General features: G+C 41.7%; 5 protein-coding genes across 5 annotated transcripts; 1 reads left to right on the top strand and 4 right to left on the bottom strand.

Annotated features, from left to right (window-relative positions):
- Window positions 1-6124: 6124 nt before the first annotated feature.
- On the bottom strand, window positions 6125-8253 carry LOC102722997 (amino acid transporter AVT1H). Its single transcript, XM_040529161.1, has 2 exons — window positions 7888-8253; window positions 6125-7507 (listed from the first exon to the last, which is right to left on the bottom strand). Exons 1-2 carry the CDS (start codon window positions 8198-8200, stop codon window positions 6360-6362), a joined length of 1461 nt encoding a protein of 486 aa, XP_040385095.1. The 5' UTR covers window positions 8201-8253; the 3' UTR covers window positions 6125-6359.
- A 10178-nt stretch (window positions 8254-18431) lies between these two features.
- LOC102699721 (thioredoxin-like protein 4B) lies at window positions 18432-21654 on the top strand. The gene is made up of 5 exons (XM_006662828.3): window positions 18432-18639; window positions 19043-19200; window positions 19934-20000; window positions 21070-21221; window positions 21320-21654. The coding sequence occupies exons 1-4, from the start codon at window positions 18505-18507 to the stop codon at window positions 21166-21168; spliced, it is 459 nt and encodes a 152-aa protein (XP_006662891.1). The 5' UTR covers window positions 18432-18504; the 3' UTR covers window positions 21169-21221; window positions 21320-21654.
- On the bottom strand, window positions 21581-26799 carry LOC102722720 (probable beta-D-xylosidase 7). The gene is made up of 5 exons (XM_040528648.1): window positions 26360-26799; window positions 23977-24261; window positions 23667-23836; window positions 23443-23540; window positions 21581-23229 (listed from the first exon to the last, which is right to left on the bottom strand). Exons 1-5 carry the CDS (start codon window positions 26783-26785, stop codon window positions 21869-21871), a joined length of 2340 nt encoding a protein of 779 aa, XP_040384582.1. The 5' UTR covers window positions 26786-26799; the 3' UTR covers window positions 21581-21868.
- Window positions 26800-41965: 15166 nt separating this feature from the next.
- On the bottom strand, window positions 41966-47577 carry LOC121055714. The gene is made up of 3 exons (XM_040528649.1): window positions 47128-47577; window positions 46124-46360; window positions 41966-42000 (listed from the first exon to the last, which is right to left on the bottom strand). Exons 1-3 carry the CDS (start codon window positions 47205-47207, stop codon window positions 41997-41999), a joined length of 321 nt encoding a protein of 106 aa, XP_040384583.1. The 5' UTR covers window positions 47208-47577; the 3' UTR covers window positions 41966-41996.
- Window positions 47578-55841: 8264 nt separating this feature from the next.
- Window positions 55842-59401, bottom strand: LOC102722924 (probable beta-D-xylosidase 7). Its single transcript, XM_040528647.1, has 4 exons — window positions 58946-59401; window positions 57798-58258; window positions 57598-57695; window positions 55842-57446 (listed from the first exon to the last, which is right to left on the bottom strand). The coding sequence occupies exons 1-4, from the start codon at window positions 59360-59362 to the stop codon at window positions 56083-56085; spliced, it is 2340 nt and encodes a 779-aa protein (XP_040384581.1). The 5' UTR covers window positions 59363-59401; the 3' UTR covers window positions 55842-56082.
- Between the last annotated feature and the right edge of the window lie 12688 nt (window positions 59402-72089).

The raw sequence follows: 72089 nt of genomic DNA, 5'->3' as shown, positions 1-72089 counted from the left end.
TTACCCCTGGTCGAGCAATGAATAAAGTTGGATAAACAACGGCATACTAATAGGGTTTGCCCGAAAATAACATAAAGTAAATACTTTAATTAAAACAACGCATAATTGAAATAATAAAGCGGAGAATTTGCAATAATGGGTTCAATATGTTCAAGGATGAGTGTCACTTGCCTTGCTCTGGCCCTAGGGGAACTTCGCCGACGATCTCGAAGTAAACCGGCTCTTCGGCGGGGTCCGAATCTAAGCGATAAAGCACAAAAATAAATAAAACAGGCACAAACTCTACTGAAACAGCAAAAGAAACTATTTTTAATGGATTCTTGATAATTTTATGAATTTAATGAAATTTAAATGGACCTCAACGGAGACTAGATGAATTACTTATGAATTTTATAAGTTTTCTGGGTTTTTTAGCTAAACAGAAAAGTCCTAAATCAATTATTGTGCAATTAATGGGGCTGCTGACGTCAGCGAGGAGAGAGGAAGCTGACGGCTGACAGGTGGGGACCACCTGTCGGTGAGAGAAGGGGAGAGGGAGAGACTGACACGCGGGCCCGGGGAGGTGAGAGAGGAGGCGGGCGCGGGGACGACTGACGGGTGGGACCCACTCGTCAGCGAGAGGGGAACAGAGAGGAGGGGAGCGCACGGGCTCGGGCGAACGGCGGCGACCGGCGGGAGCGGCGGGCGACGCGGCGGCGGCGCCTCACGGCGACGGCGGCGCGACGGCGACGGCGCGACGGCGACGACCGGCGAGCGGCGACGGTGCGACGGCGACGACGGCGGAGGCGGCGAGACACGGGCGCACCCGGCAGAACAGCGGTGACGGCTGGCACGGCGACGGCCGGCGAGCGGCGAGCGTAGACACGCGTGGGCGCAAGCGACGGCGGCTGGACGTCGGCGACACGAAGGCGACGACGACCACAAGGATTTGGAATCAATAGATGCAAAATTTTATTTCAAGATAAATAAATCATAAAAGAAAGAAAGTAAATAAGGTTTTACCCGTAAATCGATTTACTCACGCTTTTCAACCAAAGGGGTTTTGTCTTTTTAAATCACTCACGCTTTTGAAAAACACTAACCCATTTTCAAAACACTCCAACTTTCGCAAACGATGCACAAACATGAAAAGCAGCGGCGGTTGCGGCGCGGCGGCGGACTCGGACTCGGCCGGCGCGGGCGCGGCGCGGACTGGCGGAGCGGTCACTGACAGGTGGGCCCCACCTGTCAGTGGCGCGAGAGAGAGGAGGGAGGCGGCGCGGACTCGCGGCGCGGGCGAGCGGGCGACGCGGGAGATGGGCCGAGCGGCGGCCCAGGCGGGGCGCGCGCCGGCGGGCGGAGGGAGGCCGGCTCGGCTGGGCCGGCCGAGGAGGAGGCTACGGGCTGGCTCGGCTGGGCCGGCCCGGGAAGGAAAAGAAAAAGAAAAAGAAAAGGAAAAAGAAAGAGGGAGGAAAATTGGACTTCGGCCCAATTGAGAAGGAAGGGAAAAAGAAAGGAAAAAGGAGGGAAAAAGGAAAACCCCACTTTTGCCGAGTTTTAAATTAATTTGTTTGGTCGAATTTTATACTTCTGCAATTTAAATTTAAATCCTGTTAGTCGATTTGCGAGCCTCGATTTAATTGAATTAATTCCTTTTAGAGGGATTTTTCCTGAGTTAATTAAGCCAATTGTTGCTTACGAATTTCTTTTTACGATTTAGGCTTAGAACGAAACTCCGAGTGTGACAAACCTACCCCCTTAAACGGAATCTCGACCCCGAGATTCGGAGGCACTGGCGAAGAGGTGCGGATGGGCGGCCTTGAGCTCATCTTCTCTTTCCCATGTCGCGTCTTCTTCTGAGTGGTGACTCCACTGAACTCTGCAGAATCTGATCACACGGTTCCGAGTCTTCCTTTCACTGGTTTCCAGAATCCGTGCTGGCTTCTCCACATAAGTCAGATCTTCCTGCAGATCGATGTGCTCGGAGTTGGTCTGTTCTTCAGGCACACGTAGGCACTTCTTCTTGATGGTAACATCGTTCTTGATGGTAACAGATCATCAATCCTTGGCAGAGGATACTTATTCTTGATGATAACATCGTTCAAAGCACGATAGTCCACACACATTCTCTTGGTTTTGTCCTTCTTCTCAACAAAAATAACCGGGGCACCCCAAGGCGAGGTACTCGGGCGGATGTAACCTTTCTGAAGCTGTTCATCCACTTGCTTCTTCACTTCTGCCATCTCATTGGCTGCCATCCTGTAGGGTCTCTTATAGATCGGTGCGGTTCCTGGTACCAAATCGATACGGAACTCGATCTCTCTTTCTGGCGGCATCGTTTTTAGATCATCTAGAAACACCTCCGGATACTCACAAACCACTGGTATGTCTTCCAACTTCTTTGGGTCTTCGACTTTTTTCGAGGGTTGCTCTGCGGCTTCCATCTGATTCAAACAAGTCCTGGTTGACACTAACTCCGGCGACTGATAAGTCACCACTTTACCACCTTCACCGGTCAAGGTGACTGTACGCTTGGCACAATCAATCACTCCTTGATGCTTTGTAAGCCAGTCTATTCCCAAAATGACATCTAGGTCTTCAGATTCGAGAAGGATGAGATTAGCTAGAAAGGGTGTCCCTTGGATTTCTATGGGCACATCAGGTCTATAAAGGTCCGAAAACATACTATGCCCTGGAGTACTAACCCGCATCGGGTTTCTTAACTTTTCCCTTGCTAACCCAAGCAATCCCACAAACTTTCTTGAAATAAAAGAGTGTGTAGCACCAGAATCAAAAAGTACTGTAGCAGGTACGGAGTTGACAGGAAACGTTCCCAGTATTACTTCCGGCGCAGCCTGTGCTTCTTCGGCGGTGACGTGATTCACGCGAGCTTGCACGAATCTCTGCCCGCTGCGCTTCGGCTTCGGGCACTTGTCAGCAAAGTGACCTGGGTCGCCACAGTTGTAGCACACTCCAGGCTTTGCACCTGCATCCCTCCTGGCTGGAGGAGGTTGAGCTGTCGGCGGAGGAGCATTCTGTTGCCGGGGAGCTGGTGCAGGGGGAGCGCGTTGAGGTGGAGCACGCTGGGATGAACCACCGGAGAAGTTGCTGGGATTGTAAGGACGATGTTGGCGGACAATGAAGGTTGATTGCCCGTGCTGTTGATTCGAAGGATAGGGCCCGGTGTGGAATCGGGGCTTCTGAGGAGGCGGCTGGTTAGACCTGAACTGCGAAGCCTTCCTCTTCTTGTCCATCTGGAGGTGCTGGTCCTCCTGATGGATGGCCTTATCCACTAGCTTCTCAAAATCGGCATAGTCGCCCGAAAGCAACTGCTTCTTCAGTTCATCATCCAAGCCTCCGAGGAACTTTTCTTGTCTTTCGGCATCAGTGCGGACATCCTCAGGAGCGTATCGCGCTAGGCGATTGAACTCATGAAGGTACTCAGTCACCGTCTTGGTACCTTGCTGCAGAGCGCGGAACTCACGCTTCTTCTGTGTGACTATCCCGTCGGGGATATGGGCCTTGCAGAAGTTAAGACAGAATTCCGCCCAATTCACTTCCGTGGTAGCGGTGCGGGTAACCAGGAAATTATCCCACCAATTAGAGTGGGACCCATCAGTTGATGTGCGGCAAAGGAGACCTTCTCTTGGTCAGTGCACTGCAGTAGGTTGAGCTTCTTCTCGATGGCATGGAGCCAATCACTTGCCTCCATGGGGTTGGTGGTGCTTGAGAAAGTCGAGGGACGGACATGGAGAAACTCTGGTAACTTGGTCTGCACTGGGGGTGGTCCATGCTGTTGCTGGTTATTCTGACTTTGATTTAGAAGCTGGTGTAGCACTTGTTGATGTTGCTGCTGTTGCTGTTGCATCTGCTGCATCATCCTAGAGAGCATCTGCGTCTGGTTAGCGAGAATCTGGGCAAGCGACGGGTTCTCTGGTGGGGGCGGCGGGGGCGGTTCTCCGGTGCTGGACTGGTCGGTGTCGCGATTGTTGTGACGGGTGTTCACCATCTGCAGGGGCGGGAGGAACAGAAAGAGAAAGAAGAAAAAGAAACGACTAAGCAAACAAGGGCTTTATTTAATTAGTGAACTGTAATTGTCTTGCTTAAGAAACACACTTAAAAGCCACACAACTCCTGGCGGCACAACCATAACCCCACTACTGCTATGGTTCACCACTAGCCCCAAGCGAAGCAAACCTAACACACCAAAACTAGCACACAACGACTAAAACGAAGCTAAAGGCGACGTCTAAGGCATAGAAAGAGAGCGACGATCGACGACCGGAGACGGATCTTCTTCCTCGTCTTCAGAGCGGCTTCTTGAGTTGCTGGGGAGGCCATCTTCATCTTCACCAGAAGCGGACTCACTGCTGCTTGAGACCGAGACGACCCTGTTGCGGTTCCTTGCTGCGTTGAACGGGGAGACACCTTCCTCGGGCACTGGGGTCGGAGAGGTTGGCACCATCTGCATCAAGGGTCTTGGTTCATCCGGGGCACCAGGGTAAGACTGAACTCTTGGCGGCCCACGGGTTCGCTTCCTTGCCGTCGTGCGACACCTTGCACCTCCGGGCTCTGGGAGTCCTTTAAGCCTGGCATTCTCCTTCTTCAACCGATCAACCTCATCTTGCAGACGAACGATCTAGGTGAGCTTGGCGTCGTTCAAAGCCTTGGACGCTTCGTGGAGATCGTGATGGATCTGGTCGAGACCCTGCAGCACCGTGCACATCCTACCAAAGGTAGGGTCTTGCTCACTTCGGACAGACCGAAACCTACTGACCATGGAATTGGGTCCACGACCAAGGTGATACCGGTAAGCCGAATGCCGAAACGTCAGGTCATGCCTGGCCCTGAGCGCAGTCATCAGACTGTAGGCAGCTTCCTGGCAGGCATGCTCATGCGAACCTCCAGCTCCTTCTGCTTCCAAGTTAGGGAGGAAACCGGGGATTCCATGCAGCTCCAATCTTACCCGGTGGGGAAACTCGCCTTCCAGAGGATGGATCGTGGTGTACTCCGGCTCATAAGGGTATCCTGCTGTGAATGAGACTCTTGCCAACTCTGCCACGAATCCAGCCATCCCGTTTTCACGATGGTACAAGGGGTGGTCAGCCATCTAAAGAACACAAGGATTTGGAATCAATAGATGCAAAATTTTATTTCAAGATAAATAAATCATAAAAGAAAGAAAGTAAATAAGGTTTTACCCGTAAATCGATTTACTCACGCTTTCCAACCAAAGGGGTTTTGTCTTTTTAAATCACTCACGCTTTTGAAAAACACTAACTCATTTTCAAAACACTCCAACTTTCGCAAACGATGCACAAACATGAAAAGCAGCGGCGGTTGCGGCGCGGCGGCGGACTCGGACTTGGCCGGCGCGGGCGCGGCGCGGACTGGCGGAGCGGTCACTGACAGGTGGGCCCCACCTGTCAGTGGCGCGAGAGAGAGGAGGGAGGCGGCGCGGACTCGCGGCGCGGGCGAGCGGGCGACGCGGGAGATGGGCCGAGCGGCGGCCCAGGCGGGGCGCGCGCCGGCGGGCGGAGGGAGGCCGGCTCGGCTGGGCCGGCCGAGGAGGAGGCTGCGGGCTGGCTCGGCTGGGCCGGCCCAGGAAGGAAAAGAAAAAGAAAAAGAAAAGGAAAAAGAAAGAGGGAGGAAAATTGGACTTCGGCCCAAGTGAGAAGGAAGGGAAAAAGAAAGGAAAAAGGAGGGAAAAAGGAAAACCCCACTTTTGGTCGAATTTTATACTTCTGCAATTTAAATTTAAATTCTGTTAGTCGATTTGCGAGCCTCGATTTAATTGAATTAATTCCTTTTAGAGGGATTTTTCCTGAGTTAATTAAGCCAATTGTTGCTTATGAATTTCTTTTTACGATTTAGGCTTAGGACGAAACTTCGGGTGTGACAGAAGGTGGTGCGTGATTGTTGAGAGATTTGAGCTGAATTTTGAGGAAATAAGTGATCGAGTAATATATAATTTAGGTGGTTTTATGTTAGCATGTATGAATTATATATGTTTATCTCCATGTGTCTTGGAGAAACCAGTTGATTTTGATTTTTTGAATTTGACTTTAGGATGGACAAGGAAAGGAATAAACTTCTAAAAAAATCAAATTCTTAAAATCTAGAGTTAACTTTGGTACAGACAAAAAAGGAATATTTTTCATATAGAATCTGAATATTCTTTCCATAATGCATCAGTCTGGACTTCTGGATGCATTTCATACATGTGTTCTTTCAAACATATACAATGCAAAAGTATAAACTCTAGGAGACATTATATGTTTAATCTATACATAATTACACACAGGCCAAGTAACTTAATTCATTATTCTTGAACCTAAATATTAGGGCCAATCTCATTAAATATTCAAACATATCTATACTTACGCTGCATGGCCTCTCTGTATGCTCTGCACCAACGACTTGGCCGACGAGGCCGTCCCGACCACGGCGAGGACGACGCCGCCGGCGATCATCGCGGCGTTGAGCGCGACGGCGGAGCGCGACACGCGGCCCCACCGGATCTTGAGGTAGAAGGCGCAGGGGAAGATGACCGAGATGGCGACGCTGACGAGCGACCCGGTGAGGCTGAGCACGTACTGGAAGTAGGGCACGGAGAGGGCGAGCGCCAGGATGAGGAGCAGCGCCGCCGAGCCGACGCCGCCGCGGACGAGCGTGCGGGCGCGCGGGGACATGGTCGGCGGCAGGTGGTGCTCGAGCTGGATGGCGAAGGGCGCGAACTCGAGCGCGTACTTGGTGACCGGGGTGAGCACGGTCGCCCAGAGCGCGATCCTGGTGACGGCGAGCCGCGGCGGCATGCTGAGCGTGATCTGGGAGCTCACCGCCGGGCCGAACAGGCTCGCGCCGACGAACGCCAGCGCCGTGTAGAGCGCGGTGACGACGGCGAAGCTCGCGACGGAGACCTTGGTGAACGCCGAGGGGTCCTTCATGGCGGCGTAGATGTTCGGGAACACGATGTGGCCGGCGTAGCTGAACATGTAGAGGCCCGACACCGCCGGGATCCTCTCCAGCCGCAGCGCCGGGATGTGGCCGCCGAGGCCCACGCCGCCGAACGCCGCCACGCAGACGACGGTGACGAAGATGAGCAGCGACATGACGATGCCGGCGAAGGACAGGAACGAGATCGTCGACAGGTCCCGCAGCCACAGGCTGGGGAGCGCCACCAGCACGGCGGCGACGGTGAGCAGCTGCGTGGTGGTGAGGTGCGCCCACGGCAGGTGGAGGCGCGCGCCGGCGAAGACGAGCGGCAGGTTGTCGCTGAGGGAGATGGTGTAGGAGACGAGCGCGAAGAAGATCTCGAGGTAGATGAAGGCCGAGGCGAGCACCCTCCCCTTGCCGCCGAACGCGCGCTCGCCGATGTCCTGGTACGTCTTGGAGCTCGGGTCGTCGTCCAGGCACTTGCCGATGATGTGCGCCGTGTACGCGCACATCACGCCGAGGCCGACGAGGAGGAAGACGGACGCCCACCCGCCGTTCTCCAGAGCGTACGGTGTCGACAGCTGCCCGAGTCCTACAAATTAAAGAATTAACAATAGCATATCATTAGAACACATAACTAATTTTATATTCCTTCGGTTATATAATTCTCATCGTTTTAGTTTTCTAAATCTATTTTTGATTGTGATTTTCTATTAAAAATTTATACAAAAGGTAAGCAAATGTGTACTTTGTAGCTGTGTTAAATCGTTTTGTATGACTCGTTCTAGTGCTTTTAAACCAAATATTTTAAAAGTTATCACTACCCGTGTTTTATATTGTAAAGACGTTCTAGTCTTACATAATTTCGTCGATTGATTAATGTATATTATATATATATCAATTTATCAGTATCCATATAAATCTAGATAAGACTAAAAAGTCATACACTATGATCATGCACTTGCTTTGTACCTATGAGCATGCCGACCATGTTGATGACGGAATGGGCGAAGGAGCTGGTCGGCTTGCCGTGGTGGTGGTGCTGCCCACCGGCGACGTCCACGGCCGCGACGACCCTCCCGGCGTCAGCCGCCAGCTGCTGCTTCCCCTCGCCGCACGTGCACGGCTTGCCGGCCTCGACGTCGACGCAAGCAGCGGCGGCGCTGCCGCCGCAGCGCCTGGCCGCCGTCAGCCGCTGCAGCGCGAGCTGCGCGCCGTGCACGCTCTCGCTCGCCACCTGCTTCGGCTTGGCGCACAGAGACCAGCACCACCACCCGCTCGCCATTTTCGTTGTGCGCGAGCGAGCGAGCGAGCTTAGCTTTGGCGCTTGAGCTGGCGTGTGTGCTCGATCTGTGCTGCTGCATTGGGGATTGCCAAGTTCATGCCTATTTATAGTGTTGTTCATGGGGGCAAGTTGGACGATGCATGGAGGCTGGATCCATGAGAGTGATACTGATGGCGCCAGGATTTCAGGATTTGGGAGGATACACGTACGCATGTCTTGGATCTGGATTCGTTGTTGTGATTAGTTGATTTGGGGGCATCACTGTATCCACACAACATCCCCTCTTCAATTGAGCACGGAACTTACATTCCTTGGTCCTAGATCAGTCATACCGAGTACTCTTGCCTATGGCAAGTTTAGAGTATTGCAGTGCCTTCTATTAAGGATATGTTCAAAGATATAGCTCATTATTGATTTTTATCTGATTCACGTCACTAACAAGAACATACTACCTCTGTTGGCTGGCTTTTGCTAAATTCATTGATAGATGAATGTATATACTTTATATATGTGTCTAGATTTATCGGTATCTATATAAATCTAGTTAATGCTAGAAAGACTTACATTGTGAAACAGAGGGAGTATTTTATAATGATACGTACAAAGGTAAAGTTAGTTATGGTTTCTTTATTAATACAATAAAATATTTTTTGTTACGCTAATTTTCTTTTTATCCATACTCATGCAAAAATGTTTTCTTTGATAAATACTAAGACTTGACTCTAATTGCCATGCATGACAACGGCCTTTCTCTCTCCTTCTCTCTATTTCATTCACGTCACCATGGTGATTGAGAGAGTCAGCTAATAAGCATATTTGTACATACCCTAACAGAGGTAGTAGTACAGTAAAATTTAGATAGATATAACTGTATATTTTTATAAGTATATTAAATATTTTATTCAAAACTTTATTAAGATATATTGATTAATTTATCTATTTAATATGATATATGACACACAAAATTATCACAAAGTTATATATTTTAGTTCTAATTTTACCTTTATAGAATTTCCACAACACATACTACTGGTATAGTATAATAAAATTAGATTCCTTAGATCCAAAACAATGGACGGTTCAGAACTATTCTAAGTTGCCTTTAGAAAGTCTTATAATTTATCGACGGAGCTAAAGCCCAGCTAAATGGTATAGAACTGCTAGAAAATAGAGTGGAAAGAACACTCCAAGTGCGAGGGGGCAGCGCCCTGTAAGGCTCTAAGGCTAGGTAGTTGTTGACGTTGAAAATGACAATCAATAGTCACACACATAAGCCTGGGAATCAATCTTAGATTACTCCAGTGCATAACCTAATTCTTAGAAATGTTGGACATGCCAGTCAGTTTGATCATGTAATTGACAAGATATAACATGAAAAACATTTAACCCTAAAATCGCTATCGGTCGGATAGCCGATACCATCTCAGGACCCTAGCCGATGAACTAGACAATCGGCTTTACAAGAATTTCATGATAACAGATATAAATATACTCAATCGGCTGAGTCAGAAACAGGATAAATACTAAACAGGCTAACCAACTAATTAATCTTAAAAGATCGGACCCAACCGAGACAGTCTTAAGATTAATCAGCCGATTGGACCGATTTAGTGCTTATCTCACGTAAAATCGACAGCGCTTTTAATATAAACCGAAATGCTATACTAATTACCAGCATAAAACAATAATAATCAACAATGTGCATGCTCACATCAGATCTAGAAGATCGAACCTAATCGAGACAGTACAGATCTAAACATAACCATGCATGAGATCAGCTAATCATTGTATCATGTGAATAACAAAACAGCAAGCCGACGTAATCCACCAACTAACCCATTAAACCCAGCTGATCGGACAAATCTCTATAAGAAGACCGTACAAATAATATATATCAGACTTAACCGAGACAGTATGCAATCTAGCACGATATAATTATAGAAAACATGAAGATCGATGAGCTCAATAAACCAATCAACAAATTACTCAAGATAATGCTAGCTAGAACTCCAACGATAAGCCCTCACGAGCGCTCGATCTAATCTGACAATATAAATCCAACCAACTAGATTGATCGGACCAAACCGAGACAGAACCAAGTTGACCAAAGTCATCCCGGTAGACCAAACAGAAGAACCCGCGAGGACTTGATCGAGAACTACTATTACTTCAAGCCAAAACAGATTAAAGCAATACTAGAACTCAGCCCGCCGATCAACCAGACAGGAGATCAGACTTAACCGAGACAGTCCTGTTCCAGTTGATCGACAGGTTTTGATGAACAAGAACTTACATTGCGAAGCTGACAAACCCCACGCCGAAAGCTCAAGCAAGTCGAAGGTTCAGAGTCGATGCGCCAAATTTGATTGATCTGGAGATAATTTACAAGGACCCCGGACACACATATTTATAGCTCCGAGTATTAACTAACCTAACCGGATAAGAATCTGTTACTAACTAACTTATAGTGTTCGGATTTTAATTAAATATAGAAATCCTAACCAAACTCTAATATAAAGCCTAATTAATCTACATGGACTCACAACTAACACCAAGTCTATCTCTAAGCCTTGGGCCCAATCAGACTCCAATTCCTTTTCGATTTGGACTCTATCGGCTACAGCCACGCCGCGTCCAGTCTCCTGCCTCCAGCCGATTCGCCCCTTCTTGTCCGATTTGGTCTTTAGTCGTGTTTCAATCTATAACGGCTATTTGCCAAAATCTGGCGTTAACAGTAGCTTAGCTCAATAGCACATGCTCCACTGAACCAAGATGTGAGATCCGCAGCTATAATAAACAGGCATGTCTTAGTTGTGTCCCAAGTAAAAGTTTATTACTTTAACTAAGTTCATGGGAAAATAAATAAATATACTATTTAAAACCATTCCATTTTGGAGACCCATTTGGTAGGGATTCTTGAGGGTGATTCTCGGTAGAATCTAGTGGAGCTAAGCCAAACGAGCAAAATTGGTTTATCTTCGTGGAGTAATCATCCACATCGGCAACAATTTTGTTCACAAGAAAAAGAGAATGGAAAAAAACTTCCTATGTGAATAGAACCAACTAAATATGAAAGTCTCACTACCTTTTCCAAAATATTGCCACTTGGGTATACCATTATTTCAGCCTCTCCTCACTCAGTTGCCTGAGCACTCATCCCCGCTCACTAAGATTTTAGAGCAGAGGCGACTGCGCTCCACCACCTTCACCTTGCATCTCCCATGAGCACATGTCATGTCACCATCTTTTAATAAACTCTTAGCCATCGTCATCATCTAGCGCTGCCACTTGGGCACCCCCTTGCCATCTCATGGATCCAGCCAGGGGCAGAGCTATAGTGATAATGGGGGGTTCCCAGACACCCAGACTAGAAATTTTTTTGTTAGAGTTAATGTATTTTTACCATATACGCAACTCCCATCAATCCAATCTTAGACACCCATGGCAGTCTAAACTCAGATCAAAACACTAAAACGTAAGTAAGAGGCACCTCTCTATATTTTATTCTAGCTCTGCCCCTGGATCCAGCTGCATTATGGCTGCTAGGGTCAGTGAGCGTCCTCTCAACCGTCACCCAGATCCAATGCCCTCTTGGCCGACACCGTAGTTGAGCATCATATAGGCCACCACCATTGTCGAGCACGCTCTTCACCAGGCCAAATTCAGCGTCGCCCCAACCTCCGTCGTGGTCTAGTGCTCGTTATCTATCAACACCCGGAGTCGTTCCTCATTAGCAACAACCATCGTTATTGTCACTGTCATCTTTCTCCTCCAACAATTGCTCCCACCACTGTTGTATCGCATGCCAAAGTAGTCCACTGCATTATCGTGCTCCTTCGGTAACAGTCGGCACAACCATTCATGTAGAGCAAATGTTTCTATCCAAACAGCAAACCAAACTGATTTTGATTCTCTCCGGTATCTAATATGGAAAATCCAAATCAGAATCATATAATCAAGCTCTATTGAACGAACCGGATGTTGCAGACACGGGTATATAGATTTTATAAATCAAAATTACTTAAGTTGGACTTAAAACAAAAGTAAGAGAGAAATTACAAGAAATGTCCTTGACAAGTGTCTGAATCTATGTTTTGCCATTGATGAGTGCAAGTTCATACAAATGATTCTATATAAGAAATGCCATTGTTAACACTTTTTTATTAGTAATATGTTGATTGTTAAAAACACAATATTATCCCTAGTTCAACACTATTAAAATCCCCAACACACAAGGAATTGATGGCACATGCTGATGTAGGGCTAGGGCATCAATGCACTGTTTAGCACCACCAACGACAAGTCCCTAGCACGAGGCGACATAGTGATGGACATGAAAGAGATGCCCTCATATATAGGGACCTCAACCTCGACCTCCCCCTATGACTAGACCGTACGTGGAGATCAACTGCTACACACTTTGTAGCATTGGCACCACCGGCAGCGGTGACAACTCATTGGACTTTAGTAGCTAAGGGACGTGGTAGAGTACCTCTCGTCAAGCTCTACAATGTGTTGCTGGTTCTCTCGCTCTTTACACGAGGAATGATTGATGTGTCCTAGAGTTGGTATTAATTCCTATGTTGCCAAAGCCAGGTGTGGGTATTTTGGGTATTCATAAAAAGTTGGGCTGGACTAACGGAATTGAATTGACGGAACCCCAACAAAAATGGTATTTCTGATATAGCTTATGATGATATTTTGTTCGACATGCGCCCGTTAATAGTAAAATGTACTATCAAACACTTGATAGGTGGCGTCAAAGTGAAGAAAACACATTTGTTTTTTATGCCATTAACCTTTTCGATTTACGTCTCACCTTTCATCTCATTTAAAAATTTTATATAAAAATTCAAAAATACATCTCATGTTTGAAGCACCTTTAATAATAAAACAAATAAACAATAAATAATAATCATGTAACTTTTTTCCGAATAAAAACAATCCTACATATTCAGTATATATATTCAACGATTACCTCATGACCAATTTGTACCGTTAGATGCAAGCGGCGACATGGATGGCACTACGCGTGAGCTTTGGACTGGATCCCCATCAGATTCCCAAGGAACATATATGCATATAGCAGAGCAATGTGTAGTGTGACGAGCTTATGAATCATGTGGGCATATATATGTAGTGGAATCGGGGGCAGCATGGCTACAGCATGCAACTGGAACTGGAATAGCTATTAGGCCATTCCCAACCCAATGACTAGGATGGTGTCCATAACATTAAATAAGTTACCACTTATGATAAAAATGACGTGGCAAGTGAATAAATGAGGAAAGAGAATAAAACCATGTCTTACATGAGACATGATTTCTATACAACATCCAAGATATCATGTGAGATAAGTAACATTAAATTGAAGTATGTAATAGTGGTGTCTGCATTAGAAGAGTAGTGTCTAGTACTTAGTTTCTTGATGATAGAGACTTTATGGAAACTATATCTAGTGTTATGGGTTGGGAATGCCCTTAGTTGTAGAGGTATATATGCATAGGTACGCAAGCAATTCGGGGAATCGTATTCCGTTGGTTGGGGACGACGAAGCAACGATCGAGAGCTAGCAATGGCTGATCCGTTGCGTTGCTCCAGCAATGTGGCCAAAAAAAAAAGAAGGGCGACAGTGCATGCAGTGGATCGAGTAATGGGTGACGGGAGGTCCACTAACCGGCGCAAAATACGTAAACAGGTTATCACTATAATTAATTATTAACTAAAAATTAGATAACAACTATTAAAACAATTTTCTTATAGGAATTTTTTAAATAAAAATATCATTTAGCAGTTTAAAAAGGTGTATATAAAAAATAAATCAAATGAATCTAGGTTAGTAAGCGGATGAAACCAACGCGGGCGACGGCATCGTTCGGCGGCGGCCGCCCTAACAATCCCGAGAATTTGTGCTCGTCAGCGACGGCTTAGCTAGACAGGTAGCTTCGTCATGGGTGGACACCACGGCGATCGACGAGAACGACTAAACGGATTCGATTCATTCCTCTCCTCTCCTGGATTGATCGCGGCTTTGGAGGCATGCATGTACAGGCCAGCCGGCTGCTTCACGCACAGTGGTGAACGTGATAAGCATGCGCGTGGCAGACCCAAAAACATTCCTTACCTCCTCTCCTCCGTCCATTTCACGTTACATCATGTTTTCATTTTTCATATATATATATATATATCTATAATTTTATTAGTTTATAGATGAATCTGGAAAAATTAAAATATCTTATAACTTGAAATAGATGGTGTAAAATATGGAGGGAGTAGTTTTTAGAATTGTTTTCTAATTAAACAGCAAGTTTTATGACTCATCTCTATGTTCGAGTTAAATGGTGCAATTTTATGTCTAGCAGAACACCTCCCATTCAAAATATTTTGGAGGGAGTATTTCGGACCAACTATATAATTATGGCACCACTTTGATTTTTTATGATCGAGAAACAATAAAACACTTTTACACTGTGAATACATATGTTTGCACTGCAAATTCAAAAACTCACGCTACATTAATTCTAATACACTATGTGTAGGAGAATTATGATAAAAACAATTGATTGCATTGCCTAATTAAAAGACATGAAAAGAGAGATAGATATGTCCTTCCGTATAAGAGAGAGGTAGCATCTGGAGAATGCTAATATTTTGTTATCTAAAAATTTGTATTGGATTCATCTAAAAAATCGGGCATAAAAATTACACACTCCTCCAACAGTCTAAAAATGAATAATTTATATTAGGAACCCATATTTTTGTCCAAATTTAGGATACAATTGAGGTAATTTTAGACTTGAGTAAATATTAGGAATGCATTTGGTAACCTGTTGGAGATATATTTTCTATTCTAATTTTCAAAATTTGGTTTTAGAGATCAATTTTAGACATCTTTGGAGATGCTCTTATACATAGGTGAAAAGAGATTGAAGTTAATTAAGCAAAGGGTTCACTGGGATAACGTTGCTTAATTTCTTCTCAAAAGAGATGCTCTGTTTTTCCATCCATTTAGCTATGGCTGTAGAGTATAATGGTACTGACAATGAGCATAAGGGTTGACTAATAACATTACGAATGTTTGGTAGAATTTTGGATTCTTGATCTGTGGCAAATTCTGCCATAATCTTCTTTTACTTTCGAGATACCTGCATATATGCTTATGTAGAATCTTCCTCCACTATATGTGAGAAAAAGTTGCACCTCTGCCTGTTAAGTGAAATGATATACATATTTAGTTCCCATCCGTTCTCACCCCATATTATCTCAGATTCTCTCGTTTTTTGTACGCACAGATCCTAAAATTCCTAACGGTATATTCTTTGTGAAAATTTTCTACACGAAAATTGCTCTAATATTAATCTATTTTGTATTTTATAACTAATAATTATTTAATGATATACTAAATTACTACTACGTTTTCCTCACCGGATTTGTCCTGCCGAGCGCAGCCTTAGTTGCCATTGCTATCTGCTCATGTCTGAATTCCCATTCCTGATGGTTGGAAGCAGGACAGCATCTCATCTCATCTCAAGAACTTGAGGGGTTTTTGTGGTTGTCCTGTCTCAGAGGAGCCTAGCTTTGATTCCATTGTAACCTGGCTTTGTAATAGCCATGGAGAAATAATTCTCTTCCATCATGTTGGTTGGATTCGATTATGCTGTGATCCATTCATAACCCATGCGTCACAACTATCCCAGGTGAATCACACCTTGACATGGTATCCTAGTAGATGCACAAATTAGTTCCCATTTTATATTGCTAGCAAATTATTTCATCCATATCTTTGCTAAGTGGAATTGATTCTTCTGTGTAGGCTGCCATGGTACTAATGTAGGATCTGTCCAAGTTTCTTTAGTAGCAGCCACCACAAGACGATTCATAGACTCATGAGTATTTTTAAGGGTGGCAAAAACAAAATTCTCCCATTTTAAGGGTGGTTATGAAAGCATTTTGAATTTATTCTATTCTATTCTATTTATGCATTGTGTTTTACATTTTTTTTGTTGTAAACTAGTGACACAATAAACCAGGCGCAATACGTATGAATGAGGCTTATCTATGAGAAAATTTTCAAACAACAAAGAATTTAATTTAACTACACAACTAATTGTGCATTTGTTTCATAAAATTTTCACTGCCAAGGCAATTCTTTTCTCGATAAAAAATTCCTTTATAAAAAAAATACAGTTTATGCAATCCTGTTCTATATGACTCATGGATTATTACCGACATGCTTCCCAAGCTTCTAAGTTGTTTAATTTTACAAAAAGTTTCTTTTATTGGCATTTCTTGAAAAAACTTTATAAAATAAGCTTATCGAGTTTCTAATATTTAATCTAGTTTGTGCTCTTGAATAATTATGATAAATTCTGCTTCAACTGATCCATCAACACCAATCCATTCTTCCAATATAGTTATCACCCACTGCCTATAAAGCTCAACATATACAATGCCATGTCATATTCACTAGTAACTATTATATTTAATACCCATGCAAACATGCTACGTGAGTTTCACAGTTCACGTACAAACATAATATGTCACAGCACCTTAGCAACTGTCATATTTAATGTTCATGTAATCATATTACATCATATATAATTTTTTAGGTTCTAAAGATTAACATGCAACAATATCAAATCATCATCATCTTTATTATTTTCATAATATTTCAACGTATATTATTTATTATTTTAACATATTTAACATATATTCATCCATATATCTCCAGCAAAATGAAAGCGCCACCCAGCCTGAGCTTAGCCTGAGAATTTGTTGAAGCTTTTAAAAAAAATGGACACCCAAGACCAACGAAAAATATCAGGTCAGGTTCATGCCAACACTGCAATCCCCGAGTTAAAACAATAAATGTTAGCATTAACTCAAAGTCTACTGTAGAAATTAATCTCTTGAGGCTAAAAATGAGTACATTGATTAAGCCTAGCACAAAAATGGCATTTATCATGTGATAGAATCGGGCCAAGGCTGCCAACAATCAAAGTTTTAAGCAGCAACTATTTGCAATTCACTCATGTAAACATTGATGATTTGTCATCTATCAAAAATTTAATACCAAAGCAATAATTTGAAATAGTATGGAATTTTCTAGTAGGTTCATAATTTGGTCTAACCTGATTATAAGTGTACTCATCATTTTTATTATGGAGATAATGATTAGAAAACGCCATCAGAGCTCCACTTGCCAATCAATCAATCATTATCCCGGAGGTATGCGGAAAACAATAATTATCAGCCCAATGCCTCGACCTAGACTGAGAATTACTTCCGAAACGATAGCCAGATGAATTTAAACATCAGAGCAGTACAATAGCAGACTATAAACCAGCTATAAACATATTTTAAGAAGATAAGAAAGAAAAACAATAAGCTACAGATTTATAGCCAGCTGCAGCTATATATATATATATAAATAATAGATGAGACATGATAATATATGTTTTGTGGGTAGTATTGTAGAGGCTATTAGATTGACTATAGATGAATTCAAACTAGTAACTAGCTATACTATTGAACTTGCTCTCATATAACCATATTTTCTAAAACTACTAGTGGCACTGGTTCGAATCTTTGAACTTTCACAACAAACAATTCAAAACCCAACACAAATTAAAAACAGAAACTCTACTAAATAGGGTTCTGTCTAACCAGAACGGTTTTGTTCTTCTCCGAGGGCTTCCTCTCCGGCGCTAGCGCCACATGCTCCTTCGCCACCGGCGCAGCGACCGTTCTTCTCCGAGGGTTTCCTCTTCGGCGCTAGCGCCACATGCTCCTTCGCCACCGGCGCAGCCTCCGCTGCCCCACGCCTCCATGCTGCCAGCGCTTCCCCTCTGCGCCGTTGTTTCCCCCTTCGCAGACTTCGCCGCTTGTCCCAGGCTCACCTGGGCTAGGGGGGCTTCGTTGCCGCTGATCTCCATTGGCTCTATCCCCTTTGCTTGCTTTGTCACACTCCATCGCGCTCTTCGTGCTATCTCACAGCGTGGCGCCAATGATATCAATTGATACCACATGATATCAGATAGTACCAATTGGTATCATCTAGTTCATAATTTATGATGTAGTTGGCCTGAATTAAAAATAATTATTCTTGTCGACTGTAAACCAGTAGTAGAAATGAAAGGCCCAGGCCCAGCACAGGTGGGCTTTTCCGGAGCCCACGTAACCGGCCCATATCCTCATTTCTTGGGAGCCCGACCCCCGCCGGCCGCTTGCAGTTGCGGGGTTCGCCGCCGCGCCGACGCCACTTGCCATTCTATTCCGGCGAGGAGGAGGCCGAGGAGGGGAGGATGGGGTCGGTGCTGCTGCCTACGCTGCGGCGGAAGCGGGAGGTGGACGCCGCCATCCGCGACACGCTCGACAAGGTCCTCGTCCTCCGCTTCGGCCGCGCCGCCGACGCCGCCTGCCTCCACCTCGACGACATCGTGAGCTCCTCCTGTTCCTGGTTCCTGTCGATGCGATTCGCTTGCTGCTTTTGGTATTGGGGGATCGGTTCCTCACTGCCTCTGCTTAGAACCTGGAGGATTTGCTCGAACAGTATTTACTTGTGGGAGGAGGCCGCTAAACCTAGCTACATATATGCATGCTTTTTTCCCCTTAATTGCGGGGACCTATTCTGTTAGTTACAACTATTGATGGAACAACGAATTGAAAGCATATGAATGGAGAGGAAAATGATAGTATACTATGGGATAGGGTGTGTGGATTTGTTATCGAGCTTTTCATTCAATTTTTGTGTGTGCCAATTTGTTATCCTGTTAATTCGTTTTGTAGGCTCTGCGTGCCGATTTTTTATCTCGCACTGTTCTTCCTTTTTGTTTTTAACAGCTCGCTAAATCTTCCTGGGACATATCCAAGTTCGCCACAGTAGCATTGGTCGATATGGACTCCGAGGAGATGCAAGTTTACATTGACTATTTTGATATCACGTTGGTTCCAGCTACCCTTTTTTTCTTCAATGCCCAACACATGAAGATGGATTCAGGGTATGCGATTGTTCTTTTGCATTTACTTTAGTGGTATAGTGTTATTTGAATATGGCCTTTATTTTACACTTGCTCGAGTTCCTTACCATCGTTCAAGTCTTATCTCTTAAATTCTAGTAGCCCACCATGGACATAGTTCTTATGAGTCATTTATATACTACATTATAGTATCGCTGCAGTTACATGGTTTTCACATGTCATCGATAAATCATATGAAGAAAGGTTGAAAAGCTAGTTTATGCTCAAGTCTATAAACATAAGTTGAAAGTTTTAGCATCTGGAGTAACTATGGACAAACTTATTAAATAATATGAATATGTGAATTATGTGAACCTAAAGGTCACCCTGAACATGCATTTCTTTATAAAGTTAGAATAATGCTTGCTGAACAATTGAGAGCTACTGAGTGATGAGTTTTGATGATTTCTTCTGCTTCCTTATTGAGTGCCAACTTCAGGAAGTACACTATTTTTCTAACTTTTATATTAACGAACCATATGAAATGAAATGTTATGAAATCAAGTAAAAATAATGTATTAATGGCTGCAACCCAGAACAAATTCAGTTCCTGAGTTATTTCTTTTGGTTTTTGTAAAGAGTGTTGATTTCTTTGGTATGAAGTGATATGCACCAACAAAGATATTTTTCTCATTGCAGTTTCTTATTAGTTGTTTTAGGGCGTACTATAGCTGCATCAAAAATATGCCAAACTTATTTTAATGTGTATGCACAGGACACCTGATCACACAAAATGGATTGGCTCTTTCAGCAGCAAACAAGATTTCATTGATGTAGTTGAGGTGAGTGGGCCAGTAGTCTTGTACTTTCTACATTTCCTTGATTTACACAATCTTTTCATGGGATTAAGATTTAAGAACAACATTTTTCTTCATCAATAGGCCAATGTTGTAAACATCTGGCCTTTGATCTTGTGCCCTTGTCATGTTTTCTCACCTCAACCCAGGTTAGGCTAGAAATAAGATGATGGCATATCAATGAGGCCAATAAACTAATAGCTGTTTCTCATGGAAAATCAAACAGTTGTGGCTGTGATACTATTATCTTTATCTTCACAATGATTCATAGAATACCAAAATCAGAACACAATATGAACATCTAGAAGGTGAAAGAAAACTCATATGGTTCACTCTAGGGGAATCAATTTGTGGTTATTCTGGGAGGCCAAATTATCCTTGACTGCCTTTTGGATTACCTCAGCACCTACTATTCCAGGATGTCCCCTTTATCACCTTTTTGAGTAGCAGCCCAAGATAATATTGACAAACATGTTCCTTTGGTTGCTTGTAGAATATTTTTATTTATAGCAGCCCACAAGGCCTGAGGTACAAGCAAAAGCAGTTAGACATATGCTCTTGTTTGTACCTGTCGTCACCATGAAGGTCATGATGTGCCGTAGTAAACAATTTGGCAATGGTATGGATTGGTTTCTGTCAGAAAAGCAATTTTGACAAGTGGTCCAGCGTTCCCTTCTGTTTTATGAAAACTACAATGTTTAGATCCTTCAGATCTGATGTATCATGTGAGATCCTATTCTGCACTGTTCTGTTTTGATGCCTGAGGAATATTTGTCTCACTGTACTGCATCTTTTGGTACGATTTTCTTGTTCTTATAATCCTTATACGATTTTCTTGTTCTTATAATCAACTTTAACACTGCTGTCATGTGGAATTTATCGTCATCTGTGGCATTCCTTTCCACCTAATCCAGCTTAGTCAATTCATTGCCACTGGGCTATTATGATGATTGGCATTAATGATGGTCAACTCTGGTTAAAACAGTTTATTGATTCATGAAGAACATGTTAAAATAGTAGTTGTCTTCTGGCCCTCTGATATCTCTGATGGCAGGCAATATTTAGGGGTGCGATGAAAGGCAAACTGATAGTTTCTTGCCCGCTTCCACCAGAGAGAATACCCAGATTCCAGCTACTTTTCAAGGATGTCTGAGCGAGGGAAGTGCATATCACATGCATGTATGCATAAATAATGTCTTGGTCATGGTAAGAAAAGCAAAAACATGCTGCACGTATCTATAAGCATAAACAACCACCTTCGTGAACTACTTTTGGGCTTATTTGTTTGCACTTATATGCGACAGATGACAGAGCTATATGAAGATATGTTCAGAAAGATGAGTTTGTGAAGGTCTCGTCTCTCCAATTGGTTTGTCTGAAAAACCTTTATTTACACAGTAGGATATCACATGCTGTGTTGATATGTACGAGGCACGGTAGCTTTTGTTATCTACTGCGCTGCATAGGAGGCAAACTGAATTGATCAAGAGAAGTGCCTGCCTGACATGGTGGTGCATAATAAATTTTTAGTAATTAACACAAGTTAGAAAAAGCATTTTGCATGTAGTTTGCATTGCACGCTTGCTTAGTACAGAGAAGGGTATAAAATATAGTTGTTGGTTAATTGTGAAGTGGTAAATCAATAATCCAATATCCATTTCAAAGATACTGGAAGAACTTTTCTTCTCCGGAATAGTGTGAGCTATACCTGAAAAGGTGCCAAACACATTTCCTGGAGCCTAGAAACCTCAGTTTCCAAGGCAACTGAATCATAACCACTGGAACAAATAAATTATACAGTGAAAGAATTGCACCGTATGCACCACCTGTAATTCTTCCCCTCCATCTAAAACTCAGGACTCAAATCTAATCTCCAACTCATCCTTGTCTACCATGAGGTAATGAGACCCTCTGTCAATTACCTTCTTGCCGTCCTGCCTTACCCTGCTGAAGTGCTCACATGGACTGATGTCAAACCTGATGTTGGTCTTCTCCCCTACCTTGAGAAGCTGGCTCCTGAACCCAATCAGCTGGGTCGTGGGCCGGCCGCCCTTCGCTGTTGGCCACCGGAGGTACATGAGCACCGAGTGCTTGCCGTCCATGGGGCCATGGTTCTGCACCTCCACAACCGCCGGGAACTTGAGCTGCTCACAGCCATCGGTGCCGATCTCTTCGATATGGTAACTCTCATCACCTTCTGATGATGTAGTTGTCCTCAGGTTAGCAAGTAGGCTGGTGTAGGACTCTGCTGGCTTACCGGCGGAGACAAGCCGGCGAGAGTAGCTGGAGTAGCTGAGGCCATAGCCGAACTTGTAGACGGTCTTGCCCTGGTAGAAGCGATAGCTCCGGCCAGGGTAGCCGGTGGCCGGGTCAGCACGCATCCGCATGTCCGTCATGGGAACCTTGGTGAACTCCTCCGGGTACCATGTCACCGGCAGCCTCCCGCTGGGGTTGTGGTCGCCGAACAGCACCCTGGCGACGGCGAGGCCTCCGGCTTGCCCCGGGTAACCGGCCCACAGGATGGCGCCGATCTTGGGGTTCGTCTGCGCGAACGTGACGTCGACGGGGCCGCCGGTGAGGAGCACCAGGATGACGGGGCGCTTGGCGGCGTCGGCCACGGCGGCGATGAGGCTCTGCTGCTCCCCGGGGAGCAGCAGGCTCGTCCTGTCGCGCCCTTCGCTCTCCTGCTTCTGGCTGAGCCCCATGAACAGGAAGACATAATCTGAGGAGCTCGCCAGCGCGGCGGCCTCCTCCGTGGCCACGACGTCGCAGGCGGCCGAGTTGCACCCTGCGAGGAACCTCACGTTCTTGAGGTACCCCTGTATGCCGCTGAGCGGCGTCGTCGATTCGCACGGCGGGCCGAAGTAGTTGCCGATGAGCGCCAGGCCGTCGTTGGCGTTGGGCCCGATGACGGCTGCCGAGGCCACCGCCGTTCGGTCGAGCGGGAGGATGCCGGCGTCGTTCTTGAGCAGGACGATGCCGTCCATGGCTGCCTCCAGCGCGAGGCTCCTGTGCTCCGGCGTGCAAATGTCGGCGGCACCCAGCCCGCCGTACGCGCCGTTGCTCCTGGGGTCGCCGTCGAAGTGGCCGAGCCGCATCCGGATGGCGAAGAGGTTCTTGAGCGCCTTGTCGATGTCCTCCTCCGTCAGCTTCCCCTGCTGGATCGCCGCCGTGGCGTGCTGCTGCACGTAGGTGCCGCAGTTCATGTCCAGTCCTGAAATATTCCCAAAATCACTTAAAAAATAAAAACCACCTCAAATCTGTCCCATGTCGTTTCTCCAAACAATCCAAGCCCTGTACTGTTCCTCTGTTCTATTCTGTTTAGTTAAAAACTAGTCCAGCACTCCAGCTTTCACTGGTTAATCTTCTGTCTCCTTATGGTAAATGCAAATGCTAATGGAGAATCGATTGTTTCACGGACACGAACCGGCCTTGAGGGCGACGGCGACGGCGTCCTCCGGCGTCGGCGTGTAGCGCTGCGCGTCACGCATAATGGCGACCGCGTCGCAGTCGGAGGCGATGTACCTGCGTGGTGCAAGCAGCCACAAGAAACAAAAAGGAAACGCAAGACGCATCAGCGAAGCTCGTGATGACCCAGATCATCGGACGATCGCATGGCATGTGAAGGAAGCAACACTGTCACGTACGTACCCGTCGAGGCCCCAGTCTCCCCTGACGGTCTTGGTGAGGAGGTCGGAGTTGGCGCAGGCCGGGACGCCATTGATGCCCGTATAGGCGCACATGATGCAGGTCGCCTTCGCGTCCACCACGCAGCTCTTGAACGGTGGGTTGTACGTGTCCTCCAGATCCTGGGCCGTCACCTATCCAAACCGAAAAAAAAAGGAAAAAAGGAAAATTGCAAGGATGCAATTATAATTTTACAAAATTAGAGATATGCTATCCTGATCTACATATTATTGAGTCATATTGGCTCCACATATCATTGAGATACCAGTACCACCTTGGCGTTGAAGTTGTAGCGTTGGACGCCGTTCCAGTCCTCGAGGTCGTACGCCGTGACGTGCTTGCAGCAGGCGGAGGTCTGCAGCGCCGTCGCCGGCGAGTTCCCCTGCAGGCCCCGGACGAAGGCGACGGCGTACTTGCTCGCCGTGGTGGGGTCCTCGCCGGGGGTCTCCTGGCCGCGGCCCCACCGTGGGTCCCTGAAGATGTTGACGTTGGGGGACCAGATGGTCAGCCCCTCCGCCTGCCCCAGGTTGTACAGCGCCCTCGCCTCCGTGCCGATGGCCTGCACGCGGTCACAGACGTGCCATGCTTGTGATGATGGTTGTTTCGGCCAAAAATATGTGCGTTTCACGTGGCAGGCAAAATGCAAATCTGGTGAGTGAGTGAGTGAGTGATTGTATGAGCTGATAAGGGGGATGGATGCAAGGATGCATGCTTACAACACACGATTGGTGACCACATGGCCATTTTGCAAAAAGAGAATGCCGAAAGCATTAGTGAAGCTGATGATGAAGCGCTAGCTGTTTTACTTTTTTTTTTTGCCTGCATCTGATCGATGAAGCGATGGAAGTGGAATGAAAAGTTTTGTGGAATAATTTAAGGTGCCAGTATGGCGAGAACGTGAGGCTTTAGGGTACTGGTTTGTGTAAAAGCTGAGATGGCTTTAATCGCAAATTGAAAAAGAAACAGCATACCAGTTTTGTTTGATGGAATTTCAACTGTGCGAATGTTCTTTAAAAACAAATACTTTTGTTCCTGTGCATGGTTTTTTCCACTGTCCCCTCCTTTTTCCTGTCTTAACCTCCTAAATTTTGCGAATATATTGTTCAAGGGTGATTTTGCGTTGCTCCAAGAGATATCAGGAGGTAATTAAGGACGGAGAAATGCAACTAGTCCTGCTATTACCCCTTGGACCACTGGTTACCATGTGTTGACACATTGGGTAATATCCACTAATTAATATTACACCCAAAAATAAGTTACTGTGCACGATCCTAGGAAAGAATCAAAAGAATTAAGGGCTCCTTCCAAATAAAAAAAAATCACAGGAAAATAGTCCATCTCCTAAAATCCTTTGTCTATACTCTATACCCACGGAGAACACAAGACTCAAACAAAAAGGTTAGTAGGTGGTAGGTACAGTTGCAAAGGTCTTGATCTACATACACGCTCATATGGATGCATGCAGCGGTCACATGCGACGTCCCAAAACGAAAAAGAAAAGGGTCGGCTCTTTTTCTCACAGAAACATTCTGCTGCTTGTCTTTGGCACTAACCGCACATATTCACGTGTGTTGTGGCCGCTTTACACTAGCTACCTTTCAATTTTCTAGGCGACCCAGCCGTTTTGTCCCAAGGTTTTTGGCATGGGAATAATAGTAGTGGTAATGGTATATTCTGGATAAGTTAATTAAGCCCCGTTTTCTATATATATATATATATATATTTATTGTAAGAACTGATGTCTGTTATTTTTTTTATCACGAAAATAAATAAGAATTGCGCCATGCTTGAGTGCGCAATGTAAATGTTAGCAATAGTCAAAATTTATGACTGTAAACGTTTGGCAAACATAACCATACATTCCAATAAGCGACGAATTCCTTATTTCTCTTCTAAGTGCATGTCCACCAAACCTCTAAACGTGACACGCAGAATTTTGGTGTCTAGCTTGGCACATTGTCGTAGAGGTTGACTTGCAGGTATTCACAAGTTTAAGTTGTCTGAGCAGTAATTTCTAACATCTTCTAAAGTACATGACTCAGTCGCAAGAAAATTATATACGAGAGAAAAATACTTCTGAGTGTGGCGGTGGAACTTTAGGTGCACACAAATCCTAGGTATATTTTCTACACATACGTGCCTCGTAGTGATTAGTTAATTAGGTATTAGTTATTGCGGACTTCAAAAATAAATTAATAAAAAATATATAAATATTTAAAAAACATATCGGTTAGCAGTCAATAAACAAGGCAAGTTTTCGCCTTAACCGTCACTATCAAATGGTGCATTAGTCCTTATCTGTCGTTCGAACATGTATCAAGTGTCACGTCAAAAAAAAAAAACATGTATCAAGTGGTTGTACAGTGCGTTTGTAATGTGTTTAAAAAGGAATTAATTAGTACTCGTTTACCATTACTGTTGGCAGATCCCATATCTCAGATTTCTACTGTTCACATAACCGCTCGCACTTTGTCCTTTTTGTCACGGATCACAAAACCTACCCATCTCAACGAACAACAAACAAAAAACCCAAAGAAATGCTCATGCGTCGTGCATGGCCGGCGGGAAAGCTCTGCGGCGGCGCCGCCGCCGGCCGCCACGCCGTCGCAGTGCGGATGAAACGTGTGTGTAGTAGACACAGTAACGGACGGACGTACCTTGCCGATGCGGAACCAGAGGTCGTCGTCGAAGGCGGCGGCGGTGAGGAGCACCTGCGGGAAGCTGGTGGCGGCGCGCGCGGCGGAGCCCGGGACGTCGAAGTGGAGCCCCCTGCCGGAGGTGGCCAGCCCGTGGAGCGCCTCCGACCACCACTTGTACGCCGGCACGCCCAGCCGCGGCACGCCGGCCGCCTGGTCCCCGAGCTGCGCCACCTTCTCCGCGGGCGTCATCCTCGCCACCAGGTCTGCCGCGCGCTCCGCCGCCGGCAGCGCCGCGTCGCAGAACGCGTACGCCCGCTCGCCCGCCGGCGACGCCGGCCCGCACGAGAACGGCGGGTCCCCGGCCACCCCTACCACCATCACCACCACCACCACCACCATCACCATGCCGGCGCCGCCGTGGCAGTGCGAGAATATCGCTGCCATGGCCGCCGCGGCGAAGGTGTTCGATCCGTGTACGTACGTTCGGACACACCCGCCGGCCGGCCTAAATAGGCCACGCCGGCCAATGGGAGCGCGCCACGTGGCCAGCACGGCCACTGCGTAGAAGATGAGATGTGCTTGTAATAAATTATAAATTAATCTGAACGCATGCATGGAATGTTCTTTTCGTTTGAGCTAGGATTTCGAATTTTCGATGGAAATATTCGAGATTAAGGTAACTAACGCAAGCTTGCGTGCTGGGCGTTGTTTCCGTTTCTTGGTGAGTGTTAATTACTACGACTTTGGACACGTTAATTGCATGGATTAAACTAGTGCCACCCGTTGCTTTTGCTTTGCAATTAAGTCGTCTAATACCTGTTCGATGCCTAACTAGCTAGCAAGCTAGACACACCTATCTGGCTTAATGGATGGGAAGATATGATGAATCAAGCTGCAAATTGGAAATGATCTGTTGTGAAGAAGATTTAGTGCCTGATCGAAATAATTAGGCTGCATGCATGCATGCATGTGCTGCTTAATTTTCGTCTGACCAGTTTCCTTGAGTGTGTCATATAGTGGCACAAGTAAAAAGTGTGGACGTTTTTGGAGACAATAATAACATTCTTGACTTGATAGGAGGATGCATGAGGCTCATGTGATTTACTGTTATTTAACGTGAGTAAATGAAGTATGGACCCACTAGTTATCTCATTTACCAATTACTCAAAAATAATTAAGATGTAAGAGTATATATCATATACTCCTCCGTTAAAAAAAATATAAGACATATTATGTTTTCTTAGAAAAAACTCTATTAGTATCTTATTGTTTCATTCAAAACCATAATTATAAGATGTATTTTTAAGGGAATATCTAAATAACTTTTGACATGAATCGAACGACCTGGGTTTCAGGTACGCGCCCCTCTCCACTCAGCTATATGCCAGTTTTTTTTATTTACATTCCACTTACCAACCTACTCACATGTATAATTATTACATTGTAATTAGACTATAATCATATTATAGTTATATTTGACAAATTTTGGTGATAAAGGTTTTATTACCGAATATTTTACCCATTTTTTAAGACAAATCTAATAACATCAATCTAATGTCATAAAATTTTTATCCTAATAGGTTTATCATTAGTCATAGTCTTATCCTAACAAAACCTAATTTTCCTTATATTTTTAACGTAGGGAGTATAAAAAAAAATTCACGAAACACAATATACTAAAGCTATTTTTTTATAAGAAGGTATTAATCCTTTTCTCTACCTACAGTTGATATACACATATATACATGCACACTGAACTTATGAATAGAAAAAGGCACACATTGAGCGCGCATCAATGGTATTCGATTTTTGGTGCTAGCTAAGAGCGCTTCTTACCTCTGTTTTATAATGTAAGATATTTGACTTTTTTGTTACAATATTTGATCATTTGTCTTATTAAAAAATTTAGTACAAATATAAAAAATGACAAGTCGTGTTTAAAGTCTTTTAATAATAAAGTAAGTCACAAGCAAAATAAATGATATTTTCATAATTTTTTAAATAAAACAAATGGTCAAACATTATAAGTAAAAAAGTGAAACAACTTACTTTATAAAACGAAGGGAGTAGTAATTTGGTTTGAGATTGACTCTGCTAAAGTTTTATATATGTCCATGGTCGATCGGATACATTAAATCCTTAGACGTCATCACATCTTCACTCCATATGCCATCATATCTCTGTCCATGTCCATCCGAGGCACTCCATTGATCCTGCAAGTTTCTCCATAAAATATCCAAAATAGTCCCTTCCATAGCATGCATTTGCTTCTTCCAGTCGAACTGTCGAAGGGAGATCGAGATGGTGCATGGCTTGCAATTATGAGAGATCAAATGAAGCAACGATGTCGATAATATGATGATCGTAATAACGGCAGTGGGATCACGCGATCCATAAGATGATAGGAGGCTGACAACATGGAGTCTGTTTGAGAGAGGCATAGGGGGTGAATGTTTGGGCATATTTACAAATAAAAAATATTTTGTTAATAAAAACTTTTATATATGTGCTTTTAGTAATCTAAAACCAAGACTAAAAAACAAACCACTACTAGAGATTGAATTTTTCCGTGCAATCAAAATACATTTTCCCGTGCAGAGGTCCCACTGGTTTGCACCCAAGGGTCTACGAAAATCAATATTTTCTTGTGCGGTGAGCCCAACCACTTGGGATAATCCATTATCCCGTGGGGTCGACATAATGGAACCGCACGTGGATAATCGATTATCCCGTGCGGCCATCTTAACTCGACCGCACGGGATAATGGATTATCCCATTTGGCTAGCATGTGCTATCCCATGCGTTCAACCTAACACATGCTAGCCATTTCACATATCACCCTAAGTCCCAAGTTTCATATGTCACAATTTTCGCATATAGCAACTCTCATAATTTGGAAAAATTAACATCTCACACATCAAAAGATGGACATTTCTAAATACCACACCTCACAATTTGTCCAGATATCAAATAGCACATTTCACAATTTGCACACATATCAAATAGGTCGATGCAATCGGTGCAGTAGCGGCTTGGTGGCTGGCGGCGCTGAGGGGGAGGAGGTCGACGGCTTGGGGAGGGAGAGGCCGGTAGTTTGGGAGAGGAGGCCGGCGACGTCGTGGAACCCGACGCCGATGGGGAGGAGGCCGGTGGCTTCTTGGTGGAGTTGATCGGCGGCGGCTGCGTCATGGACGCTGGCAGCAGTCATGGAGGAGGCCAGTGGTGGCGACATGGTGGAGGCATGGGGGAAGAGGCGTCATGGAGCCCGACGTCGAGGGGAAGGAGGTCAGCGACTTCTTGGTGGCGGAGATCGGCGGCGACTTTGTGGTGGAGGCTGGCGACATCATCGATGCTGTCGGCGAGGGGGAGGAGGAGAGGCGGCTTGGGATAGAGGAGAAGTCACGATGACGGATCTAGGCGTCGACCGTAGTGAGGGCGAGGAGGAGAGGAGGCGGCGACGATGAGGACGAGAAGGAAAGGTGGCGATCGGGCGGGAATTTATATAGGCGCGCATCATCGCGTGCAGGCGTCTTAAAACGACCGCACGGGAAGATGCATTTTCCCGTGCGGGCGTTGTAACCCAACCGCACAGGATAATCATTTTCCCGTGCGGTCGTCTTAACCCAACCGCACGGGATAAAGATTATGCCATGCGGTTGGGTTAAGTCGACCGCACGGGAAAATGGGATTATCCTGTGCGGTTGGTTACGACACCCGCACGGGAAAATGCATCTTCCGATGTTGGTCTACCGATTTTTCTAGGCGGCGCCACTTATGGCCCGCCTGGAAATAAAAGGGGCCGATGTCCAGAAAAATTATTCCTGTAGTAGTGAACTTCGATAAAAAAACCCCTAAAATCAAGTCTAAATTTTAGGGTTAAAAATTCAAATTTTGGCTTATAAGCATAACCATAAGTGAAAAGATGGCCGTGAATAATAGGAGATCACCTCATCTTGTTGTGCACATGGAGAACCATATTAAGATGGACCGGAAAATGTGTATGAGGACAGTGATAATGGATGTCGCGATGTGGCGAAGGTAAATCCTAGTGTGTGAAGGCTCATGTCTAATGGGTGAGCGAATGTGTTTTAACCACGTCACAAGTCATGCATTATGGTTAGGGGTGGAGCTTTGAGGGTCGGGGGTAGAGAAAGCGGAGGGACTTCCTAGACTTTTAGAGAGATTCCACAGCTTAGGATTGGTGGTAGAGGATACACATGGACAAGCGGTGAGTGGGGGGATAGGGGGGGGGGGGTTGGCACCACCAGAGTCACGAAGTCATCGGTAGTAGGCAAGGCCATTGCTGGCAGGTAGGGCGGTGTTGGAACACAATGACATTGGATATAGGGAAGACGATGATGTAGAGGCACCTCATCGTTGGTTGGCTTGTGGATGAGGAGATGGAGAAGGTGGGGAAAGTGAGCAGGCCGATGATGTGTGACACACTGGTGACAACGAAGCCAACTGGTTGCATGATGGAGTAGTGGTGGCAAAGGAGACGGGGGATTGGAGATGAGATATATTTGGAGTTTGCCAAAGAGAGAAAGGAGAAAGTTCACTGTTGGAATGACAGATGGAACTTACTGAAGGCAAGCCACTGCCATTGTGGATGCTTTTGCTCGATTTGTTGTGTTCGAAACCTTGAAGTTGTTCGAGTTCTGTTTAACGAAACCGAGGAGGAGAAAAAAAAGTAGGTTTGTCTACATCTAAGACTGAGACTTGGTGCTACTCTCACAATACACTGCATGTGGCCCTTCTTATTGTTTTGCACTAATGCCTATGTGGGAAGCACAACGCGTGCCCATTAGTGGCCCTGTGCGAAAGGGAATTTGTGACATTTGATCCACATCAATGATAAATGTGAATGTAAGCGAATACAAGAACAAGTATGGAAACCTCTATTTGAGGTTATAAGTTGTAACTACGAAGATAGTTCTTCATATTGTTATTTAAATGTCCCTATTCAATATAGGCTTTAGTAGATGCCATATTCATTATAACCGGTAGAAAAAATGTTATAGGACAAATATGTTGTTTGAAGATAACCAGGTGAGAAATGAGGAGAGGACGAAAAAAGCTAACTTATTCATATTCACTTATACTTTTTATTGTTATATATTTGTTTAAACATTCATGCGTACGTGACAAATTTCTTCAATAAATCTCTTTTGAACAGTACTTTCTTATATACCGTACTACTGTTAGAGTACATGCTAGGATATATAGCTTTTAGTGCTGTCCCAATATAATTTTGTATATTTATATAAAAAATTTGAATAAAATGATGGTGAAATTTAGATTAAAAATCAATGGTGTAAAAGAAAAAACAAAAAGAGTAGTTGATTAAACATAGTGGTCCTATGAAAGTAAATGAAGTCGTGTACTCGTGTCACAGAAAAGTTGATAAAACGAAAACGGCATCATGATATATACACTTAAGAATCGGGTGACGGTGAGAAAGTTGTATACACATGCTGAGCTATAGGAGGGTGCCAAATGACGTATTTACAAAGAAAAAATAATTTATATATAAAATTTATATATATATATTCTTAGCTATTTAAAAACTAAGGCTGGAAAATAAACTTCGATAAGAGAACCCTTAAAATTAATTTTAAATTTAAGATTTATAAGTTAAAATTTAGCTTGTGCTTATAAGCAGAAGCGATTTGTACGTTCATTGGTTTTTACTTTTGGGACCTGATATGGTGCAGTAGTAGTAATTACTTGTAGTGTTGGCTACAGGGTCACACAATAAAATTGATCAGGATTAAAAAAACAAACATGTCTCACGCACACATGAGTCCAGACATCCTATCTCACCTCCCTCAACACACAAACTGTGCATGATTCCATCCACATGGAAACACACACTCGTTATCATCAGTCGCATGTGAGCTCCTCTTTGACTTGATGACATTGAAAGGCAACAGATACAAACGGCTTGACAATATTAATTAGGCATCGGATTAATTTACTAATTTTGCATCAGGAACCGTGTTGCAAAAACCGTGATCAGCTAAAGTACAAGAGACTGGACACAGATATGCATGCACGCCCAATATTAGGCCTGTGGGCAGCTAGCTAGGTTCACATACACAACTTCTGCGTGGATTTCAAACCTTCGAGGAAATGCCCTCTCACCTATTACATGCTATCCAAATAATTATTAAAAAAATTAAAAAAAAATTATGAAGATAGATTAATATAAAATAAGTTTAAATATGACTTTCAAATTAATATAAGATATATCACCATACAAACATGCAAGTACAAATATGACTTCTACAATCCATAACAAAAATAGCAAATGTAACCGTGACTGTGACTATACTTATACTATTTATTTAGAGTTCAATTTATTATTTTTTTAATCCTAGAAGTCATATCTAAACTTTTCCCCTTCTGCCATGGACTGCTTTGCTGCATGCCGTCTCTTTTCGCCCTTTTCCTCCAGCATAATTGTACTTAGGTACACATGTGAAGGGAGACCGGTTTTTGTAATCTTGTGTGTGGCATTCGATTCTCTGTGCTAATCTCCGACTTGGTTGAAATATACCGGTTTTTTTGTGTTTGGTTTCAGATGCAGATATGGTTGGCTGTCTGCTGTCACAACATACTCACAAGTCCCCTGTCCTGCAAAACGATAGCTGCATGTGAGGAGAGCTTTGTACTCACCTCTGAAAAGCTCATAGCATTGGCAGGCCAAACAACATACACAGTGTACTTGATGGAAACTTTATGTAGAGTTTTGATTAATTAGTGGTTTTTTCTAGGTTATTTAGTGAAGTTAATTAGGGACGTTTTGGTGTTTTGATGGGCCTAGTTAGAGCTGTGTTATTTTGTAACACCCTGGTTTTAGCTTTAGATGTTAAAACCTATATTTTTGTAAATTTATAAAATCCAAAGTTCAAAAATTCGGCTCATTGTGTGTATCAAGTATATAGTGCCAATATCTGAACTAAATTATCATTGTAACCCTATTGTTTTTAATCCAAAGCACTGCATCTAAATGAAAATCTTGGGACTCAAATTTTGCAGTTCAGTGGTCTCTTTGAAACCACTCCCTGAAATTCTTCGAGATTTATGCTTCAAATCGCCGCACAAAAACTCAGAAAATTCATCTTTTGGAATATTATCAAAATCAGCTTAAAATTTAAAGCCAGTTCCAATCTTTTCCTTACAAAATTGCTTCATTTTGAAACCGATAGTTTTTCGGTCTACAAATGGTGGGAGAGATGGTAGCTAACCGCCAAGGCACACCCAAAGAAGGCTTATGCATCCTTCTATGTTGGACAAAATCGGGAGATGCTGACCGAACCAGGAGAAAACCTTTCTACAACCCATAAGATGACGGACTCCTCTACTTTATATTGGTACAACTCTCCCTAAACTTTAAACGTGGGACTATTCCAATAATCTCCCCTTTCCACAAACACCCATGATCCACTGGGCTTTGGGCCTACACCACCTGAGTTTGCCTGAGCCAATATTGTCGACCTAGCTCTGACACCATTTATTGGTCCAAAACCGGGAGATGTCAGTACAATCGGGAGAAAGACTTTGCACGTCCCAAAAGATAGCTCAAGAGATGAGAGACTCCCCCACTTTTATGTTGGTGCAACTCACACTAAACTTTTAATGCGCGACTACTCCAACATCCTATAGCTACTTAGTCTCATCTTTTCACTTGTGCTTATTTTTATAAGATAAATTTTAAATTTTAAACCTTAAATCAAGAGTTTTTTTTATCATATTTTATGTTTTAACCTTTGCTTTTAAATTACTATGAACATGTAAATAAAAGTTGTATTGATAATTTGTTAATCGTTAATAAGTTTTTTTTACTTATGCTTAATTTTAGCAAAAAAATCAATCTGAGACATAGTAAGAAAGGAACCAAAAAACATGCTCGAGCACTAAGAGACCGATGGGCCAGGCCTCTTCGAAAAAAATTAAAAGAGAAGACGAGAATGTAAAGCTAAGCTCACATCCTGTTAGATATAGATAAATGTGCTTTTCTATTTGTCCCCTAGGGGCTGCAACACTTTTTTCCTGTTATATCTAATGAAACAAGGACAGTGTTGTAATATCCCAAAATCATCCAATTAATTGATGGGATCCCTAGCTTCAAATATGGCCCTTACATCTCATTAATTTATGATAATTTAAATGAGTATGTTTGAAGTCGAACTTCTCTGAAAATGTATATTCTTTCAACCAATTTCCAGATCAATTAAAGTTTATCTCAAATCAACCAACAATTTTGGATATGTGAACCCCAAAGGTGTAGAGGCCCGATTAATTTAATCCGTTATCTTAGAAAAATCAGCCAATAACAATACGAAAAATTCAGCATCCCAGGACATCTATCCACTGCCCTCGGAGCTCCAAAGTCGTCCATCTATTGTTTTTTTTATAACAATCGGCCCCGGTTTTCATTAAAGCCCAAAAAACAATTTGGGATACCGGGGTTACCGGTTTTGCATGCACATATACACGGTTTAAAAAGGAAAACAAAACTAGCCACAACAACTACAGAAGTGGAGAAAGCCAAGAAAACAACGGTGGGAAGAAACACAAACACAACAGATATATAACACCAGGGAGAAAAAGTGAATAGGATTCCCCAAAAATCTTCTGCCTATGCAGATTTTGAGTTCTGAAAAGCTTTTGTCACGATTTGTAGGTTTTGAATCCATCTGTCCAGAATAGTTGTCTCTTCACTTTTTAGCAAAACTCTCTACCGCAGAAGACAGCAAACTATACGAAAGATAATGTTAACAGGTCACTTGAGAAATATATATCTGAAAATCATATGATTCCTCACTGACTACAATTGCCAACAGCTGACAGCTAAAATACAAAAACGAACTCTTGGGAAATTAGATCGATAAGGCCAGAAAGAACATTCAATAAAATTAGCAAAAGAAGTCAAAACTCTATTCCAGTTCATGGCATCTTTACACATATTCCAAGTGAAGTTTGCAATAGAACAAGAGAAAAAAAAATGTGATTTGCATCTTCAGTCTCCACATAATTGGCAACTCTCTGAACCATCCTAGCCCATCTTTTTCTGCTCACTACCTGATTGAATTTTATTTTTCCATCCTAGCCAAAGGAAATGTTTGAGCTTGAGAGTTATGGGTGACCTCCACAGAAGTTGTATCTCTTTATCTTCAATTCCTCTAAAAGTCAGTATTTTATACATAGAATTAGTAGAAAAGATTTGTTTATTCACTATCACCCAAACTAATTCATCACGACCATCATCTCTGGCTCTCTCAAAGAGGGGGGAAACTATATCACACATCTCAATCCAATGTTGCGACACTACTTGACAAAAAAAATCTTCTAAAAGCTAGACATTCAATCCCTCTCTCCCTCACCTCTTAAACTAAGATATTTGTTGTTGGCATATCTCCAAAAGATAAGGAAAATAAATTTTTAGGGGGACTTCTCCAATCCAAACAACTCCCCAGAACCAAATGTGGTTACCCACATATATCTTCCAACAAGATCCTCTAATAAACCAATCTTTAATTTTTTGTAGCCCTTGCCAAAACATGGATAGGGATGCTAGGAAATTCTGGAAAAAAACCTGAATCTCTCATATATTTATTCCTCGGAACTATCATACATAAGCTTTTATCATTGGATTCCAACTTAAAAATCCATTTAGCTAGAAGGGAAATATTCATAGCTCTTGAATATGTAAAACCTAAACCTTAAAAATCTTTGGGGAAACAATATTTGACCATCGAACTAGGGGTGGAAACGAGCCGAGCCGAGCCTCGTGGAAGCTCGCCAAATGCTAGGCTCGGCTTGGCTCGGCTCGGTACTCCAACCGAGCTACACATGAGGCTCGGCTCGGCTCATGGTTCGGCTTGAGCCGGCTCTTGAGCTTTGCTAGCAGCATGTATTTGACAATCTGAAATATGCTAGAAGATTAAGCCCGGTAGATATTTCAGACATGAACAAAGCTGTTGCTGGTCCAATGAGCATCTGCCCTTGAACAAAACAATTACAGATGTGCAATTTTAGGATGCAAATGTTTCAAGAATGTAATATCAAGATTCGTCAAGCAACTGTAAAATTATTGAACGCTCAAGATTATTTTGGATTTACAGTATAAGTCGATATTTATGATGACAATATCCTGACTCTAATATCAATCAAAATTCACATAGACAACCCTAGTTTCGTAATGTGCCAGAGATGGGCTTCATTGGTTTTAGCTAGAAGTCTATCTTCAAACCGAGCATATTTGGCTCGTGAGCCGCTCGCAAGCTGGCTCGGGCTCGGCTCAGTTAGGATTCGAGCCGAGCCGAGCTCACAAGCCGAGCTATTTGCCCAGCCCTACATCGAACCATAAGACATCTCTTTTTATCTCTAATACCCTCCCAATAAAACCTACTTCTAATAGAGTCAATATTCGCATGATTGGATTCTGGCAAAAGATACGGACCCATTGCATAAGAGGAAACAACAAACATACAAGAGTTAATAAGAATAGCTCTCCCACTATAATATAAATAGCCAGTTTGCTAGGTATTTAATCTCTTAATTTTCTGATTAATGAAAGAAAAGCCATACACTGTTAATTTGAAAGGGCTCATTGGCAGTCCAAGGTATTTTAAAGGGAAAGCTCCACTGGGCAATTTAGCATGTTAGCAGCTCTCTCCTCTTCCTCAGTGGATAGACCGGTAGACAACACATCATTTTTATGGTAGTTAATTTTCATATCAGACATCTCCTCAAAGCAATAAAGAAGGAATTTTGTAGCAATATAATTCAATAAAAGGAATAAAAATAATGATAGTACCATCGAAGATGTGGGAGCCTACCAGGGAAAAGATGAGGAACTAAACCAGCATTGTTTATACTAAAAAGGTAAATATGTGAATTGTTCGGTGTTGATTTTGAGACTAAAAGGTGGTTGAATGGGAGGAGTAAAAAGATGGCCGCTTTGTGTTTTTTCCTCCTCACTATTTCTGTCTCTAATCATTTGGAGAAGCACATCGATATTGTACAGGGCAGGATCGATCACTGATTCTTCACCTAATCCAACGGACAAGTAGTGGCGGATTTAGAAAAAATATTATTAGCCTTCTTCGACCTTTGTTCAGACTGCTTTCTGACACCTCGAAGGCTTTTTTTTAAGTAATGACAGAAATGAGACGTTAAAGACATCGATAGGATAGGAGGAGCCGTGTGGGTGACAGACCGGCCCGTGCTGATGAAGTGAGGAGTGACGGCCGAACACACTAGGCCATTTCGGCCCAACTGCAAGCCCATGCATGGCTTTATTATTTACTCACTGAGGCGTTCATTAGTACCGCACTGCCTAATCACATCATTAGTGACTGGTTTATATAGTGCTCCTACGTGACCCATGTCAAGCAATGACGAGAAGCACCAGCGCTGGTGGGTCCAGTGCTTGCTCTGATATTTACGAGGACATATAATATGGTGCAATACTGAGCTTTCACTTTTTTCTCAACTATGCCATTTCGAAATTTTAACTTAGTGATATGTATATATTAATCTATTTACCTTTTTTTTAAAAAGGAAATCCAGTAACCTTTTCACAAGATTCTTGATCAAAACATGTCACTAATGGACTTAGTTGAGCATGTAAAACTATGTGTGAGACGTATGCATAGGAAATAGGATGAGTTGGATGCTAAAGCTTCCCATTCAGTTTCTTTTACTAGATTAGATGCAGACCCATTAGAGAAAGATGATGCTCGTGTATTCACACCAGTTATGTTTAAGAAAATTAGGAACCAAATCAAGAAAATTCATGAACTTCAAGTTATTGATGTGACACATAGAATAGCTCTGCATTATATGTTGTTGGTTTGAAGGAAGATAACGAGGTTTGGGATGAATTGAGGGTTAATTTTGATGGCTAGTCAATGAAGAGTCTGCATTGTCATTGTCAAAAGATGGAGTGTGAAGGCATCCCATGCTCACATATATTTGTTGTCCTAAAGTTTTTACTTATTGACATAATCCCTCATTGTTGTGTTATAGTCAGGTGGACAATGGAAGCGAAGGAAACTTTTAGGTAAGACAGAAATAGAGATTCACATGAGTGGACTGAACGAATAGTTTGTTATCCTAAGCTTAGAAAACTAGGTTGTGATCGATGCTTTGTTTGTAGCTGCTAGGACCCTAGAGAACACATGAAGGGGTTTGGATTTCTTTAAGGGTGTTTTGTATGAATCGTCAGAAGGGCACGATAATTTTGAGCCATCAGAGTTCGGTCCATTGCCATCTAACTTTACAATTTTAAACCAGCAATATGATCAAGGAGTTTGAGATCCAGATGAGATTAGAGGGAAAGGTGCTCCTTTGAAGAGAATAAGTCCATTTCGAGAGACACTGCATGCAAAGAAGCAAAAATGATGTGGATTTAGCCTAACAAGACAATACATATGCGTAAATATGGCCATCAAAATTATCCCACACTTAATCTCAAACCTCACCATCGTTCTTCAAACCAACAACATACAATTTATTTTCTAACCTTCAAACCACATTCAGCATGACCTTAATTATTTTCGTCTTGATTGCAGACCGTAGAGAATAGATTCATATGTGAGAGTACCTAGTGCTATGGAAACAGTAGCAGTAAGTGCTCTCAGTGATGTGACTGACCTGCAACTTTGGGCTCCTCCAATGAATTCGCCATGAAAAGAATTTTGCTAATGAAAGATAAACTAGTCTTCCCTCTATATAAAATCTCTTGGCACAATTAAAATTGCTGATTTTGGGTTGGAACTGAACATAAGTGAAAATTATTGTTTTTATTAGCCATCATTTTGCTGTTCATAAACATAAGAGAATCCACTCATTAACGATCAAAAATAAATTTATGGATAAAGTTTTTAGATACGTGCTCTCAACGATCTACCAAAATTTGCACTATGTAATAAATTCCATCAAGGTGGTGGTATCGTGATTTCTGGCTGCTTAGCACATGATCTACTAAATAGAGCTTTTTGAAAATCCGGGCTAAGGTGGAATACAGAGCTGCAGAATAATTTTTTTATTAAAAAAAGGTATCTTGAGTCTCCACATATCTATTATAGCTACATCGTTGTCTATATTGATTGTTTGCCCACTGAGCTTGCATATGTTGTAGCTTTCTTTGGTTCATGGAAAATGTTCTGCTATAGTTACCATTCTAATTTGTAAGTTACTTTTTGTTTGCAGGTTATACTCACCACTTTGTTAAAGGTGTATTCTAGAGGCGGTCTCTTTGAGAAGGCAAGGGAACTGCTAACTGAACTGGAAGCTTCAAGCTTTGCACATGATGAGGTAAAATATGTGGTCTTATACACAATTGCTTTATATGCATGTATGCATGGCCCCTTAAATTGAGCTTTATACCACAGATGCCTTACTATATATTAATTGATGGCCTTCTCAAAGAATGGAAGATAGGGGAAGTCGTGATCCTATTTAATGAGATGAAAGAAAAAGGTGTCAAGTCTGGTAAGGTTTCTAACAATATAGCAAATCGGCGTGTCTCTATTGATACTATGTTGATTATTCATTATAATGTGGAAAAATCCATTTATGTCACTAGGAGCTAATTTTACGATTTTCCTTTGTCAAAGCATATCTTCCATTGATGCCACTAATAAACTAGCTTCATTCCATGTTTCATCCATGCTATTGCTATTAGACTCTTGATGCCACTGATAAAACAACTTCATTCCATGTTCCATCTATGCTATTGCCATCAGGCTGCTGCTCCTAACATGGTTTTATGATATTGAGCAGAGGTAAGTTGATCTTTTTCCACACCAATTTCACACTAAGCAATGGCGTGGAAGGAATGAAGTTCGCTTGCCAATGGCTGGAATAATAATGTGTTTTGTTGATGGAAAACTATCAAATTGGCTTCCTCTTGATCGCATATAATGATGTTCCATATCTGGATCCTAATAACACTTTATCTATATACTATATTTAGACAAGTGTGCAAAGTCTACCGTGTATTTTACAATAGAAGACTTGTTCTATGGTTACATTTGTTTCAAGTTTTGTTGTGCAATGTTTTATTTGTGTTGTAAACAAGGAATTGTTTATAGCATACTCCCTCGAATCTCAAAAACAAGTCATTTTGGACGTCTCAAAGTCAATATTATACAACATTCACTGCTCAGTTCTTTAGCATAATTAGAAAAAAAACCTAACTGAAATATTATGAAAGCTCTGATTTTTGCAAACTTGAGTATACTATTTTCACATACCTAAAACCTATATGGTCAAATTTATCTCATGCTGATTGAATATATTCCAAAATGACTTGTGTTTGAGACTGGAGAGGGTCGTATCATATGTTGATATTTTTTCCCTAGAGCATTTTCGAGTGCTGCCGTTACCTGGAATTACTATGTTGTTGTCCTTGCCTAAGGAGCTTGTCTTATTTCTACAGATGCCTATGCATTTAGTATCATGATATCAGCATTACATCGAGGTGGCTATCATCAATAGTCAAAACAACTCGCAGAAGAATTTAAGGCCAACTCGCCAAAAATGTGGATCGAAAGCATGTCGAGACAAGATGCCCAAATAGCATGTTGAGACAGTATGCCTCGATATTATATTGAGACAGTATCTCTCGGGAGCATGTTGAAACACTATGCATCGGAAGCATGTTGAGACAATATGCCATGAGAGTACATTGGGTTAATGTGTGTTGGGTACGTGTTAAAGTATATAAATAACATCAGTGTCTTTAGCCCCAAGTGACAAGACCGCTCAAGGGAAGACTCAAACAAGATGGGAAGAAACTTGTCGGATATGACTGTCAAGTATATTTCTACTAGATGCGTGGGAACTAGCACTCAAGTGCTTAGAACAGCTAGCAATGTGGTCCCAAAGAGCTGGAGACACTACGCTAATACATGTGTGCTCTATTAGTAACCACTCATGGGTATTCTAGTAATTATAAAGGGGAGTCCGGGACTATAAAAGGCCATACCCCTCTCTTGTAAAATTCAGTTAATAAAATATACATTGCCGAGGTGCTTGTGTATTTTCTACACTTGACTGTTTCAGTATGTGCAACTAGTATTCGACTTTGTTGCATATACACTTATGTTTATGACATAAATTCACAACACTAATGCCAACTGTCCTTGTCATATAATCTTAATATAGTCTTCTCCATCTTAGTTTGGCTGATATGTTGGTCTAATCATGTTTTGGGGTGACCGGTACAATATAGTATCAAACTTTCATCCATACTCATCAATATCTTCTTAAGTGTTAAAGATGTCTATTTGTTAATTTAAAGTATAAACCCATACGGAAATGATCTTAACACAAAGTGCAAAACAAATTTGGAAGAATTTCTTTGTCAGGCGGTCTCTATTCCAATACTCTATAAATTTTGTTGTAAAAAGTCCACTAGAAGACCTTTATGATAAAATTAAAGAAAACTATTTGTTATTAATGAAATGTTCTAGAGAACATAAGTCTTTTATTGTACTGTATATCGTACTTGTACTTCTTGCCTGGCATGTTGTACCTAATTGCATATGATACTTCAATTTGAAATGTAAAAATCAAACCATGTTGTATCTTGATTTGTAGTGCCGTGCCGGACAAGATTGACACAATTTTGCATTCTTCATCTGCAGAACAAAAAAAAACTAAATAATCAATTGAATATAACTTCGTCAATATTAGAGAGTTTTTAATATATAAGAAGTATCACAAGTCTAAGTTCTATCAAGTCTTCAAGTGTCTTGTTGTACAATTAAAAACCCCTATGTACCAATGGTCAATGGACGTACATATTGAAATAAATATCTGCTCCAAATATATTAGTCAAATTCAATAAATTAACTATAATAATTTATTTTTCAAATAAAGAATAGAACATATATATTTACCATTTAATGATTCAGATAATTGTTTTCTACAATTTTATATTTATCGATCTTGATATCACTGATCTCTCCATCACCATAGAAAACATATTTAATTAACATTGACACAATAGATATGCATTGTTGTAATAACTTTGCCATTAGGTTCTCGTACACGCTTTGTAATGGAGGAGGTAAGGTAGTATAATTTGATATATCATTTACTACGGAGTTTTGTTTTTCCATGAGTTAATTACTGTAGAACAAATTAAAAAGTATCATGGCTTTAATATTATACAACAACAACAAGAACTGATATTAAAATATAGTTAGACATATCGATGTTTGTTGTAGTTGAAGTTCTTAAATTTGCTAAATATTATCAAAACCTTTATCACTATCTCGTCTAAATTCTGTTAATTCTTTACCACACCGTAGAAGAGGAGTCAGTTTGAAACGAGTCGGATTTCACGAAGAAAACATAACATACCCAATAGGATAACCACATATAGATTATTTTTTTAATCTAAATAATAATTCAGTAAATTATCCAAATCCAAGCTAACCAATAGCATTGTACGTATCTGGAGGGTGTTAGTTCGACTCCCACGTGCCCTACATTTCACATGCCCTATAAATTAAAGGTATGTCTGCTCAGAATATCTTAACCTGGTGGGTGCACAGAATGAGACATCGCAACTAGTTCGGTCTATCTCTCCATTAGTTAATCAAAGCCATAAAAATGCAAGACAAATAAAACAAAACTCGAGAGAAATGTATGTCTCTTGCAAGTTCGGTTCTAAACTGCTTACAAATTACATAGTTATTAAACTACTGGGATACACATGTTATACTTCAATATTCGTAAAAATGCTTGTATGTATGGTTCTGGGAGAGGTGTGACCCAACCAGTTAGATTCAAAAATTTGTTATTTAGGTCGTGAAAACCACTACAATACTGAGATAAAATGGTAAAACTTCAAAATTCATTTACTTTTAGAGAAGGGAAGGTAACTAGTTTATTTATATTTAAACATTCTTTCAATTAGCATAGATGCATACCTCACTACTCTAAGAAAAAGTAGTAATAATTATAGGACAGATGACAACATTTACATGGAGAAGGCCATTTACTGGGCTACTTAACGCCGAGGGTGTAAAATCTTCCCCCCTCCGTGAATGGCAAGACATGCACTTAATTATATTGATTTTTTAATGAAGAATGCATTTTATTGTTTTGCCGTACTAACTTTTATTGTATATGTGGTGCTTAACGTCAAGAGGTATGAGGTACAAATACTCGACTCATTAAATAAACCAAGTAGTCAAAAATATTTACAAACTGTGGTGAGCAATACAATTACTTCAACTCATTATGTGCATGTGTGGGTATATATATATATATGGATTTTTTTTACCGTGCTTTGGACCATTCATTGGGTATGTATCCAATGGCTGGTAGTTCTATTACCTCGTAGGAGGTAAGAGATTTCACTCTCATTTAATACCTCGTAGGAAATAAATATTAGAGCGAAGTGCACCAGCGGTTCCTAAACTTGTGTGCATGTGTCATTAGGTCCCCGAACTCTCAAAATGCATTTTTAGTTCCCCGAACATGTCCGGGGGTGTCATATAGGTCCAAACGAGCACCGACTCACTCCATCCGCTGATGTGGCATGCCACGGTGGCGCCTACGTGTTGGTGGGGCCATGTTGGTCCCACATGTCAGTATCTCTCTCCTCCTTATTCTTTTCTCTCCCTTCTCGTAGGCGCCACCGTGGCATGCTACGTCAGCGGATGGAGAGGATCAGAGCTCGTTTGGACCTATATGACACCCCCGGACAAGTTCGGGGACCCAAAAATACATTTTGAGAGTTCAGGGACCTAGATGACATACACACAAGTTTAGGGACCGCTGGTGCACTTCACTCTAAATATTATTTATTCACCTTCCATTGTGATTGTCTATTTGGTAAGTAATACCCCTAAAACTTAATCACACATTTATAAAGTAGAATTGTAGTTTTAAAAATATGTACTAGTAAAAGTATTATCTATCATTAAATTTGAAATATGTTTGAAAGATAAGATCAAATGAAAAAGTATAAATCCATACTAAAAACCCAATACTCATTATATAAAGCAAATATGTTTGAATCTGTTTTCACTGCATCTGAAACTTTGGAATACTCGTATAGTAAATTTTATTATTTTGGTGGTTTAGGATTTAAATTACAGTAAACATGCATGAAAACGTTCATGATAGGTCCGTACGGTATCCTAATTCATGCATGTGTGATTATAATTTGGAAAGGAAGCTACATGCATTCTTCCTTTCATTTTTATGATGTGATTTATGTACTAGGAAAATCATGCAATTGTTTTTATCAAAAAATACTAATAATCAAGGGTTGCGACTCACGAGCTGCTTCGTGAGTCAGGGTCAAAAACATATCAAATCACCTCTAAATTTCGATTTATATGGCTCAATAGATTCTTTATATCAAATTCTTGTAGCATACAAATTTTTTCTATTTTTGAAGATTTTTAAGTATTTGTTTGAGATTTTATAAAATTAGACATAACACATTGATTATTTTATTAATATTGTATAATCACTTTTAAGAATCTCAAACAAACACTTAAAAATCTCCAAAAAAAAAATTCATGCTATAAGCTTTTGATATGAAGAATGTAATGAATCACATAAATCAAATTTAGAGGTGATTTGATATATTTTTGGATTCTGACTCATGGAGCAGCCCGTGTGTCACGACTCATTTTAGCAAAACTCTCTCTGTGTCTCTGTGTGTATATATATAGCAATCAATAGATTGCTTTAATATAATGTGCCAAATACTTTCAGCTGCTAGCAATCAATAGATGCTTGAATATAATGTGCCAAAAGTTCAACAATCAGATTTAATACATGATTGGCCTGATTTCAGCTTAACCTCATGGGAATAGATTGAAGTGCAGAAATTCTTAAAGCAAAAGGGCGGCTAGGTGATCATCGTTAAACAAAAAATTTAGTTCAAAGCCATGTATGGTATTAAATTATCATATCATCTAGATTCTTTTAGCGTCTCGTACGGCCTATACGTCCTAAAGTACATAGGTAATACAATGACCACCATTTCAATTTCGAACAATTTTTTACCAATATATTGGTTTTTTTAAACATGATCTCCTTAAATTTATGCAGGATGATATGACCACATTTCGACAGGGCTTAGCAAGATTTTTGAACGAGTCTGAACATAACAAGATTAAACACCAATTAGTGTCCTGAATCGCACTCGCCCATTAACAGCAAGCACTATTACTAAGATGAAGTTGTTTTAGTTCTATATTACTGCAAATATGTGCATGACTCAGTCTGTAGGTACGAAAGACATGTTCTATTGGCAACTAAATCCTAAATCTCAAGGAACAGAATATTGTGCGACGAATGTTACATTACCTGATCAGGATAAATTATCTCGAGCAATTAGTGCAAATCAAACTAGTACTACATTATTTATCTATCCGGACACGTATGGCCATGGATTACCAGAGAGGCACTTGAGGTTGGTAGAAGCGCTTGACGTTGACGTAGGGCAGCTACAACGGCTGCGATCACAACTGCAAATATCAGTTGTGCCCGAACACCTACGCCTCCGTTGACAGCATTCAGTATTCATAGCAAGCTAAGAAAAATTGCTTTGTGCATATTGACTCACCCAGTATATAGACAGAGATAGATAGAAACATTTTGCAAATAATAAAATACAAAACAAGCAACAAATGATTGAATCAAGCAGATAGCAGAGGTCAAACGCTTAGTACGTACCAGTAAGTCTGGCAAATTTAAAAATAGGTCAAAATAAAAATTCTAAACAGAAACCTCGCAAATAAATGATCAGATTTGAAGTTGTGCTGGAGGAGGAAGGCGCCGAGGTAGCACGCTGCCTGGCGGAGAACGCGCGGCCAAACGGAGATGGGGGAAAGGCGATGTGCGTCGCCTCGGAAGGCAGAGATGGAATCCAGGGCAGGCGCTGGTGGCTGAATGGAATTCGGGGCAGACGCGGTCGCGATGGTTGCAGGAGGCACGGACCGAAAAAGCCACCGCCCATTAGGTGATCTACGATAACAGTAAAAAAAAAAGACTATATTCTCCCAAATTTCTCATACATGGCAGTACAATTTAATCAGAATCGTTCGATAAACATAAATATACGGTATGAATTAAATTCTATTATTGCAAGTAAAATACACAGTAATAAGCCCGTTTCTCGTAATGCTTTATGTGTGTTAATTCTTTTAGATTCTATAGTAAAATTAAGGGGCAATTGCATATCTGATAGAAGGCTAACAATGGATTTTACTCTTCTTTTTCAGCTTTGCAAATTTGACCCTCTTTTTTAAAAACGAAGCAGCTGAGTGACCTTACTCCGTGAAGGACATTTAACGGAGTTAAATAGAGGATGACTTGACCGATTTGCCCTTGCTGTTTTGGCCCTATTGTATGGTAACTTGTAGAAAATATATGTAAATATTTATCAAAAACATTCGAATAAAGATTAAAATATATTTGATATAAGTTTGATATATATAATTTCAATTTCAATAAATTTCAACTTAAATTAATATAATTCAAAATTTGGTATTTATTTGATAGATTTGAGGTTAGTTTGATCATTTTAAATTCGATAAATTTGAATGTAAATTAATATACTTCAAAATTTTGTTTATATTTTATAGATTTAAGGTTAATTTGATATATGATTTCAAATTTGATAATTTGAACTTAAATTAATAAATTTTCGAAATTATAGCACGTAATCTCAGATTTTATTGATTTGAAAAGGTTGAATGTAATAGGTACAATCTAGTTTGAGAAATTCATACATGTACACAGCAATTGACATCCGCTGGCTGCTTGTGCTTCTGGAAAACGTGAGGGAGGAGAGTGAGGTCACACCGTCCATGGCCGCGGAGCAGCCGAGGACCGAGAGGCTCGCCCTCGCCCCTCGAGGAGCACGGCCAGCGGTGCCACCGGCTTTGGATGGGGGCAGCCGGGCGTTTTCCGACGAGAGAGAATACGGCACCGCCGGTGGGGGATGTAACGAATAACGATGCCGTCGCCGACGCCGGCGTACCCGGTTGATGCGAGGGAGTGAGACGTACTGCTGATAAAGCTGCTGCGGTCCACCGTCGACGCCGTGCCGACCTCGCGTCCCCCACGGCCGCACGCCGGCGCCGGCGCAGCCTCCTCGCCTCCCCCACAGACCGACGCCGACGCCGACGCCGCCTCCTCCCACTGCTCGGCCGGCTCCTCCCCAGATCTAGCAGAGTGAGTTGAGAGAGAGGAAGGAAGATAGTAGTGAGGGGCAGAAAAGTCCATTCATAATTAAAATTTATTTATTTTATTTTATTTATTTGAAACCGTAACGTCATACATCAACCAGGGTCAGACGGCTGCTTCGTTTCTAAAAAAGAGGGTCAAATTTATAAAGTTGAAAAAATAGTAGTTAGCCTTAAAAGTATGATCAGATATGCAGTTGTCCCTAAAATTAAATGGAGAATAGTTGTAACTGATTAAGATGAGAAAATAAATGGATAAATTAAACAACAATATTTGATGGTATTTAAGAATGTGTAAGTGAAATTGTGTTTATATGTTCTACAAACTTGTAATCACTGTGCCACTCTACTTGATATCTCAATGGCGTCTAAAACTCTCTCGCGACGTCTTACCTAGGTGAGTGTAGTTATTCAATAGAATTAAGGTAAAACATAAGAAATTAACCTATAATCATCGGTTCTGTGTTATATAAATTTTAAAATTTAAATTATTTAGACATCGGAGACATACATACCTGATATGGAGTATTGTTATTAAAGTGATGTACAGTTTCATGCTGATACACATGGTGAAAAGCAACGATTTATCCTTATGGCCATAGTTGTAAGTTGATAAGATGTTACGACACCTATGAAATGACATATACTAAAGCTTAATATTGATTACTCTAAATTACGAGGGCTCAATATATAATTAGATGGTTATGCTAAGCTGTTACTTTCCTACACAAGATACTACTACTGTTAGAGGGAGAAGAATCATCTGTGCTGAGAGTTGCACTCTCGGAATCGATCGCACTCGCTTGTTTTGCTTCTCTGTGTATCATATCAATCTTGGTATCATTTATGATCTTGGTATCATTTATGGTGTTCGGTCATGATACAATATATTAACTGCTGAATCAATAACTAGATATCATTAGAACAGGATCGGTAATCTCTAATGGGCTTAAAGCATCATCTCTATCAGACAAGTCCCCTATCACTAAGCAAAAGTTAGTGATGTGAGAAAATATCTCAATCGGACATCCGGCCATCACGGATGACACATCTTAATCGGGCCAACACAAAAGCCTGTCACAGATGATCCTTATCTCTGACGGGTCTAGATTATGCCCGTCACAGATGAGTATAATCCAAAAAAATAATTTTTGTCCTCATCTCTGACGGGCCTCAGGCCTTTGCCCTCACTCGTGTGCCTTCCCAGTAGGTCACCCATCTCGGAAGGGCTCCAGTTTGGAGATTGGCTTTCGAGAAAGAAATTGTAATTTGTTGGTATAAGTATTTTATTAATCCTATTAACCCTATGGCCAGGATGTCACACTCTAGCATCCTCAATTCATTTACATTCATTAACATACACAATCATCAATATATTTATCTCAACTGCATTCATATAACTTTTATTTTGGTCTTTTTGCTATATAACGCTTTTTTGAACAATTTGAATTTGAAAAATATGACAACTTCAAACAATATTTTCAAATACTAAATGATTTCAACTAAAATAGTCATCGACAACAAAGTTTTATAACTCAAAAAGATCTATGACTTTTATTTTGGTCATTTTTCTATATAAATATTTTTAACAATTTGATTTTGAATTTGAAAATATGACAACTTCAAACAATATTTTCAAATACCAAATGATTTCAATTAAAAATATCATCAACAACAAAGTTATATAACTCATCAAGATCTATAACTTTTTTTGTCATTTCTCCGTGTGACAAAGTGTTACTAACATTGTTCACAAAATTGACATATGTGTGTTATAATTTATAAAACCAGATTAGATATATATGAATTTTGTGAACAATGTTACTATCACTTTTTAGGATGAAGAAATGACCAAAATAAAAGTTATAGATCTTGATGAGTTTTACATCTTTGTTATTGAGGACTTTTTCAGTTGAAGTCATTTGTTATTTGAAAATGTTGTAACTATTATTTTGGTCATTTTTCTACACAACATTTTTAAACAAATTGGATTTGAATTTGAAAATACGACAACTTCAAACAACATTTTCAAATACCAAATGATTTCAATTAAAAATTCATCAACAACAAAGTTACATAACTCATCAAGATCTATAACTTTTGTGTTTGTCATTTCTTCGTTCGACAAAGTGTTAGTAACATTGTTCATAAAATTGACATGTGTGGGTTATAGTTTATAAAACTAGATTAGATACATGTGAATTTTGTGAACAATGTTACTATCACTTTGTAGGATGATGTTAACGCTAGATTTTAGCAAATCGTCGTTATGAATTGAAACATAGCTAAAAACCGAATCGAACAAGAAGGGGTGAATCGACTGGAGGCAGGAAACTGGACGCGGTTTGTATGCAGCCGATAGAGTCCGCATCGGACAGGTATTGGTGTCCGATTGGGCCTAAAGCTTAGGGATAGATTCGGTGTTAGTCGTGAGTTCGTGTATATTAATTAGGTTTTATCTTAGAGTTTGGTTAGGACTTTTATGTTTAATTAAAGTCCGAACGGTGCAAGTTAGTTGAGTAACGGATTTTATCCAAATAGGTTGGTTAACAATAGGGCTATAAATATTTGTGTCTGGGGTCCTTGTAAATTATCTCCAGATCAATCCAATTTGGCGCATCGTCTCAAACCTTCGACTTGCTTGAGCTCTCGGTGCGGGGTTTGTCAGCTTCGCAATATAAGTTCTTGCTTGTCAAAACCCGTCGATCAACTAGAAAAGGAGTATCTCGGTTAAGTCCAATCTCCTTCCTAGGCCGTGTTTGGGAGCCCAGTAAGTTATCTTACCCCTCTCGTTTTCCACGCACATGCTTCCCAAACTGCTAAACGGTGTATTTTCTGCAAAAATTTTCTATAGGAAAGTTGTTTTAAAAAATTATATTAATCTATTTTATTTTTTAAATAATTAATAATTAATTAATCATGTACTAATCTGTTAAGACGTTTTCTGCACCAGATAACTTATCTACCCCTGCCTCCTACCGAATGGGGCCCTAGTTGATTGGTGGGCTGAGTTCTATTATTGCTTTGGTATATTCTAGTCTAAAGTAGTGATAGTTCTCAATCAGATCCTCGCGAGTTCTTCTGTTTGATCTGATAACATGGTTTCGGTCAACTTGGTTCTATCTCGATTCGGTCCGATCAATCTGGTTAATTGGATTCGTGTTATCAGATTAGATCGTGAGCTCATGAGGGTTTATCGTTGGAGTTCTAGCCAGCATTATCTTGAGTAATCTGCTGATTCATTTATCAAGTTTGTGGATCTTCATGTTTCTATGCTTATATCGTGCTAGATTGCATACGGTCTCGGTTAAGTCCGATCTATGTGTGTTTGGTGCGCTCTGTTTACAGAAATTTGTCCGATCGACTGAGCTTAATAAACGAGTTGGTAGATTACGCTGGTTTGGTATCATATTATTTGCATGTTATGATAATTAACTGATCTCGTGTGTAGTTATGCTTAGATCTGTACTGTCTCGATTAGGTTCGATCTTCTAGATCTGGTATGAGTATGCATGTTGTTGGTTATTACTGTTTTATGCTGGTAATTAGTATAGCATCTCAGTTTATGTTTAATTCCATATTTAGTCTCGTATCGGCCATCAATTTTACGTGCGATAAGTACTGGAGTAGTTCGATCGGCTGAATAATCTTAAGATTGTCTCAGTTGGGTCCGATCTTTTAAGATTAATTAGCTGGTTGGTCTGTTTAGTATTTATCCTGCTTCTGACTTAGCCGATTGGGCATATTTACATTTGGTATCATAAAATTCCTGTAAAGCCGATCGTCTAGTCCATCGGTTGGGGTCCTGGGACGGTATCGGCTATACAGTCGATAGCGGTTTCGGGGTTAACTATTTTCCATGCTATATCTTGTCAGTTACAGGATCAGACTGACTGGCACGCCCAGTATTTCTAAGAATTAGGTCCTACACTAGAATGGTCTAAGATTGATTCTCTGGCCTACGTGTGTGACTGTTGATTGTCATTTTCAGCGTCAACAGATGAAGAAATGAAAAAAAATAAATTTATAGATATTGATGAGTTATACAACTTTGTTGTTGATGACTTCTTCAATTAAAATTATTTAGTATTGAAAATGTTGTTTTAAAGTTGTCATATTTTTCAAATTCAAATTATTCAAAAAAATGTTATATAGAAAAATGATCAAAATAAAAGTTGTAAATCTTCGTAAGTTATACAACTTTGTTGTTGATAATTTTTCCCTTTAAAATAATTTAGTATTTAGAAATATTATTTGAAATTGTCATATTTACAACTTTTAGAGATGAGAGTCATCTGTAACAAGCCATAATCTAGGCCCATCAGAGATGAGAGTTATCCGTGACGGACCATAATCTAGGCCGGTTAGAGATGAGAGTCATCTGTGACGAGTGCTAACTTGGTGCCCGATTGAGATATGTAATGTTAACTTAATCGGGCCTAATCTACGGCCCGTCACCGATAGGTGTCATCCGTGACGGGCTTGAGTTTTATGCTCATCTAACATATCTATATGACCATATCTCAATCGGACGATTTTTCGACCCATCACAGATTACTCATTCGTGAGGGCTCACTAATTCCAAACATGTTAGAGACTGTGTGGGGATACCCTGTTTGAGCTCGGTACCCCGAAACCACCAACGATCGTCTAGGATTTCAATCATGCACATATTGATAAACAGAACGACTTCGATTACAATACCAATATATATTTACATGAAATATCGTATAAAAGACAACGACAATAGCTTTTAGGGGCCAAATAGCCAAACTCACACAACAGGCTAACCTACAAGCAAAAGAACCAATCACAAAACTCAACTAAACACCACAGGCACGCCTGAGAGCAGGCCGACCTAAAAGAACTCCTCGCTACAAAAGAACTCTTCACCCTCTGGCGTTTCTTCGGCGAAGAACTGCTCCTCTGAACCACATTATATGCAAGGGGTGAGTACCGACGTACCCAGCAAACCACAAACCAAGAATACAAGTAGAATACATGCAAGTAGTACAAGGATATAGGGTTCATTAAGATTGGTTGATAACAAGCATATTATAAATATTTTTCCCTACTTTTATAAAACAATTTATTTGCAAACATTTATAAATCGATGGTTTAAAATGTAGCAATATAAATCACCATCATTCTTATCTGATTCCAATCCAGATATTAATTATAAAATCTACTCATACCATAAGAAACAAGAATCACCCAGAATGACACATCTCCATTAACCGGGAGCACGACGTATTCGAATACAATACGACTCTGCAGCGTCTGCCCAGCGTTACCCACACGATACCACAACTGGATCAGAGTCGAGATAACAGAACCATTCATTAGTCCCACTTACTACTAGTATCGCCCAGTGGGATATCGTCCGTCCTAGCAGTCGGGCACTCTCTCGGCCACAAGCAAGGCATAGTAGGTCGCTGCTTTCACGGGTGCCACCGTTGTGAGATCATGTCAACTTGGCCCACGGCCTCTTACACATGTCCACTCCTATATGCTCCTAGAGCCTCTAATAGTCGTTCATATAGTGGGACCACGTACTAGGTTAAGTCCGATTGCTCGGTCCTGTGGATGGGCACAAACTATATCACTTTCCATGGCATAAGAGGGTTTTTATCCTTATATCCGGGGAAGCAATTAAAATCATCACAACACATGCATATAATAAACACAGTAATACATGTCATAATATCCAGAACATCAACCTTCACCTGGTGTCACCTTCCACATCACTCAAGGCGAGTGATTTATATCAAAACAATATTTTATGCAACCCAATAGCGTCATCAAGTGACGACGGGCACAACAGATATATGTGTGTAGAAGTTTGGTGATATTATCCCCTACAATATTAATCTGAAGTATGCAAAGCTACACTAGGCTATCAAGGTGCAGGGTGTAGCAATTCAAAGTATTGGTTGTAATAACAAGTATATAGAAAGGCAGTAACTAATGTAACAATATTATTTGAAAGTAAGAATACGCCAAAATAACTTTGCAAATAAATAATGCATAAAATAACTAAGTGATTCTCTACATAGATCCTCAAGATGATCAAAGGATGGTTTCATGGCTTGCCTTGCACAGCGTGGTCTTCTGCTACTTCAACGTAGCCTTTGGGGTCCACGTCAGCTCCTGCGGGGTCGGCGACGACTTCGAGTCGATTTATCGCACACACACGAAATAACAGACCAAATACGCCTATAAACAAAATCTATAAATAAACGAAATAAATAAAATAAAGAAAAGGGAAAACTGGAGCTAGAAAAGATAGATTAGCGATTCAAAGGGAGTTTGAAAGGCTTCAAATAAACTTTAGGAATTTTTGGATGAATAGTAACCCTAGGTATAATTTAGGGTTATGCCTTCGGAATTTTGGATGGCGATGAAACTGTCGCCATTGAATTTAGAATGACTCTAGGAGTCGGATGATGGTTCCGGATTTTAAATCCGAAATTTATAGGTTAAGGAATTATTTAAATTGGAGAAAGCATTATTTAAATTTGTAGAAAAGGATAATTTTTGGATTTATTTTGGATAGAAAAAGAAATTAGGATGGACTCCAAATATTTTATTTTCTTTATCTCTTTTATTTATTTATTTCTTTTCTTTTTTTCTTTTCTTTTTTTCTTTTCTTTTTTTTTCTTCTCCTCCTTTTCTCTTTCCTCCTCCTTTCCACGTTCTGGCTTCGTCTCTCTTCTTTCGTTCGCAGGGAAGGAGGCCGACTGGTGGAGGGCGCCAGCAGCGGGAGGGGCCGGATCCGGCCAAGGGGACGGCGGATCCGCGACCCTGGGGTCCGGGCGACCTCGCCCCCATGGCGGCGGCGGCCGGCGGGCCTGGCGACGGCTACCGGCGGCAGGCGGCGGCGCTCCGGCAATCCCCGGCCCGGACGCGGCATCTAGGGAAGCTCAAGGGAAGGAGGTGGTGCTGCTGGCCGGGCGCGGGGTGGCGCAAAACGACGCAGCACCGTGCAACCGGCGGCGGCAGAACAGAGCAGTTGGGGCGGCAGCGGCGCCGGCGAAGTCCGGCGATGAACTCACCGGGCAAGGAGAGGGGAAAGGGTCATGAGGAGGTGGTGAACCCATTTTTACCGTCAATTTGGAGAGAGGTGCGTCGGTGGTGGCGAAATCGAAAGAGATGGTGTCGGTGGTGGGGGTGTGACCGACCGTTCTACGGCGTCGGTGGTGGCAGCTCCGGCGACGTGTCTCTGCTGGTTCAGTGAGGGGATGAGGGGAGGCAAGAGCTTGCTTCCTCGAGGGGTGGCGGCTGGAGAAGAAAGAGAGCAGAGGCGGTAGCAAGAAGAGGCGGTGGAGAGGTGATGGATGACGACGAACTCGACTTGAGGCGGTTCCGGTTACGTCGGTACTGAGGAACGCGTTCGACGACGACGCGTGGCGATGGAGCTGCTGCGTGGTCGCTGCGTCGGCAAGGCGGCGACGGCAGTGCTACGTCGGAAGGGAGAGAGCGAAATGGCTGGTTGGGATAGATGGACGGCTGGATTGTATGAATACACAAAGCGGCGCTTCGCGCGAGATCAGCGACAAATCGGAACGAACGAACTCGGGCAAATTTTTGTTTGAGATGAATTTAGAAGATTTGTGATATTTGGATGAAATATAAATATCTGAGATTTCGATTCGGACTATTTTGAGCGAAGGTGGTATTGTTCTGAATTTTTTTTTTGGCGCCGGTTTGATATCGGGTGTTAACAGGAAAAATTAAATTAATGGTTGATATGGGAGTAACAGCAACTCACGAAAAGATAAAAGAAAGGGATAGAAGAGTTTAGAAGTTCCAAAACGACAACGAAGAACGAAACATTTTTAAAAAAACAATTTTGCAAAAAAAATTTCCTGAAAAATCTAGTATGTTACATGGAAGGTTGTGTACTAGTATAGTAGTATATTAAAGATTGTCATGTAAGCTAGCTTTCTCAAAGTAATTGATTAGCATATATAACGTCATATTAGTCTAAACCAATATCTATCCATATATATTTGGAGAACGGAATCCTCTGACTTAAGTCAAAGGGGCTGACATGTGGCCCCATGGGCAGTGGGGCCCATATGTCATGGACCCATGTCTCTTACTTAAGTCATCAGAGAAACCGTGTCCATATTTAATTGTGAGGCATATAAAGTTTGCATGTTAACCACCGAAGAACAAACTGTGACGCTGTAGTATATAGTTATATACGGAATATAGTTAAATGTACAGAAAATGTGATATAAAAATTGCATATCAAATCCAATTACACTACCGAAACATATGAAAAATGAACTAAGATTCATATATTAAATCCAATTCATCTTAATTTGAAATCAAACCTCGTACAAAATTTCACGGAAAATCTCCATGTGCTTCATGTGAAAGAAACAAAAAAAAAAACGAAAGAGTTGTACCCTATGCATAGCTTAGCATGTTTAATTAGTTGTAGCCTTTCCAACTCATCTAATTAATAATTAATTAACTATTAATTAGAATTCAAGCCTCGAATCTAATCTCCAACTCGTCGTCCCCCTCGACCATGAGGAAATGCGACCCTCTGTCGATCACCTTCTCCCCGTCCTCCCTCGCCCTGCTCAGCTGCTCGCACGGGCTGATCTCCATCGTCACCTTCGCCTTCTCCCCGACCCTGACGTGCTGGCTCCTGAACGCGACCAGCTGCCTCGCCGGCCGCCCGCCTTTCGTGCTCGCCCACCGGACGAACATGAGCACCGAGTGCTTGCCGTCCATGGGCCCATGGTTTTGCACCTCCACGGTCACCGGGAACTTCAGCTGCTCGCACCGGTCGGCGCCGATCTCGTCGACGCGGTAGATGGTGTCGCCTTCCGGGGTAGATGTTGTCTTGATGCCAGCGAGTAGCTTCGTGTAGGATGACGGATTGCCGGCGCCGGAGACGAGGCGGCGGGAGAACTTGGAGTAGCTGAGGCCGTGGCCGAACTTGTAGACGGCCTTGCCCTGGTAGAAGCGGTAGCTCCGGCCGGGGTAGCCGGTGGCCGGGTCGGCGCGCATCCGCATGTCTGTCATGGGGATCTTGGTGTACTCCTCCGGGTACCACGTCACCGGCAGCCTGCCGCCGGGGTTGTGGTCACCGAAGAGCACCTGGGCGATGGCTTGCCCGCCGGCCTGGCCGGGGTAGCCGGCCCACAGGATGGCACCGATCTTGGGGTTGTTCTGCGCGAACGTGACGTCCACCGGGCCGCCGGTGAGGAGGATGAGGATCACCGGCCGCTTCGCCGCGCTGGCGACGGCGGTGATGAGGCTCTGCTGCTTCCCGGGGAGCAGCAGGCTCGTCCTGTCGAGCCCTTCCTGCTCCTGCTTCTGGCTGAGCCCCATGACCAGGAAGACGTAGTCCGCCGACTTGGCCAGCGCGGTCGCCTGGTCCGTGGCGGCGACGTCGCAGGCCGCCGAGTTGCAGCCGGCGACGAACTTGACGTTCTTGACGTACTTCTGTATCCCCTGCAGCGGCGTGGTGGTCTCGCACGGCAGGCCGTAGTAGTTGCCGAGGAGGGCGAGGATGTCGTTGGCGTTGTGGCCGATCACGGCGGCGGAGGCGACGGCCGCCGCGCGGAGCGGGAGCAGGCGGGCCTCGTTCTTGAGCAGCACGACGCCGCGCTTGGCGGCCTCGAGGGCGAGCGCCCTGTGCGCCGGCGTGCAGACGTCGGCGGCGCCGAGGCGGCCGTACACCTTGTTGGCCCTCGGGTCGCCGTCGAAGTGGCCGAGCCGCATCCGGATGGCGAAGAGGCTCGTCAGCGCCTTGTCGACCTCCTTCTCCGTCAGCTTCCCCTTCTGGATCGCCGCCGCCACGTGCTTCTGCACGTACGTGCCGCAGTTGATGTCCAGCCCTGAAAAAAATGAAAACCATACCACATCATACATGTCCAAATCAAAAACTATAGGTGTCCAACATCATACTTGCCCATTGGGCCATGTATATCAAAAACTTCCATTAATTAGTTCGCATGTGCTCGACGACCGTGGTACGTACGTACTCACCGGCCTTGAGGGCGACGGCGACGGCGTCCTCCGGCGTCCTCGTGTAGTGCTCCGACATGTGCAGGATGGCGACGGCGTCGCAGTCTGATGCCGTGTACCTAGGTCACCCAAAACAAGCGAAAGCAGCACACATACATTAACCTCCACGCTAGCTAGCCGGCGATCTCGAACAGATGAGAGGTTGCTGCTCACTCACTCACCCATTCAGCTTCCATTCGCCGCGGACGGTCTTGGTGAGGAGGTCGGAGCTGGCGCAGGCGGGGACGCCATTGATGAGGGTGTAGGCACACATGACGCAGCTGGCCTTGCCGTCGACGACGCAGCTGCGGAAGGGCGGGTTGAAGGTGTCGGCCAGGTCCTGCGCCGTGACCCGGGCGTTGAAGTTGTAGCGGGAGACGCCCTTCCACTCCTCGATGTCGTAGGCGGTGATGTGCTTGCAGCAGGCGGAGGCCTGGAGGAGGCTCGCCGACGACGAGTTGGTCCCCTGCAGGCCCCTCACGAAGGCGGCGCCGTACTTGCTCGCCGTGGCGGGGTCCTCGCCGGGGGTCTCCTGGCCGCGGCCCCACCGCGGGTCCCTGAAGATGTTCACGTTGGGGGACCACATCGTCAGCCCCTCCGCCTGCCCCAGGTTGTAGAATGCCCGGGCCTCTTTGCCGATCACCTGCATTTACAGTGCACCAATTTTAGTACATCGATTAGTTGAGGAGGAGTGTAAATTTATATCTTTTTTAAAAAATTTCCATTCATAAATGGCTGATTCTTAGAAATAACATAATTTCGTCACAGGAAGTGTAACATGGTGAAATTTGTTATTGCATTTGAACTAAAAGAACTGCAAAATGCCAATTTGATTTATTACCTAATTTGATGACATGGTAGGGGGGGGGGGGGCAGCTATGGAAAAAAGAACACTTGAAACAGATCGGCGTTCCATCCTTATCTTTTGCTCTTCTACTTATGATTATGAACTAAAATTTAAATTTTCAAATATTAAGTTATAGTTGATGTCATGGTTGTTTTGTTTCATCGTAATTTATTTTTTAAACTTTGCTTTTAGGTCGCTATGAAAATTTTATTTAAAAATTATTTTTCCTTTGTAATTATGTCTTTACCATTTCCTCTCTATAAAAAACGAAACAATAACCCATTCGATTACATATTAAAATATTAGTTTTGTTCTGCTACCATTTTTATTACTTGGTTCGCTTTAGCACATTCTAATATGGATCAGACGTACGTGGTCCACACTTCTTCTGTAATGGCAAGAGCGGCGCCGGCCGGCGGTCACCGTACCGCCGCCGCTCGCCGTCCGGTACGGTGAATGGCGACAAAAACTATGTACGTATACCTGGCCGATGCGGAACCAGAGGCCGTCGTCGAAGGCGGCGGCGGTGTGGAGCACCTGCGGGAAGCTGGTGGCGGAGCGCGCGGGGCCGTGGCCGAAGTGGAGGCCCTTCCCGGAGATGGCCAGCCCATGGAGCGCCTCCGACCACCACTTGTACGCCGGCACGCCCAGCCGCGGCACGCCGCCGGCCTGGTCCCCGAGCTGCGCCGCCTTCTCCGCCGTCGTCAGCCTCGTCACCAGGTCCGCTGCGCGCTGCTCGGCCGGCAGCGCCGCGTTGCAGAACGCGGCCTTCTGGACGGCCGCCGGCGCCGACGGTCCGCACGAGAACGGCGGGTTGCCGGCCGACGCCACCCCGGCCAGCACCGCCACCGCCAGCAGCAGCGCGCCGGCGCCGCCGCGCCTGGACATCAAGACCGCCATGGCTGGCTAGCGAACGACGTGGTGAGATCGAACGCGAGTGGGTTGAGTGAGTGAGCGAGCGCGCGGGCGCCAGCCTTAGTAGGCGACGACGGCCAATAGGAGCGATCCACGTGTCACCTGCTAAGACGAATTCCTCCTCCGATCTGAGGACATCTCCCGCGCGAGGCGCTCGTGCGTTGACACGTGGCGCCTGTAGATGTGTCGGGCAAGGTCTCTCAATATGATGGAACATGTGGATGCATGTTTGGCCTCCTTCAATTCGCAGCCTTTTAAAACCATTTTCAATTTGGGATTTGCTACACTTGTTTAGCGGCCGAATTCTTGGCCATCGGATGGTTCCAAGATTGATGATCTGCTAGAGGTGAGGATGAGAGTTGCTATCACGCATCGTCTTCTTCGTCACGCCACCCCGTCTTCTACCTCTACCTCTCTGCTTTGTCCCCAGCCTCCCTACCGACAGTTCCAGTAGGCCGGAGGCGAGGAAGATCTGCAGGTGAGGATGTATTGCTCTCTCCTATCTCTGTCTGTTCACTCCGCCCTCCCTATCCCTATCTGTTCTGTCCTTGGCCACCTTGCCGGTGGATTCAGCCAGCCATATGCGAGTAAGATCCTCCAGCAGTAAGGATGCGAGGTATCTGTTGCGTACCCTCTTCTCCATCTCTCCACTCCTTCATCTTCCTCTCCCCTCTCTGCTATGTCCCCAATGGATACGTCCATCTGGAGCCAAGGTGAGGACAAAGCAAAATGTCACCATATTTTCATGGTAATGCTATATGTGTTAGTGTTAGTGAGTACATGTTTTGTCTTCGTAATTATATACTATGTTCTATATGTTTTAGTCACTACATATTATGTCGGGGGTTGGATAATTCTTTGTTCTGTACGTTATTGGTACTGGGTTTGTGAAAGAATGTGATTTGAATTTGCAGGTGTTTGTGAGATTGTAATTTCTGAAGTTGTTTACTATTCTGCCAATCTTATAGTTTCAGAGTGTCGAAACTTATGTTTATTGCTGACATCATACCCAGTTCAGTTTTGATATATCTCATTGTATAAAAGGCCATACTAAAATCTTATAAGTAGTATTATGGGAGTACATGTTTTCTGTAACAACTGTTAGTTAGAAAAGCTAGCATCTAGACTATTATCTAGTGTGATAAATACGTGAAGGCGAGTCCGAACATTTTCTTTGGTTACATGGTCTGGTGCTAATGCAAGACCATTATGCGCATACTTTGATTTGGCAGGCTGGGTCCTTGGCAAGGTAAATGACAAATCCTCAGTCCAATTTTCAGGTATGCATTTCTTCAGACTGAATTTAATTCTGTTCCCTTGAGTTTCTTCAACAAGGTGCAAACAATAGCAGTTCAAAGGTTGCAGTTGAGATTCTGAAGCCCAAACTCAAGGTTCAATAGAACAATGGCTGTTTTTACATGTAATATTGTATTTTGTAGTTTTGTTAGCAATGAAGACAAATTGAAGGTACATATACGAGGTATTTGTGTCCTTCTAGTCCGAAAGAAACTCAATTGGTTTTTTTTTTACAATTTTAGTTAACATAGTATATGAAGTTAGGAGTAGGATTCACAAAGGATGCCATTTTTTATAATTTTAGCTAGAATGGCATTTTAGTTGTGTTACATTTGTTGGATGAGATCCTTACCTTAAGCACAGTTCGCTTGAATTTGACAGTGCATGCCAATTTTTAATTTTTGTTTCTATCTGTACTCTTGAAGAGATCAAGCAGAGTCAAGTACGAAAGAAATTTGCTTACCCTTGGGTCACTTGTTATTAAGGAGAACTCAAATTTGTCTAAAGGAGATTTTCCTGACTCTTAGCAGAAGATTGTTCTGTCATGAACTAGCCATATGGTAGAGTTTTGTATTCAGAATGATTAGTTTTGTTAGAAGGTTTACTTTTGTAGTCTTCAAATGAGCAACATATCATGAAATTTACTAATATCAAGACTATTGGGTTTTGTTAGCACCGAGTAATTAGTTTTCTTAGCCTTACTAATTGCACTTGGTTTTGTTTTGTTTTTTGTTTTTTTTTGTGTTTGTCATCAATTTGTTGGCAATAGGTATTAGTTTTGTCAGTTTTTTTTTAAATGGTAGCACCTTATTAGTTGATATATGTCCTCTTTTTAATTTTCTTTTTTGTGTCCCAAGCTACACACGTGTTGTGCATTGTAATTAGTTTTGTTATTAGATTGCTAGTTTGGTTTTGTTAGCACCATGGTTCCAAACAAAGCATGCAAAGCCGAGAATTTGTGCAAACAAAGTTGACAAGAGCGCGCGACGCACACGCAGTGGCAGCAGGAGGATACGCAATAGTCTAGTTTGACAGATGGAGACACGTGTATTACCGTACGGTCAAAAAAATCCTGCTGAAAGCACAAATTATCTCAGCCGGCTGGTGTATAGACAGTCCCTTCAAATTTTGGTGCTACCAAAATTTGATAGGTAACAAGCTGAATCTATAATTGCCAACACAACATTACCAAATTTTGGCAATTTCAAAATAATTCTAGTCACAAGACTTGCACCAAAATTTTGTAAGACATTGAACTAAACATACCACCCAACCTTACATTTTCTATTTAAAATTTGGCAATACCAAAGTATAGTAAGTTATTTTCTTTTGGCAACGAAAGGACCAAGCCGTTCGTTTCTACCACCTTTGATTATGAACCCGCCGCCGTCTATGATGAGTTTGTCTTGCAAATGAGTAGTATGTACATTTCCCATTTGTATGTGTTGTGTTTCTTGTCATCAACGTCGAGGAATTTCAAATCCATATAACTGATAATTCGTTTAGTTTTTTTTATTTGACGTCGTTAACTTTTATATCTATGTTTTATAGTTTATCTTACCCATAACTTTTACACAAATATGCAAAATTATAAGTTATGTTTGTAAGTCTTTTGTAATAAATCAAAGCACGGTAAAATAATAAATAATTGTGTAAATTTTTAAAATGAGACAGCTTGTCAAACACAATCTAAAAATCAATGTCTTTAAATAAAATAAAGATGGAGAGGATACGATGGCACTGTACCGTAATCATGTTTGTACTTTATAGTTTTCTTCAGCGTGTAAATTATTTAATCATGAGTCTTATCGACAAGGCCGGCTGAGGATGGAGGGGCGATCACCTTAGGCCCCACCCGGAAGGGGCATAGAGGGTAGACAGAAAACTCGTGGCTCGTTAGCTCGCTTGATTCGTGACAAATACGGTTTAGCTCGACTCGATTCGTTTCATTTTTCTAACGAGCCGAGTTAGCATTTTAGCTCGTTAGAGATAACGAGCCAGCTCGTGAGTTGCTCGTGAGCCTAATGAGTTAGACCAAAGACACAAGATTCACCGGTGTTCATTGATTTTACCCTGCAATGCATGTGTTTAGTACTTTATAGGTTCACCATGTGATTTGTTGGTTCAAATTTTAATATTTAAATACAATTTTATATGATTTGCATGTTTGAAATAAAAATTTGCTTGTATAACCTATTAAAAAATTATTTAGGTTAACTTTTATGCATGATTCACGAACCAAACAAGCTAGCTCGAGCTTTATAACGAGCCGAGCCGTACTGGGTTTTTAGCTCGTTATGATAACGAGCCGAGCCGAGCCAGCTCGTTATCTTAATGAGCTGGACCGAGCCGAGCCGAGCCGAGCCGAGCTGTCTTGTTATCCATCCCTAGGGGCATAGCCAAATTAATATTTATATGCCAACGTGGTTTGATTTTGTATCTATTCTTTCTAAGAAAATTTAGATGATTAATCAACTTATCAAACTAATATACGATGATGATCTATTGGTTAAGATAAGTAGCTCTAGCATTTTTTTGTTAGCTTCTTTGTTGGATCCAAAATTTAAATTATGAAACTTATGTTAGAGTTGATCATAAGGTGTTCTCATTGTAGTTACCTTTTCTAATATTGTCTTTCAGATCACTATGAACACAAATAAAAAATATGTAAATCATAATTTTTTTATTCAATTCTTTTTTTATTTATTTTCTTTATTGGAAGTTTCAATTTAATGTCAACTTTATTTATTAAAACATAGAGCTGAGACTATATTGCAAGTTAATACTTGGCTTATTGTTAACACTAAAATTTGGTAAGTTTCCGTATTGGATTCGGATATGGAAAGGTGGAATCGCTGATAGAAATTTTATCTGGAAGAGTTCGAATCCGACAGGGAATCGTGAAGACCAAGGTTTGGCGTCGTAAATTTATCTATTAATTAGAGTGAGTTAGGATTTTATTTTATCTCTAAGAGATTAGAGTCCGATCGAAACTTGTGTGTTTTAGGAGTTTGAGATAGAGTCCGCATAGGACTAGTTTGTTATTTCTTTTTATCTACTGAGAGTTGTATGTCGTGTCCAACACGACTTAGCCTCAACCCGAGAGTATAAATATGTATGCCCGGGGTCATTGTTTTTCATCTACACATCAATTAGATCAACTTCTTTCGGCGCATCATCACCCTCTTCCGAGGTTTCAACTCCGGCGGAACTTGGCACCTGACGCGGGGCTACATCGTCTCGATCTCCAGCGGAGGGGTAAGTCCATCGTTCCGCCGGGCCACGGTAATCGTTCGGCTAGATTAGAACTGTCTCGCTTCAGTCTGATCTTCTAATCTAGTTGCGCGATTGCTATTTATCGTATCAATTTCAACTTAGATCACTTTCGTGTTTTGAGTTGATCTGGTCGACCACTTTGGGCGATCTATGTGGGTTTGATATTTGCCGTTTGACATATTCAATCTAGTACTGTCTCAGTTAGATCCGATCTAGTAGATTGCGTTTGTCGGATGATTTATATCAGACCGATGTATTTTGCTCATTGTTTTATCGGAGTACCAGCCGATAAGTTACTAGTCATCGGCTCATTGGCTTAATAGCAATCTAGATCTGTTTAATATCTATCCTGAAATTGGTAGTGAAATTGCTAGGTTTAATCTTGAACTGTCTCGGTTGGGTCCGATCTTCTATGATTATTCTTAGTAATCTGGACTATGTATTTTATAGATCTTGGTTGTTTGTCCGCCGTCTATAGCCGATGATTTTTGCCAATCTATATACTCATCATATTTACATCAATAGAGTAGTCAATTGCTTTACTACATTTTTTCTGTACCAATCGGCTTGATTTAGTTAGATCAGCAGTTATTTATATTGTATCTGCTTATGAGGGTTACATGCTAATTAGTTTTGGCCGATCGTAACATACGATTCATTGTTTATTCCAAGTAATTCGTCGGTTTATTTATTAGCTTTATCGATCTTTATGTTTTCTATAATCATATTGTGCTCGACTACATACTGTCTTGGTTAAGTCCAATCTCTGTACGTCTAGTTCGATCTGGTTATAGGAGCTCGCCTGATCGACTGAGATTAATAAGTAATTTGACGGATTACATTGGTTTAATATTTTTTAACTATATTTCTATTGGGTCTCTAGCCGATCCAAGCTCTTTACGGCCGATCGTTTACCCTATCGGCTAACCGTTGCAACACCAATGTCGATCAGCTCGATATTTATTCACCTATCGGCTTGTTCTATTATTAATCTTGTCGGTTACAGAATCAAACTGACTGGCACGCCCGCGCATCATTCTAAGAATTTAGGTCCTGCACTGGAGTTGTTTAAGATTGTCTCCCAGGCCTTCATGTGTGACACGTCAGATCATATTTTTGACGTCAACACTTATCATGGTGGTGATGTTTATTAATTATCACTTTAGAGATAAATGATTATACAATATATATTATAGGTAAAAAATATTTAGCCTAGAGAGCCTATGACATGAGTTTGCATAGGGCACTTAAAATTATATAATCGGCCATACTTATCGAAAGTCTGGTTGCCTAAGCTATATTCTCTATCTAATTATTCTCAACTTTTTTCTCGGTTTTTTCACATGCTTTCCAAAATAAACGGTGTGTTATTTGCAAAATGTTTATACATAAAAGTTTATCAACTTATATTTTTAAAGCATACATTTAAACTTTGTAGTATTTTATTCTATTGTTTATAACATCAAATAGCTATAATAAAATAAGATGATTTTTTACCACTAATCTCTAAGAGAACGTAGCCCTAGTAGTAGTTCTGTAAATCAGAGGTGTTATCGAAAGATTTTGCATTTGTTTTGAAATGATATTATAGAGAAAATCAAAAAAACACGTAAGTCTAACAAATACTATTGATGAGTACGAGTTCTAAGAAATGTCATTGTACAAACAAATTTGTCTAAGAAATACATCACCGTCAGGGTTATATCATTTTTGCCGTTAAATACACTCTTCACACTATAGAGGAGAAATATTGACAGAACCCTAACGACGGTGACATTTCTTAGATATATTCATTTGTATGATGATATTTCTTAGAATTAAGTGTTTGTCAATGGTATTTGTTATATTTTCTCAATATTTATAAGTTAAATCATTTTATTTGGACTTTTATTTTATGCCAGACTGGTAGCATCTCTCCATGGTTTTGACTGCTGCTTGGTTCTCTTGTTGACTTGGCACAAATGAAAATACCGCAATTTAAGGTGATTAAAAAACAAAAGGTATATTTGCAAATGAAAACTAATTTGTAAATAAAACTTTTATATACGTTTTCTTGACGATCTAAAAGCCAAGGCTGAAAAATAAACTTTGATAAAAAAATAAAATCAACCCTAAGTTAAGGCTCAAAAAATTTAGATTTTACATAAGCAAAAGCGAAAAAATACGGGTGTAACAATAGTCTAGAATGTGCTCTCACAGGCGCGGCAGGTCAACCATATCATCCAGTTGTTCTATAAATACCGCGCTTGGTCGTTGTTGTTCCTGGTTCCATTTTTAGCCCCTGTATATATTGCCATGACTGTTATGGCGGTGTTTTCTTTTTCAAATGAATGCTTATCTAATTTTTATATCAAAAATTTACTCTATAAATGTAAGGTGATGAACTTCTATATAAAAATTTATTGTAAAAAAATAAACCGTTTAGTCCAGCAGATGAACAATCTGGCTAAAAAAGAACATATGTGCTATGTCGTGTTAACCTTCTGCTGCTTCTATTGGATTGGCGTGAAGCTTTGTGTGATGTGTTCGTTAAAAAAAGGCAATTACAAATTTACCACTGATTTGAACTGTTATTACAAATTTGTTACTTAAAAAATAGAAAAAGCCACTAAAATTGTCATCCTAGTGGCGTTAGCACGAGTTACTAAAATATATTATATATAATCTAAAATTTTAATATACGTTTGGTTTGACAAATAGGGAATAATGAAAGCTGGTATTTATAATACTCCCTCACTATTTTTTATATCAGAGCGCTGAATTTGAATCCTCGTTTAATCGTTCGTATTTTCAAAGTTTTTGTGTAAACATAGAATATTATACGTTATTCTTATGGTCCTTTTACTAATAAGGAATCAAATTGATAAATAAATATTTATATATTTATATATATCAACATGAATGGTCAACCGTAGACCTCTAAATCAATGTCGTTAAATAAAATAAACCATATATTTAATTAAATGATGTATAATTTATATATATATATATAATCTAATATTTGTATATACGATCGGGTTGACAATATAAAGTACCGAGAGATATTTTTCACACGGTGGTATTTATAATACTCGAATATATCAACACGAATGAATCAACATATCAAATTGAAAAGAGCAAGGATAAAATAATTTTTTTAATATATATGTATATATATTATTTAAATTATAAATATGTGTGTCTTTAGATTGACACATAGGTAATTCCCGATGCTATTTTTTGATACGGTAGAATTTGTACTACTCTGTTCGGTTTTTAGGTGCTATCACTCGGATCTGTGATTGACTGCTTATATTTTTCAAATTTTATTGCAAATATATAATATTATAAGCCATTCATAAAATAAATAAACAACTTGTTTGGATTCAAATTAAATTATTTATTTAACATATATGTGCATGTATCATGTAATATATATGAGTTGAAGTGGCTGCATTTTGTGAACACGCACATATTATTTATTTACATCACAGTGTTGAATTTTGAATCTTCGCGTATTATACGTCATTCCTACCGTCCCTTTATTAATAATGAATCAAATTCGTAAATATTTTTTATATGTATATATATCACACGAATGACCAAAGTAGACCTCTAAATCAATAGCATGGTAAATGTTACACATATATGGCCATGAAACTTACAATGTCTAAAATATAAACTTTCTTTCAATCTTTGATTTTTATTATCAAATATCACCATAATGTTTGATATATGACTTGAATCAAATTAAGTTGCAATTAGACCTATTTTGGTAAAAATACTTTAACAAACGAAATCAAATAATGGTATGAATAAAAATATTAGCTCATGATACTTGCTTCTGCAAAACGCATCGATCCGGGGATTTGTTTAATTAACCTTACAATTTAACTTTTAGCTCAAGCAAATCTTAGATTGATCGATTACTATCTCACCTAGCAAAAGTAATTGACCATTCGGTCTGCGCCAGGTTAATATTTTATCCTAAAGGTGACTAATTAATTGATTTACTCCAGACCAATTAGTAAGCGCAACTTTGGTGTGACATATTGTTTTTCTTCGTTTCTGGAAAATAAGCATTTGCCGAGAGTTTGCCGTTAATTATCTATTAACTCCTCATGCATGGGCAATGTTAGAAACTGAAGGGGCACTGGTCCTATTTTTTTCAGTCCGTTTATCAGATTATTATTAAGCATTATTTGCTTCACTTTTCAAACAATCTATGATTACTCAAAAAGCATTGTTTTATTGTATTGCCTGGACCACTTATTTTAAATTATCTATTAAGTTTATTTGTCAAAATATCTAATTTATCCCTATAATCATGTAAGCAGTCCGCACAAATAATCTGATAACTACTACATCTGTTACCAAATATAAAACGAAATCCGATCATCACAATTATCGACCACTGATTTTAGAAATTCTACTGGAGCATGTTCAAAGGTAGAGGTCATTATCGACTCTTATCTGATTCACGTCAGCAACAAGAAACTATTTTATAATGATAAATATAAAGGTAGAGTCAGATATGGTTTCTTCGTTAATGCAATAAAATATTTTTTATTACAATAGTTTTATTTTTATCTACCCTCGTGCAAGAAAATTTCTTTTAATAAATGCTAAAAGTCGACTCTAAACTGTTGTCATACATGATAACGACTTTTTCCTCTCTTTTCACTATGTCACCAAATTTATTTACGTGACGACTAAAATAGTTAGGTAATAAGCATCTTTGTACGTGCCCTCACTTGGCTAAGGAAGATAAGGACTATGTAGAAGTTGTAAGTTGTTAGAGAAAAACGGTTATATTGATTTATGGAGGTTGTCTACATATTTAGGCTGTGTTCGAGGCTTCGAGCAGCATAGTAACTTAACTGTAAACACAAAATGGAACAACTGATTAGCTCATGTTTAATTAAGTATTAGTTTGAAAAACTTAAAAATGGATTAATATGATTTTTTAAAATAACTTTTCTCTAAATTATTTTAAAAAAATACACTATACAGTGGAAAGCATGCACGGAGAAACCGAGAGAGCGAAAGTTTGGAAGAGAAGGAAAAGAACACAACCTTAGGCTTGTTTTGTAGTAGCTTTCTAATTTTTAATTACATTGTGATTATGTAATTCACGGTTGTTCCGTATCCGTATTACCTCCCTAATAATTGTTTACAGGGGCGGAGCTACCATTGTTCCACTGGGGTCCAGTGACATCCAGCTAAAGTCCTCTTAATACCTACGATATAGTTGAATATAACCTTAGTAATTTTGTTGGTTTGACCCCATCCCGGCAGCCCATCTGGCTATGTGGCATTAGTGCACCACTAATTAAGTTTTATGTGATTAGTGGATGGATTTGTAAGCCCTGCCAAAACGTGAAGTGCAAAAGACCCACAATCCAAGTAGCAGACAGGCAACAGCCCACCTCGAAAATCATTGGGCTAAAGGAATAAGTTCACTATAGGTCCCTCAACTTAACGTGGAATCTGTCTAACGTCTCTTAACTCTAAAATTCGAAATGTGTACCCCTAAAATTGCATAAACAATTTATAAAAGGTCCCTCGGCATTATTGGCTTAACTTTTGCCTGATTTTGCTGACTTACTATACAGTGGGTTCCACGTACCAAAGTTTTTTCGTTTTTTCTTTCCTTCTGTTTTTTTCTATCAGGTTTTCCCCTCTCTCCTTCCTCTCCTTGTCTCGTACTAGGGGGCGCACTGGAGGGCGGAGCACGACCGACGCCCGACGATGGCAGCAGGCGCGGGCCGGACGACAGCTGGGGCGTGGGCGGGCGCCAGAATCGCAGGTAGTCCGGGCAACAGCTAGGGCGCTGGAGGGCGAAGCATGGCCGGCGGCCTGCGCGGGTTTGCGGCCGAGGCAGGTCGGGCGATAGCTAGGGCGCGGGCGGGCGGCGGTGGCGGCTGGAGCCGGTCGCTCCGCGCGACAGCGTCCAGCGACTGGTAGACGACGATGAAGAGGTTGCCGAGGCAGAGCAGCGTGGTCACCGTGCAGCCGGCCCCCGAGAAGCCGCGCGAGCCCAAGTCGTCCGCTCGAGAACCTGAATATATAATCTCCATTTCTGCGTCGACTACGTCTGGTTTTGTTTCCAAGAAAAATCTTATGTTGTTAGTTTGCTTGCATGATCGGCACGTCAGGGCGCAAGCAGTTGGGTGCCCGCCGGTCAGGTCTTTCAGGAAGAACGTGCTCGCCGACAGAGCGGACAAGGCGAAGGCGGCGGCGGCGATGGTGAAGGTGAGCATGGACGGCTGGACGGCGTGTCGTACCTGCGGAAGATCGGCCTGAGGATGTACAGGAGCTACAAGGATGGCGACTAGATGCTCGTCGGCGACGTGCCACGGGAGCAAGTCCATCGACCTTAGATTAATCTTCATCACTAGATTGGACATAATTCCCTCTTCTCTGATCATTAATCTCCTTTAATTATGTTGCTACAAACTGGCATATATACAGTATGTTCGTCAACTCGTGCAAAATGCCTCCGGATCATGAAATGGTCAGAAGCCATCAAGCCTGCCGCTGCACGTGCCCCAGTCCGAGAGAAAGAGAGGAAGAAGAGAAAGAGAGGAGAGAGCCTGACACCAAAACCAGGAATAAAAACAAGAGGAAAAAAAGAAAAAAAATCTGACACATGGGACCCACAGTATAGAAACCGGACAAAAGTTAAGTCAATACTACCGAGGAACCTTTGTGGATGGTTTATGTGAGTTTAGGGGTACATATTTCTGGTTTTGAGGTTAAAGGACATTAGACAGACTCGACGTTAAGTTGAGGACCTATAATAAACTTATCCTACGGGCTAAATGACTGTTGGTCTGCCTATTTATTAATTTTGTTTCTCTTGCTTGCGTTATGTGTATCCTCTGCACTGCACATCTCTTCAACTTCTTTTCTCATCCTCTCTACGCGCGAAAGCCAAAACAAATAGTTCCCAATCCCTCCTAAACCTAAATCAGTAAATCCCCAATACTCTCTCCAAATTTGGGATTTGCTTCCGATGATGTTGATTTTGTGAGCCAACTGCCGACATGGCTAGATCCAGCACCTGAATACCTGGCCGTTCCGCTGCTGTAACTTGGATGTTCTCAAGACAGTAAGTTCTTTTTTCAGTTTTAGCTACCACCAAACGCAACTTATAGGGTTTGATTTTAGTATGATCTTCTATTCTGCATAAATTAGTTAGGTGCAGCTTCTAAGATGTGTTCTTTTCAGCAGGATTTCGATTTTTAAGTAAATGGAGCGTTACTTGAAAAGTAAAAATATTGCCTGCTGCTGCTGATGGCACTACAGCCACTACTGATGAAACGGCAAGAGCTTCAGGAGATGCAGATGTTGCTAGTGGTAGTGGTACCAATGCTGACGGAAGGGCTTCAAAAAGAAATGCAGGTACTACTCGTGTTCGTGTATCACGAGAAGAGATTAATTTGGATGAACTCCTTTATGATCCTATTGATAGAAGGCGAATAACAGATTATATAGGCCACAAGCTATAAGATGAGATAAGGCGAAAATATTTGATTAGAGGTCCTTCTAGACCACATGCTAGTTCTAAGTATCCACAAAAGATCATAGCAGGGAAGCCACGCCGTTTTAATCATGAATGGTTCACTACATATGATTGGGTAGAGTATAGTGAGAAAGTGGATAGGTGTTTTTGTTTATACTGCTACTTGTTCGGAGACTGTATTCCAGGCCAAGGTGGGAATGATCGATGCATTTACAATACATGGTTTTTCTTGTTGGAACAAATCAGATAGGCTTCGGGATCATGTTGGTGGATGTAATAGTTTTCATAACACTGCAGTAAAAAGATGCAATAATTTGTTGAAAGAAGAACAATTAGTTGTTAGTGATCTTAGAAGGCAGACTAATGCAACCAAAGAAGAGCATAGAATTCGATTGAATACAACTATTACCGGTGTTCGCTATTTGTTGCATCAAGGATTATCATTCTGTGGCCATGATGAATCAGAACACTCCACAAATAGAGGAAATTTGTTAGAACTGGTAAAGGTTTTGGCATAGCAAAATGAGAAAGTAAAGAAGGTTGTTCTAGCCAATGCTCCTGAGAAAAATAAAATGGTGGCTCCAAAAGTTCAAATGGAAATTGCTAGCTGTTTTGCTGAGGTAATATTTTTGC

This window comes from Oryza brachyantha, chromosome 11 (assembly GCF_000231095.2).
Source record: "Oryza brachyantha chromosome 11, ObraRS2, whole genome shotgun sequence".
Lineage (NCBI taxonomy): Eukaryota > Viridiplantae > Streptophyta > Magnoliopsida > Poales > Poaceae > Oryza > Oryza brachyantha.
The sequence above is the reverse complement of the archived record's forward strand: the minus strand, read 5'-3'. Positions and strand labels throughout refer to the sequence as shown.

Coding starts and splice junctions, on each gene's coding strand:
- LOC102722997 (XM_040529161.1), bottom strand. CDS start 8,200: ATGGCGAGCGGGTGGTGGTGCTGGTCTCTGTGCGCCAAGCCGAAGCAG. Junction 7,508..7,887: donor CATGGTCGGCATGCTCATAG/GTACAAAGCAAG, acceptor TTTAATTTGTAG/GACTCGGGCAGCTGTCGACA.
- LOC102699721 (XM_006662828.3), top strand. CDS start 18,505: ATGGGGTCGGTGCTGCTGCCTACGCTGCGGCGGAAGCGGGAGGTGGAC. Junction 18,640..19,042: donor GCCTCCACCTCGACGACATC/GTGAGCTCCTCC, acceptor TGTTTTTAACAG/CTCGCTAAATCTTCCTGGGA. Junction 20,001..21,069: donor ATTTCATTGATGTAGTTGAG/GTGAGTGGGCCA, acceptor CTCTGATGGCAG/GCAATATTTAGGGGTGCGAT.
- LOC102722720 (XM_040528648.1), bottom strand. CDS start 26,785: ATGGCAGCGATATTCTCGCACTGCCACGGCGGCGCCGGCATGGTGATG. Junction 24,262..26,359: donor TCTGGTTCCGCATCGGCAAG/GTACGTCCGTCC, acceptor GACCGCGTGCAG/GCCATCGGCACGGAGGCGAG. Junction 23,230..23,442: donor CGCCGTCGCCCTCAAGGCCG/GTTCGTGTCCGT, acceptor GGAATATTTCAG/GACTGGACATGAACTGCGGC.
- LOC121055714 (XM_040528649.1), bottom strand. CDS start 47,207: ATGGACGGTGTGACCTCACTCTCCTCCCTCACGTTTTCCAGAAGCACA. Junction 46,361..47,127: donor ATGTCAATTGCTGTGTACAT/GTATGAATTTCT, acceptor CTGTTATCGTAG/ATCACCTAATGGGCGGTGGC.
- LOC102722924 (XM_040528647.1), bottom strand. CDS start 59,362: ATGGCGGTCTTGATGTCCAGGCGCGGCGGCGCCGGCGCGCTGCTGCTG. Junction 58,259..58,945: donor TCTGGTTCCGCATCGGCCAG/GTATACGTACAT, acceptor CTGTAAATGCAG/GTGATCGGCAAAGAGGCCCG. Junction 57,447..57,597: donor CGCCGTCGCCCTCAAGGCCG/GTGAGTACGTAC, acceptor CATTTTTTTCAG/GGCTGGACATCAACTGCGGC.